General features: G+C 43.9%; 1 protein-coding gene and 1 pseudogene across 1 annotated transcript; both read right to left on the bottom strand.

The window, feature by feature from the left end:
• Positions 1-33,796: 33,796 nt before the first annotated feature.
• FXN (frataxin) lies at positions 33,797-50,463 on the bottom strand. Its single transcript, XM_087822694.1, has 5 exons — positions 50,296-50,463; positions 48,991-49,088; positions 44,543-44,663; positions 38,682-38,779; positions 33,797-35,547 (listed from the first exon to the last, which is right to left on the bottom strand). Exons 1-5 carry the CDS (start codon positions 50,461-50,463, stop codon positions 35,397-35,399), a joined length of 636 nt encoding a protein of 211 aa, XP_087678820.1. The 3' UTR covers positions 33,797-35,396.
• Positions 50,464-67,643: 17,180 nt separating this feature from the next.
• LOC148091817 (pancreatic progenitor cell differentiation and proliferation factor-like) lies at positions 67,644-68,138 on the bottom strand (annotated as a pseudogene).
• Between the last annotated feature and the right edge of the window lie 3,951 nt (positions 68,139-72,089).

Raw genomic sequence — 72,089 nt, 5'->3', positions numbered from 1 at the left:
CCCCCTTCTCACTGTACCCACCAAGCTGCTGCACACACAGGATGCCCAAGCCAGCCTCGAGCCTTACTCCTTCCCTCACCCTTACCCTGGTCCTACACTCCCAAAGGCCTCCAAACCCCTGTTTCTCAAAGTGTGATGCCCAGACCAGCAGCATCAGCATCACCTGGGTACAGGTCAGAGCTTCTCAGGCCCCACCCCAGACCTACTGAATCAAAAACTCTAATAACTCAGGGAGTGGTGCCGGTGATGTGGTTTAACAAGCTCTCCAGGTGATTAAGATACAGGCTAATGGCTGAGAACCACCGCACCGCACACTTCCACTTGCCTGTCCCACGGCTGTCTCAATTCTCAAACTTTCTTTGCCTAAATCCAGCTGATTTCCCTAGTTCTCTTAATACTGCCTACATTTACCAATAATACAACATCAAAGCAGTACAACCCAAGTGCAATATAGTGGGCCTCCAAATGCAACAGGTATTTTAAAATTTCATTATTGATTTGTAACTGTAGAGCATGAGGATAATTCCCCACATGGCTATAGAGAAAGAAAAACTGCCATGCAGCTTGAAAGAACAAAAATGTACTAACGCATGCAAAAACGTCCAGCAGTCTACCTCCTTTTCGGAGCACATAAAAATAAAGAATAATAAAATACATGAACAATTTATTAACATGATTTTAAAATTATATTATTGTATATTTTAATAAGCAGAATGCACAGATGTTAACCAACATAATATCGAACAATATTTTAAAGTGTTTAAAATGTCTGCCATTGGCACAAATGCATTTTTGGGAATGTTATTAATATTTGAGAGGTGCATGATTTTTTAGTGGGCATCAAATCAGCATGTAGAATAATATGTCCCTGCCTACTTACTCCCCTTCACCTCCAAGAAGCTATATGTTTGTTAATTCTTCACTCAATCCTTGGGAACATAAGGTACTAATATGCACTAGGTCAGGCCCTAACCCAAATAAAAAGATGAGCTAAAACTGAAATAAATCTCAAAAGAACAATGGACTCAATTTACACTTCCAGTATTCTTCTAAACCATTGAAACTAGGGAATCTATTCAAAACTGGTTTTCTCTTTATCTAGCCTTCCCTTAGAAAAGAATTTTTAAAAATCAAGAAAGAATGGCCTAATAAATAAGCACATGAAAAGATGTTCAACATCAGTAGCCATCAGAGAAGTGTGAGTCAAAACCACTTCAAGCCAACTAGGAAGCCTAAAACAAAAACAGACGGACAGTAAGTATTGCTGAGAATGTGGAGAAATCTGAAACCTCATACGTGATGGTGGGACTGTGAACTGGTGCAGCCCCTTTGGCAAACAGCCTGGCAGTTCCTGAAATTGTTAAATATAGAGTCATCATATGTTTTCCACTTATAGGTATGTACCCAAAAGAAATGAAAACATATGTCCACATAACTTGTACATGAATGTTCGCACAAGCGTCAATCATAATAGCCAAATGTAGAGATAACCCAAATGTCCATCAAGAAATGAATAAACAGCCTGGCCGGCGTGGCTCAGCGGTTGAGCATTGACCTGGGATCCAGGAGATCATGGTTGATTCCTGGTCAGGGCACATGCCCTGGTTGCAGGTTCAGTCCCCAGTAGGGGGCGTGCAGGAGGCAGCAGATCAATGACTCTCTCATCATTGATGTTTCTATCTCTCTCTCCCTCTCCCTTCCTCTCTTTAAAATCAATAAAAATATTTTTAAAAATTTTAAACAAAAGAAATGAATAAACAAAATGTGGTATACATACAATGGAATATTATTTGGCAACAGAAAGAATAAAGCATGGATACATGCAACAATGTAGATAAACCTGAAAACATTATGTTAAATAAAAGAAGCCAGACATACAGGATCCATGGTGTATAATTCCATTTATAGGCAATGTCCAGAATAGGCAAATCCACAGACAGAAAGTAGATTAGTGGTTGCTTAGGGCGGGGGATGTGGGAGATTGAGATTTGCAAGCCAAAGGGTAGAAGGGGTTCATGGATGAGTTCTGTTCTTTTTAGGGCAATAAAAATGTCTTAAAAGTGACTGTGGTAATGGTTGCCCAACTCTGGAAATATACTCAAAACCAATAAATTGTACACTTTAAATAGGTAAATTGTATGGTATGTGAATTACATCTCAATACAACTGTTGTTTTTTTAATGGCCTAACGCTAGAAGAGAATTACAAACTCGATTAACTAAAAAGTGTTAGGTGTCTCCTTTACACTGTAAATTTCTCCCAAATGATGATAAAGACAGCCTTTTATTATCATTTGACAATTTACAAGCACTTTTACAAATAAAGCCCTTTTGAGTCCTTACTATAAGGAGGGAGATAATTATCTGTCCCTAATTCTATTCCAGGATGTGGTAGCTCCAAGTTTATGAGGTTTACTCCCGCTCCGTTGGCTGGTCAGGGTAGATGTCAGCTGTTCCTGTGCCCTTTCTTCCACACTGAGTAGCACCTCAGGGTGCACGTAGATACTGCCCGGCCAACACGCAGCGATGGCACGGCCAACTGCTCTCAATAAGGACAATGCCTTAGTTTCCTGGGAGCTGGACACTAATGCTACATTCAAGCCAAGTATAATCTAACTGATCACTCATCAGAAGTCTTGTGGTACCAGGGAAAGAACCCTTTGTTCTTTTGGAATTTATTTCCATTTTAATTCACCTTATTTGCCTCAGGCCTAGTGCATGTAGCACCTGATGTTCCAAAAGATATTAATGAATACAGAGATTCTTGGGATGAAGGGGAGTTGGCGGGCAGAGATTTCTTATTCTACATGGAACAACCATGGTCTACTGTAGGAAGACCCAGGTTGGCTTCAGTTTTCTCATCTATGGAGTGAGGGGAAAAAGAAATGCCTCTCTCAATGTCATCGTAAAGATTTAATGAGAATCCGTCTGGAAACCCTTCATTCACAAAAGGCACTCAACAAATGTTGGTGGACACTATATCAGATAGTCCGGTACTGGATCTCTCCTGTGGAGACCGGGGGATTCTTCAGGACGCACAGAATTCTAACCCTCAGATCTGGAGAATGAAAATCAACATGAAAAGGTGTTTCTGCATTTGCCGAATCTGATTTTAAGGGAGAATTCATTATTAATTTTATTTCGTGTGTAATATAAAATTGTGTTCTCTTGTACCTTCAGATTAATTTTCCAATATCTTTGTGTGTGTGTGTGTGTGTGTGTGTGTGTGTGTGTACATGCGTGTTTATCCTAGGGACTCCCAAACCTAACCGTATATTGGAAACACAATTCCACAAGGTGTGATTAAACTTATAGATTCTGATGCAGAGATTCTCACTCAGGTATGGAGTAGTTGGGAGCATTTCCATTTTTAGTAAACTCCCCAAGTCATTCTCCAGGCATCGCTGAATCACTGATAAAACCATTCATTGAACTGCCTGAGGAATTTTTTTCTCAAGTGTGGACTACAAAACAGCATTTGTTCACCAAATAAAACACTGAACTATATCGCTATTTCAGAAGAAAACACAGCAGACCAGGGGAAACGTTGTCTGTTTTGCCTTACTAGAGTGAAAAGGAAATAACAATTCTGGGAATGCAACTGTCTACTGAAGTGGGAGAATTTTCTGCCAAATCTTGCCCATGTGAATGATCTTCATTCATCGTTTCAAAGGGACTTTTCAATCAAAGGAAACTGTAAGTTCCCTCCTACGAGCTGATAGGCTCCTTGTGATGAAAGTCGCACTATAAGAAAAGTCAAGGGTCTTGGAGAAAAAAATAATCTGGGAAGAATTTGAAGAATCTGCCACTATTTGGCTCTTTATTAAATCTCTCCAATATCCCTGATAGCTTACATATTCCGAACCACATTCTTGATCCTTGACAGTGACTCTCTTGGATCATAAATGAAACCATTTTTAATAGTTGACCAATTCACACGCATATTCTCACCAAAAAGCCTGTCCTCAAACCACAAGCTGGACAATTTTAAACAGATGGGAGCAGATGACTTTCATTATTACAAGGTTTTTCTAATTTATACAAACATTCTTTACAACTAGAAATAATGTCGTTGGACCATCAGCCTCACTTAACATTAAAGCAGAAACAAAATCGTCTAGGGTATTTTAGGCAATTATTTCAAATCTTTCTTAAGTCTTGCTGAGAGTCCTCCTTCCATATACCGAGCAACAACTTCTTAAGGTTTATTCTGACCACTTTAAAAAATGAATTTTGAGTTAGTATTTAAAAACAAAACAAAAACTAAACCAATATAAACAGGCCACCGAAAATAAAAGCCAGTGAAAAGCACAGAGATAGATTTTACGGAGCATCTACACTTAGTTACTATTGCAGTCTGAGCCCTGGGTAGCTCCAGTCTTTCCAGCCAAACCAAAAAGGAAACCCTCATGGGTCAGGGTTGTCGCTATTAAAAGAGAGCAAATGCACTCTAAGAATCTGGAACTAGCTGCCTTGCCCAGGCCGGTGACCGGGGAATCTCCAAATGTTTGTTTATATTCTGTGAACATGATTTTACTTTTACTCTATATACCTAATCAACCCTTTCCCGTACCCTACAAAAAATATTAACAGTCTCCAGAAGCGCAGGGGCTGGGGAGAAGGGGAAATGCAGCGTTGTTTAACTGGGACAGAGTTTCTCCCTGGATCGATGAAAATGCTCTGAGAGAAACAGAGAGTGATGATGGTTGCGCAACACTGTGTCCGCAGTGCCGCTTAACTGTACACTTCAAAGTGGTAAGTTTTCTGTTGTGTATCTTTTATCACCATAATAACAGTAAAAGAATAAAAGTATCGAGACACCAAAACCTCACAAGCTAGTATGCTGACCACACGTCCAGCTCCTGCCAGGAGCCTGCCACCCTGGGTGGAAGGCGGTGACCCACCCGCGGCAATGCCCTTGTCCGGGTCTGGCAGAGAGGTTCGCATGCAGGAGAGGAAGAAAATGAATCGTAAAGCCGCTTCCTCACGCCCGACGGGAAACTCAGAGGGGCGCTTCCGACGCATTAACTTGCCAACGATCCCTTGGGGACCCCGGCTCTTCAGCAGGTCGGGGTGGGATCTAAGACCCTGCATTTTAGCAGGTCCCCAGGCGATGCCGCTGCTGGGCCGCGGGCCTCCCTGGACGCAGCACGTCCCGGAGCACTTGGGAGCAAGCAGAACGTCACCCCGTCCTTCTAAACCCAGAGCCAGGTCCTCCCTCGGGGGAGACACCGAGGGTTGATCGGTCAAGCGAAACGCTTAAGAACTTAACCTGCCAGCCAATCGCCGTTTGTGGAAAACGCGCTGAGAAACTTGGGTAGGAGGCCTGACTGAAGGGGGCTCCCCGGAGCACCGCCGCCCACCTGCCTCGGCACGGGGGCCGCGAGGGGGGCGGGGTGGGGAGGGGACCCGCCGCGCAGGACGCCCGCGGGCCGGCTTCCAAACGGCCCCGAAAATCCCCTTCTCAGAGCTCGAGGAATGCCTGGAATTCAGTGGCCTTTTTCCAACCTAAAGATTTCCGACACAGCGCAGCCCGAGCTCCCTATAGGAGAGCCTTGCAGGGCGGCCCTGGGAAGCCGACAACGCCCAGCCTGTGGACAGGCTCGGCCCCTCCTCTACAAACGGGTCAGAAAGTGCAAAAACAAACCAAAAACAAAGCACAACAAAGCAGGGTCCCCAGAGTTGTGCGGCGCCGGGGCGCAGATCCGCGCCCCGCGGGCTCTCGGGCGCGCGCTCTCTGCCCGCAGCTGAGGCTCGGCGGGCAGCCCGGGCCGCCTGCCTGCGGTCGCCTCACCCTCGACCCAGGTACCCCCGAGGCACCAGCTCCTGCCCCCTCCCGGGAACACTGCAGACGCCGGCGGTGCCGACAGAAACTCGGAGGCCTTCTGAACCTGGTCAAGGAGGCGCTCAGCAGGAAGGGAGGCGACCCGCGAGGCCGGGCCGGGGAAGGAAAGTGGCTCCCAGGTACTTGTAGTTGCCCCAGTGCTCGAACCCACTCCCAAACGACTCCCCAAGACAAACCCCACAATGCGCCGTCGTCCCCCAGGGCTATGGAGAAGCAACAGTCAGCTAAGCATGCCCCAGGAAGGGGGGAAAAATCAGTACTCCATAAAGTGGACCTCAAGGAAATGGGGGGGCATTTACTCGCGCGGCCCCTCACCTCCGTCCACACGACGGAACGAGGGTGCAGGCGCCCAGCACATCCCACAAGTCCCTCCTTTGCCAAAGTTGGCGCAGGAGACAGGTCCCCCAGCGACGCCCGAGCCCGGGCCGCGGCGCCTGGGGCGACTCCAATCGCGCCGCGCGGCGGGCGCCCCAGGGCAGGGGGCGGAGGGCGGAGGGCGCAGTACTCGCCTGGAGGCGGGCGGCGTCTGCGGCCGGAGCGGTCGGGCGCAGGAGGCGGGTGGCTGTCGTCGGCGCTGGGGCGCGCTCGCACCCGGAGCCCGCTGCTGGGCCGCTGTCCCCTGCCCCCCGCGCGCGTCGCCGGTGGCGCCGAGCCCGAGCGCAGGAGGCTGCCCCGGGAATGGGCGGGAGCCAGTGGCCGCGGCGGCCGCTCCTGTGTACTATTCTGACTCACGCTATTTCCTGTTTGGAGGCCTGAGAGAAATAAAAAATATACCCAAGGTAGGGGGCAGAGGGAGCCGGGCTGCGGCGAGCCGGCGCGCGGCGCTCCGAGGGGTCGAGGGTGGGCGGCGGCTGCCAGCTGCTTCCTCGGCACCGAGAGTAAGGAGACCCAGCTTATTGCAGCGTTACTTTGGGGTGTCGGGAAGGAGGGGGGGCTGTGCTCGCACGCGCCACCCAGCGGTGGGGTAGGGGGTGCGCCTAGTCACCCCAGCCAGGCGCCCAGCGCCCGACCTCTTCCCTTCTCCGCAGAACCGCGCGCGGCTTTGCTCCCCCCGGGGCGAGCGGAATGCGCTGTCCTTTGGTTTCTTACTTCGTGCCCAGGTCGACTTTCTAATCTGCAGGGTTGTGCGCCTGGAAGGGGGTAGCTCCGGCCATCGTGCGTGGGTTTGGCTGCATTGGGGTCTTTGTTTTGTGGGCGGGGTGGGTGGGAAGCAGGTTGGTGAGGTCGGTGTAAAGTTAACTTTGGGGATCAGCTTCCGCTCCCCTCCCCCACCAGCCTCACCCCGCGCGGGGATCGCCGAGCCGAGCCCCGGTCCGGAAATACCGGTTCCTCCCTCGGGACAATAGGTGAGGGCGGGGGCTCACCGGGCGCCCGCTGAGTCACTCGGGTGCCTGCGGGGCGGGGAGGCTGAGCCTTCCCAGTGCCCGCGCCTGCACCTGGCGAGCGGGTGCGCCTTTCACTTAGTCCTGTTAAAAGCCCCGGGGAGGTGCCCGGGCCGCTGCCCCGAGAGGTTGCTGGTTCGAGTCCCGGGGTGGGGCGTGCGGGAGGCAGCCCAGCGAAGTTTCTCTCCCTCTCCCTTCCATTCTCTCTAAAAATCAATAAAAAATAAATTTACAAAATCCCGGGAAGGTCATGGGGAGCAGTGTCCCGTCTGCAGTTTCCGTTGGGAAGATGAAAACGTTCTACAGACGGATGGCGGTGGTGATTGCGCAACAGTGTGAGCGCGCCTCGTGCTGCTTGCATGGTATGCTTAAAAAATAGTTAAAATGATCAATTTTACGTCGTGTGTGTTTTCCCACAATAAGAAAATTTCCTGGGGAGGTCATTCACTCGAGGCTGCCAAACCCCCCCGAGCGAGCCTTCGCCAGTGCTGCTGAGAAACTCGGGCTCACTGGCGTTAAACGCCTGGGGGTGCCCATCAGCGAGTTATTCCAAGAAGTGGGTCGACTGAACCTAGAAGACAGCACAGTTTTTAAAAAGGTGCATAGTAGTTTGTCAGAAACAAAGTGCTAGCAAGATGAATGAAGGTGTATGCGGCATGCCACTGCCTAAGAAAGCAGGAGCACGAACATACGTGTTTGCTTATTAATTTTCTAATGGAAGGATAAATGAAACGGCTGCCTGTCCGAGAGGGACAGGATGGAAACCACAAGAATAAAAGCTGGAGTTCTCTGACTATTTCTTGTTTTATAGGTTTGACTTTGGAATGATGTAAATTTTACATAATTATGAAAAATTAAATAAAAAATTTTAAAAGCAAAGTGCAACAAATGAATGTAGTTACCAATTCGGTGGCTTACCCATGTAAAGGGAGGTTATGTCAGGTGACTTTAAAATACAATTATTCGACTCTACATCCCTTAGGTATATACCCTAAGGATGAAGAGAGTGTTAAAAATAAACAACAAAAAAACCCCAACATACTGCTTTTTAGTAATCATAATGTTAGTAGCAAGTAATTATGTTAATGTCCTTAAGAATTAAGATTTTTCAGTATAAAAGAGAGAAATATAAAAATCAAGTACGTTAAGCAATATCAAATTGGAATTATCTAGAACTCATTATATATTTTTCTTGAAAAAGAATTCCAAGGTTTGTTTACTCAAAATGCCCATCAAACAATGACCAACCTGGTAGGTGGTCACTGCAACAAGTTCTAGGTGGCCTCTGTCTAACTTCATGCAGGAAGAACCCAAAAGAGCCTTATCTCCTTCCTCCCACCCCAGTGCTTCTCTGTTAATGCCAGTGTGGGGAATCCATGGAAACTTGGGGGCCCATACATCACCACCCTGCAGTGTCTGTGAATTAATGCTTCATGTTCTAAACAACCAGTGGGGGATAGAAGCTGATAAATAAATATTCCTCCCTTTCCCCCCAAGATCCTGAGACTCAGTCTGTATCACTTCTCAGAAATCAAGTCACAAGAACCAACCAATCAAGTGCCTGAAGCGGCCGCTTCCTGGGTGAGGCTCCCTTGAACTGGTCTCTCTGCTTCCCCTAACCTCACTTCTTTCCCTAGGACCATGCTTCTCAACAAAGCCTCGAGGCTCTGCTTCTCTGGAGACCCAAGCTAAGACCTGTACACACTGTATCTCAGGATAACTAGTTGGTGAGAAAATTATTCTAGCCAGTAAAGAAGGGATGATGAAATTTTATTATCAGCATTTTTCAAAATCCTAATGAAATAATGAATCAGGGCAGTGGTCATCAATGGCCACTAACATCTCAGAAAAGACCACCAGACATTACTTGCTATCTGATGGAAATGTACAGCATCACAATTCTTGCCACCAGTAACAAACCTGAGTCTGCTCAAGCTTCTGGATCCAACTGCCAGTTTATAGAAACTATTGGGCTAGAAAGAAGACTGTGTTGAACAACACTGCTACCCGGGTGTGATCGACAAAATCCACAATGTGGGAAACTCAAAAGACAATCGATCCACTTCCTCAACAAGCAGCGTGACGGAGGAGGGGTGGGGTGGAGAAACCTATACATTCAAAGACTTAAGTAATGTCAGTGAAATACAATGTGTATTTCTTGTTTCAGTCCTGATTCAAACCAACCAACCCCTACAAAAATGATGAGATATTTGGGGAAACTTGATATTCTCCAAGTTAATAACAAAATTAGAAAAAAATTTTAAAGTGTTTTAATTTATACCACTGATTTAATATAGTAATGGAGTTGATGTTCCTACTTATATGTGTTTGGGTGGCATATTTATTTTATATACAGGGTGGGGCAAAAGTAGGTTTACAGTTGTGAGTATGAGAAACAAAGTTTATCCTTGTATTACTTATTAACTACTGTGTTATTTTCCATACTATCAAAGTAAACCTACTTTTGCCCCACCATGCATATACATACATATATATACCTGTGTTTGTATGCATACACACACAATAAAACATCTGTTCAATTTCTTTCTGTGTGTGAAATGGACATTTCAAAGAAGGCTTGGATTTGGGGTTTTGTTTGAATGTGTTCAGGTAGGAAGAAAGGGCCTCTGGCTGGCATAGCTGCTTTCTGACATTATCTTTGTTTTTCCCACCCACTCTTTTCATTCTGGGTACATACTGTATGTATTCCTTTGTCTGTGTTTTCCTGTAACCAGCAAAACAGTGTTTTCAGTAACTAATAAACATTTCCACCCTGAAGACTAAACATTTCAAAATCTGCTCAGAGAAATAAAGAGACGCCTCCATGGGCCGCAGGGCCAGTGCTGTTTAAAATGGGGCAGGAACTCTGAGTTCTGCCCTCCAGCTCGGCAGAGGTTCCTCCCTGCCACTGGCACAGGGCAGTCCCATAGAAACCGCCTTGCCTCCCAGGAGACAAGGCCCTATTCTGCCGCCCCTTGTGACAGGGAGCTCTGTGTTCGGTGCCCTGAGGTTCTGAAATTGATACTGTGCTTTGCCTGCACACTGGGCAGACAGGGTGGGGAAAGGGTCAAATCACAGCCCAAAGTGGGGCACTTGCCTTGGTAAGACAGGTGTTTTCTTTACTGGTAATAGGTGCACCCCAGAGCCCCGGAAACAGCCTTGTTCCTAGTCTTGTCTTTGCTACTTGCTGCCTGTGTGATCCTGAGTTTTGCCTTCAACTTCTCTGAGTCTCAACTTCAATCTCCTCACTCTTTGACCCAGCTGTTATCAGTGGAAGTGGGGTTTCCACTGGTAGAAGTGGGGGATCCCTTTCCCCACCGAATGCTGGGGGTCCGGTCCTTAAAATATCTTGAGAAAAAGAATTTTCTAAGACACGCACGGGAGGATGAGTGATCTGTATTTGGGTGGATTGCATCCCTCCATTTGCAAAGTCCCATTTCCCTTAATCCAGTCCTGGAAAATGTGCAGCTAGGGATTCAGCACAGCTAAAAGCAAGGCCAGAGTCCAAAGTTTCCGTCCCGTGGTGGAGTAGGGTCCAGTACAGCATTAGGCTAGTCACAGTCCATCAATCCATCGTGTGCGGGGTCCACATGAGCCATGTGAGCAGATGCAGGGGCGTGAGAGCAAGCCCCCTGCAACAAGGGTCCCAAGAGAGCAAGAGAAAGAACTCCTTTGTTTAGGAGATTAAGTATCTTAAATCTTCCTGCGCTTGCAGTGGTCACACCTGCTCTGGCCAACGATCTGTTCCCAGGTGGGGCTGACAGACAAATCCCTTTCCTATGTCATCCAGACCATACTGGGCATGCCTTTATGCTTCCTTTGTCCAGTCCATTCCCCCAGGATCTGCGGGGAACAGCCCTGGAGAGTGTTAAACTGCAGCTTCTGGGCACAAATGGCATGCCTGTATTAGCTGGCCTTCCCTTTGCTCCTTTCCTGTTGTTAATAACTGAGTTTATTACAATGATATCACAGCAACTCTATTTCTAGGTATGTATCTCCCTGCCCCCAGTACTCACACAAGTATTGAAAGAAATATGTTCAAGAATGCTTATTCCTGCCCTGGCCGGTTTGGCTCAGTGGTTAGAACATCAGCCTGTGGACAAAAGAGTCCTGGGTTTGATTCTGGCCAAGGGCATGTACCTCGGCTGCAGGCTTAATCCCCTGTCAGGGTGCTTGCAGGAAGCAACCAATCGATGTGTCTCTCACATCGATGTCTCTCTCTCTCTCTCTTTCCCTCTCCCTCTTCTTCTCCCTTCCACTCTCTATGAAAAGCAGTGGAAAAAATAAAAAAAATAAGTATTCATTAAAAAAAAAGAATGCTTATTCCTCTGTGTTGGAATTAAGTAAAAATTAATTAAATGACATAAAAAGAATGGCTGGATCAGCAATAGCACATCCATACAGTGTGCTAAATATATTTTGGTCCCATCACACAATCAATAAAACATTACCAGTGCTTTTGACAATGCCACATGCTTCCAGATCCTAACCTTCCCCCTGCACGCATTTCAAGGTAATCACTACCTTAAATTATGCAGTCGATTTTTAAAAAGTTTTACCAAAACATGTAATCCTCCTAGACAATTTATTGTTTGGATTTGTTTCTTTTGAGCTTTATAGAAATAGACTCACACTGTATGTAGTTTCCTGCAACCAGCTCTTTTTTTTTTTAAATATACCTTTATTGATTTCAGGGAGAGGGACAGAGAGAGAGAAACATCAATGATGAGAGAGCGTCATCATCGATCGGCTGCCTCCTGCACCCCCCAACTGGAGATGGAGCCCGCAACCCGGGCATGTGCCCTGACTGGGAATCGAACCCTGATCGCCTGGATCCTAGGTCAACGCTCAACCGCTGAGCCACGCCTAACTGGGCAACAACCAGCTCTTTTCATTGCAAATTACATCTCTCAGATGTAGTCAGGTTTTTGAGTATAGTTATATTTCATCCAATTCTACTGCTATGTGATATCCCCTTTCCATGTTTGACTCTAAATTTTCCTTTGGATAAAAAGATGCCCACCCTCTATACAGACATTTACTTTCTTGGTGAACTTTGGAGAAAAGATGCCAGATTATTGGAAGATCAGAATTTGTAGACAACAGGAGTGATTCTTCTTTCCACCCACCAAAGAAACAATTTATCATCCCATATAATTTGGGGGTTTTGACTTCTAAGTATGAAATTGTTCACTGTACCCACTATTTTGTATGTTTGAAATTTTTCTATATAAAAATAAGGGGAATTGAATTGAAATGATATCTGGATGTCTTGGCTTTGTGTGATTTGGGTGGTCACAGCTTTTTAAGGTATATCTGCTGACTGACTGAGAAATGTTCTCCATCAGTTAAAAACAGTAAGCTCGCCTACATGAACCAATATGCAAAATTCCCCAAGACATGTTGCAAAGGAAAAAGACAAGTTGCAGGACAGTGCATATTATAGGAACCTGTTTATGCACTAAATACACATGTATATATATGCAACCGAGTAAAAAAGGGCTGAAAGGTTGCACAGCATCTGGGCAGCAGTGCTTGGCTGAAAGGTGAATGGAAAAGGCTGTGGTTTCAGGGTATGGGGAATGGTGGTGAAGACAGACCTGTACTTTTGGGGTACTGTTTTGCATTTAATTGAAAGCAAAAGTAAAACAAATGCATGGAGTGGACTAGAAGATCTGCCAGGTACCTTCTGGCTGACACTTGCAGTGGTCCTAATGGGATGGAGGACATCTGTCTTGATGGGGACTTGGTGAGAGGTCTTGGTCACAGTGCCCTGGTGCTTCCTGAAGACTAAATGGGGACACTGCAGCTCTGAGAAACAGGCTGGCCATGGGTGTGTGGGTCATGTGGCAGCTGAGTGCTCTTTCAACACCCTTTACCCTGGCCTCATCCCTTGTCGCACCTGTCAGTGGAGATCCCCCAATAAGCATGCTAATTGATAGGGATTCTTCCGCTTGAATCCCAGGTCCCTCCTCCATGGCGCCAAGGCTGGCAGAAGCCCCACCTTCTCCCCAAGCAGAAATGGAGCAGGTAAACACCTCACCTGGAGCTACCAGTCACGGTACTGAAAAGAAGGGTAGGAGGAGTAGCCAGAGAGAATCCCTTCCCCATGCTCAGCAATCACTGGGAAAATTACTTTGATTCCCTTTAACAAGCTTTATAGTTCATCTACTTTGGCGTGATCCCTTAATTTGTGCAATTTATAACTCCCTGTGTAGAGCCAAGGGTTACCTCTAGATTCATTATTTCTGTGGCCAGAACTTTGGAAGTCTTGCTAAGAAACTATCAGTTCAAGTAAGTGGCACACTGCCTGCTTTATGGCAATGAAGAGCATTACCTATTTGGACTTTGACAAGGAACTCATAAAGAAATAGTACTTTGTGCTGGTCACTTGTTAACAGTCCAAAAGATCAGTGTAGTTTTAGTCAGGTCTCTGGTGAACATTAATTTAAACACACATGAAAAGCACAGTGTCCCTGGGTCTGGGATTGCCTAGGAATTTCCAGGGAGAAAAATGGAGATAGAAATATATATATGTAGATATGCTAGAATAAAACCATTGTACAACTTTGTAGAAAACGAGGGTGTGATTAAGTGTCTAATGTAAAAATCATCTTTCTCATGATTCTTACAAAACTCTAAACAATAAAATAATAGTTCTGTAATAATTGCAACTAATATTATATAAGCCAAGATATATGGGCCACTCATAGAAATTAGAAGCTGAGATACAGCTGAATTACCCCTGCACTTATTATGCATTGGTTAACTAATACTGCAGGTATTGGGGACGTGACTGAAATAATGGGCTCACATTTTCATGGGTACTTATTAGGCATAGTATGCCTGTGACACTAGACTGGGGTTATATAGCATGCTAATTGATCAAGGGATTCTTCCACTTAATAGCAACAATTTAAAAACACAATTAAAAACAGGCTAGGTGAGGGTGTGGTGAAATTGCTGCATTCATATTGCCACTGTAGACCGCTCCTGCCTTTCAAAGAGCATTTGCATAAAATGCATCAAGACATGTACAAAATGCTCAAATCATTTGACCCTGTCATTTTACCCTGGGGTCCCTATCTTCAGACAAAAGCAGAAATGCAGAGAAAATTATATGCACAAAACTTTTCATCAACACATTCGCAAGAGCCAAAAGTGGAAAACAATGGAAATATCCCACAATTAAGGGAAAGTTAGGTAAATGAAGTCATATTCACTAAAAGAAACATTACGTGGGCATATTTAGGTTAACTATGAAGTATATAGCAATATTTATTCAGTCAACATATTTTTGAGCCAGCTTTTCTATATTGTGCTAAGCACAGGTAATACAGTGATGAACAAAGAATGGAGGTTTTTGCCTTCATGGAGCTTGGGGGTAACGCTTACAGTGTAACATTCAGTGTAAATGACAGGATACAAAATTCACATGCTTTGATTACCACTCTGCAAAAATGAAATGCATAGGCAAAGGGCAGGAAAAAAAATAAACCAAAATGCAAACTAAAATTTTAATTTGGGTAGTAATAGCATAGATTGATCCCTAGCCTCATTTTTCATCATTTTACAGATTGCATTCAGTATTTTTTTTAATTGATTTTAAACAGAGAGGAAAGGGGAGGAGAGAGAGAGAAATATTGATTTTATTTGTGCATTCATTGGTTGTTTCTTTTATGTGTCCTGATTGAGGATCGAACACACAACCCTGGCGTATTGGGATGACGCTCTAACCAACTGAGCGATCCAAGGCTGCATTCAGTATTTTTTAAGTTGAAAATATTATTCAATATACAATTGCTGGTGGGAATGTAAAATTATATACATTCTGGAAAAATGGTTTCTATTTCTTTTTTAAGAATAATACTAAAATAAACATGCAACTACCATATAATCCAGGAATTCATTCTTGGGAATTTATTCCAAACAATTGAAAATTTATGTTCATAGAGAAACCTGTACATGAATGTTCATAACAGCTATATTCATAATAGCCAAAAAGTGGAAACAACCCAGATATCAAAAATAAATTTAATATTATGAGATATATGGAAACATCAAGAAATACTATTGTTGCCTTGGCCAGGTGGCTCAGTTGGTTGGAGCGTTGTCCTGTACACCAGAAGGCTGTGGGTTCGATTCCTGGTCAGGGCACATACCTACGTTGCGGGCTCAACCCCAGGTTGGGGCATGCACGGGAGGCAACCGAGGGATGTTTCTCTCACACATCCATGTTCTCCCCCACCCCCCCCCAAAAATCAATAAAAATATCCTCAGGTTAGGATTTAAAAAACAGAAAGAAATACTATTGCTAGCTGAAAAAGGCAGAATGATGAGTAGTCTGTATAGAATAGCTACAGCTCTGCAAGCAGATGCACAGGGACTGAAAACAATTTGTGCAAAAGGAAAAGCCTTATGAAAAGCAGTAGGATCTGAGCTCACACATTTTTCCCCCCAACAAATTCTTGTTAATGTGTCAGTTCAAGGTCTTGTAACAATGTGTACTTTTAAAAGAGACTTGGAGGAGTCTTCTCTGCCAAGTCCAAGAACTCTAGAGAGAGGCACGTGGTGCAGGAGAAAGGGCATGACACTGGAGTCCTGCAGACCTAGGCGCACGTCCCAGTGTGGTCGTTTTCTAGCTGTGTGACTGAGGTCAGCTCACTGGGCCTACTTGAACCTGTTTTGCCTTTTAAAAATAAGGATAATATTACCTGCCTCATAGATTCTTGTTAGTGTTAGAAATTATATATCTATTTACATAGAGAAAAAATCTAGAAGGATATTGTATCGGGATTACATCAGCTACAAAGAACAGAATCTCAACCACAGTGGCAAAACAAGATAGGCCTTCATTTTATTTCACATCACAAAATATTTGGAAGCAGACAGTCCAGTTTGGGTATATTAGCTCTAAGATTAAAGCAGGGGACATGGCTTTTCCAGTTTTTCTCCCCTGCCAGCTCTGCCTGTGGTTTTGATTCCCATAGATCCAACATGGTCCCTCCACCTTCAGGCATCTAGTGGATAGTGTAGGCAAAAGCCTGCGCCAGCTGAGTCTGCATATAAGTTTTCCAGTAAGCTTTTCTGCTTACATTACATTAGTCACAACTGGGTCCTAAGATTATTCCTAGGTACACATTCAACATATACCCACACATATTCTATTCTGGCCTGTAACTTTTTGCAAATAGAGTTTTCGTCTGGCCCAGTGGCACATGATATGCGCTCAATAAATATGTGTTGAATTGAAAAAACTGAATTGTCTTCTCATCAAGGTATGATTTCCTACATGAATAAGTCAGAAGTAAAATATTAACTTCTTGACTTGATATGACTAAATGCTCCTGTCAAGAAAGTTCTATATGTTCCTTCACTAGTAAACACCCACAGTGAGGTAAAAACAAAAAGCTACTTCTTACCTGGCTCCCAAATCATCCTACAAACACCATTGTCTGGGTCGCTTTGCCTTGCACTTGCTAATCTGAAACCCAGGAGACAGAAACCAGACGTAGTCCAATGTGTGGCCTGTTTGCAGAGCATGGTCCATGCACTCCCTCAGAGATGGAGCAGCTGCAGGTGCCACCTTAAAACTTCCTGAGGAACTGTGTCTCGAGGGTGGGTCTGACAACTGTTAGGCAGCCACGAATGCAAGTAATTTTATCGAGGACTGAAGAGTCACTAAAATGAGGAGCTGAGTTAATTAGCCTTACCTATGGTTCCCAGGGCAACAAGGCAACAACCCCCTTAGGATCCTGGGTAATAAGATCCTTTCAGACTCACTTGGGAGATATCGGTTGTCTGTGGCCTGCACCTGCCTTGCTGGATATGATTCATAGAGTTTTTGTCTTTTGGAGAGCCAGAGAAAAACATCCAGCAAATGCATATTAGTTCTTAGGTGTTTTCAGGTCCCACTGATAGACATTGAATGTCCTCCAACAAAGTCCCTCCTGTTGCAGACACACCCACTGTGAGTGGAAGGATGTGAGGTTGAGCAACGCATTCCTGCTCAGATCCAGATTCTTGATTCATAGCATTGGAGTTGCTCATGAGATTGGTCCAAGCAATTACCTGCTTTCTTTGGAATTATGCAGAGGAAGGTTAATAGGTCCACAGCTCCTTAGCCACAATACTGAAACTTCAGAATTTTGTCTCTGAAACCAAAAGCTTGGTGCTTCAACTAATTGGCAGCAAAATCTGGCCTGAACTGACGATGTAAGTCTATTTATGGTCCTTCCTTATTCTATGTGGTACAAATAATCATACATTGCCCTAGCTGGTTTTCTCAGTGGTTAGAGCATCAGCCTGGGGACTGAAAGATCCCGGGTTCGTTTCCAGCCAAGGGCACAGTTGCAGGCTCAATCCCCAGCCCTAGTTGGTGCATGAGTGGGAGGCAACCTATCGATGTGTCTCTTTCACATCAATGTTTCTATCTCTCTCTCTCCCCCTTGCCACTCTCTCTGAAAAGTGATGGAAAAAATATCCTCGAGTAAGAATTAAAAAAAAAAAAAAAAAAAGTCATCATCATCATGCATTTCATGGGGGATATATCCATGGATTAAACTATGGGATACCACCTTAGACTCTGCTGGAAGTATTGCATCATGCTATACAGTACGTATACCATATTTCTGAAAAACTCAGAATTCCAAAAGATACAGCCCAAGAGTTTCAGATAAAAGATTGTGGACCTGTAAAATTAAACCTCAGGGAGACGAGCCGTGATTGATGGGTTGGTTACTCAGCATGTCAAACTGTACTCGTAGCACCGTGATAAACTGTAGAGTCTCCGCTTTCCCTGCCCAAACATACAATATATCTCACCCTAACTACTGCATGCTGGATCAGCCTTGTAGAAATTTGTGCAGACTCACTACACACCCCCCAAATTCTTACACTAGGAATTTGCACGGGCTCAGCCTATGCAGACAGGGCTGCCCCTCCTTACAGGAGAAACAGCCCCACTTCCTCTTACTGCTTTTCATATCATGAGAAAACAGGCACCCACCTACGGCAAACATACTCAAGTTTCTCTGCAAGTTTCCCCAGAACGCAAATTGGAAGAGCAGCTAAAAGGAGGACCCTTTTTCCCCTTTGTGTGTTGCCTGACTTCCTTCCACGGCTGTGGCTCAGGACTTGGTTTGGCGACTCCTGTACGTGCTGCCACAGAAAGTTCGTTTCTCAAATATCCAAGATAAGTCAGAAGCCATGGTGCAGACTGCAGGACACGTGACGCTTTCCCGGATGACAGAATTATCAGAGTGGATGAATGGATTATGCTCCGAGGGCATTTCTGTTGACTACGTAGAGGAGCTCGTATTGACATTTTCCTGTTGTTCTCTGTACCCGGAAAAATGGAATGGACTCAACAACGGGTGACTAACTGCTCCTGTCACAGCAAAACGCACACCAGCAGGCCAAAGGGCATTCATTCCAAAGAAAACTCACGACGCCTTCCTCAGATCTGATGGAAGAAAGTCCTGTAACTCACAAAGGAAACACAGTAGACTTCACTGCCTCGTAAATTTGCGTTCACAACCACCACGGCCTCTTCAGCTCAGGATCCCAGGGCAGATGCGAAATCCTCCCCAGGATTAAGATCTTGTGCTTAGCGATGAATTGTTTATCTTTTCTTGGACCTGGGTTGGCCTCTCTACTCACTGAATTACTTCTGGGAGACAGGAATTCTCCTTTGTACTCTGGGGTGGGGTTTCAGCTGCAGCAAACCGTATTGTATCAATGTTCACCTGGCTCCCGGGATAGTCTTACTGTTTCCAGGGCCTGGAACATGCTCCCCTGCCCTCAAAGCCACTTCTCGCTCTTTGTTCAGATTCTGCTAGGAGGCTACTGCGTTCGAGAAGCCTCCAACTGCTCTGTCAAAACGGGCTCCACCCAAACAAGTTCTGGAGATGGATGGCGGTCATGGTCACACACCGTGAACGTACTTAATGCCACTGAATCGTACACTTAAAACTGGTCAACGTGGTAAATTTTGTGTTGTGTATATTTCACCGCAATAATAATTTTTTAAAAAAGAGCTCCACCCAGCATGCACCATCCCTCTCCCTTCTTTTCGCTCTTAGCACTTACCAGCACCCCGCACTGCAGAGCCGTATGTCTACTGTCTATATTCCCCCAGAAGGGACATGCCAGGAGAGCAGGCGTTTCATTTGTTTTCTTCAGTCTTATATTGGCGGCCCCCAGAGCAGTGCATATTGTAAATACTCCTAAAGATTTTCTGAAGGAATGAATGAAAGCAACCTAGGTCTCCAACTAGTACTCCCACCCGTAATTCCTCTCCATCTAACCTAATTCATCCTTAGCATTGACCCTAAAGTTATCTGGGTTATCTTTTTAAAACACAGACCTGATATTATTCCCATACCCCAAAGTTCCCTGTGTTTAGAAAACAAACAAACACTGCTTTTAAAAGGAGAAGAAATAGTAAGTGCTAACCACAGAATGTTACGTACATAGATTAACTATGAGAAATAACGTCCTAATTTCTCTGCATGCCAAAGTCTCATATAAGACTTAATATGAATATCAGATCATGAACCAATACCACGAGCAACAACAACAAATAATTTGTCACAGTAGCTGTGGATTTTTTAAAATATATATAATCCTCACGTGAGGATATGTTTTTATTCATTTTAGAGAGAGAGGAAGGGAGAGAGAGAAACATTGATGTGAGAGAGAAACATCGATTGGTTGCCTCCCTGACCTGGGATCAAACCCACAGTCTCGGTCCCTGCCCTGACCGGAAATCGAACCCACGACCCTTTTTGCTGTACGGGACAATGCTCCAACCAGCTGAGCCACCCGGCCAGGGCAGTAGCTGTGGCTTTTTACTAACCGTGGCAGAAGGTCCAAATTTAATAAATGGCATGACATCTTAATTTCTTTGAATGTGGCAGTTCCAGTGCAATAATTAACAAAGCCATGTAATTTATAAGCATATCTCCTCCTTCCCCCAAGTCACTGCATGGAGCCGGGATACAGGCACGTAATCCAGCTCCTGTCCGCAGGTTCGTGGCCTCCACAGCCTGGCCCCTGTCTTTCCCACCCCTTTCCAGCCGGTGCTCGGCACCCCAGCAACAGTAGGCCTCTCTGCTTTCTTCACGCCACCCCCACTCCCCCCCCCTCCCGTCTGCTCAAGCCTCTCGCTGCCCAGGAGGTGCCCACTCTCCCCGCAGCTGACCCTTCCCTGCTGCGCCTTCACCCCCTCCCCTCGCCGGCCGCCAGCCGCAGCCGCTCACCCTCAAGGCCTTCTCCAGTCTTCTCCTGAATCAAAGCCATTGCTAATTTCCTTGAGCTCCTGCGGTATTTTATTTTAAGCCTCTCTTGGAGCATTGTTTTGGTTTTGGATCCGTCGTGTAGCCCTCTGCCTCTCTTCCCAACTGTGGCAGTGTACACAACAGGTGCTCAAAGCCAGTGTGTCAGAACTGACTTCTTGTTCCCTGTGCCTCCAGGACATTACACTCAACACGTTTAGACACTATTGAGGCTAATTCCCCAGCTCTCGGTGTGGGTGCTGGTGGCAGTCATGCCAGAACACGATGGTGCCAACTCTGACTTCATGGCAGGCGCCCAGTGACGGAGGGAAGAGAGGCCCTGTGTGTGTTCTCCTGCCGGAGCCCTCAGGCCTGGGGGAATTTCTGAGGGAGTCCACGAGGCAGATGTTTACTGTGTGTCATCACTGGGAAAAGAGGGCTCCTGCTGCGCGGATCCTGAAACTGGGGTAGGCGGAGCTTTCTGTCGGTGTTTGGCTTTGAGTCAGTGCGGAGGGAGAAATCAGTTTCAACCCACAGGAAACCCCATCATCTGGTCTCCGTCACCACAGACATCTGTCCCTCATGGTGGGGTCCTACCGGTGGCCGGTGGCAGACTAGATGGAGATAAAGGAGAGAGTGTGCAAGCTGCAACTTCTCATGCACAGAACCTGGCTGATTTCTAGATTATGAGGGAACAACCAAGAGCTCAGGTGGAGCCCTTTTTGACAGAACAGTTAAAGGCTTCTCTAACATAGTAGCCTCTGAAAGAAATATATATATTTTAATTTGTCTAAGTTACTTGAGAATTATTACAAATAGCAAAATTAAAAACAAAACACCCAAAATAATAACAAAAACACCAACAACTGTCCAAACAAATATACTTCTATTGCTCTAAGTACAGCTTTCCTAAAATCAATGGGAATATCCTATCATCTTTCCCTTCTCAATACTCCCCCTGAGCAGGTAGAAATGCAGGTATGGTGACAGATATGATGGCAAATCAATGACCAGGAGAGCTGGGTTTTGTCCTGGCTTTACCTGTGACTGGATGTGTGACCTCAGTTCACCTCTCTCGCTTCAATTTTTAAATCTATAAAATGAGACTTGGACTAGAACAGGAAAAAGAACCAGTTAATAAGGGAAATAGGTGCTCCCCAAAAAGGGTTCTGAACCCAGATATCTGGGAAATTCTGAGCTACACAGGCTGCTCCACTGAAGGGTTTCTCAGATGTGCACATGGTAACTTTTCAAGAGGGAGAGAGGGAATGCTGTGTGTCCCAGGTCCCCTTGGCCACAGAATTCTTTTATTCCCATAGAACCCATGGGGCTCACTTGGGAAGAGGCTGAAGTGGAGAATCTCTAAGTTCACTTTCAGAGCTGCTCTTCCCCTTCCCAGCCTGGCCGCAGCACTGTGACTTCTTGGGCTGTGTTCTATGTCATTCTGCATATGTCCCATTGGAGTGGCTCCTAGTGACCCTCTTGCTGGCACAAACCAAATAACCTGGTTCTTTTCATTTCTCTGAAAATCTAGATCCATCATTAATTGTCAAAACGTAAAAGTTATATGACTATTTGAAAAAACAATCAATACTGGGAAGTACAAGTGAAGAAAATGAAACTTTGCCCCCGTTCTTACTGCTCAGAAATAGCTCTAACAAAGCATTAATGATCAGAGGACTCTACAATTGGCAATATTTTGTTTGTTTGTTTATTGCTTCAATAACAGATGTATATGGCAAAAGTTTTAAAATAAATTGAAATTTTAGAACTCCTATATTTCTAAACCTTTGAGTTGAGACCTAGTCTAATTAGGGTCCTTGTGATATTTAGATGGAGTTATTATAGGTTGAATTGTGTGTCCTTCCCCAAATGTGGTGAAGTACTAACCCCTAGCATCTCAGAATATGAACATATTTGGAAATGTTACCATGTTACCGAAAAGGGAACCTGGCACTGCACTGGTCTGCCTAGGGCCAGCCAGTAGTGTGTGGGTTCTTGACTTCATGCAGGAAAGATTTCACAGCACAAGTCCCGGTGAATTTTAGAGGACATTTATTAAAGCTGGGGACAGTGAAATAAGAAAGGGCTGAGGAAATGAACCTAGGCTGGGCTGCTTTGGCTCACTAAGAAGTCAGAGAAAAGGGGGCCTTGGGGACAGGTTCAGGGGGTTTGCCTGGGATGAATTGCCACTGCCCATTGCTGCCCTGGTTACAAGTCTCTTGGGGTCCCTTTGAGTTTAGGAGATGCATGCCTGTGGGGAAAGAATGGGGTTGGGAGCTTGCTCCTGAATGGGAGAATGCACGATGGGACCTTTGTTTTTTTTTTGTTGTTTTTTTTAAACATATCTTTATTGATTTCAGAGAGAGGAAAGAAGGGGGAGAGAGAGAGATAGAAACATCAATGATGAGAGTCATTGATTGGCTGCCTAGCCCACAACCCAGGCATGTGCCCTGACCGGGAATCAAACCCCGATCTCCTGGATCCCAGGTCCACGCTCAACCGCTGAGCCACGCCCAGCCAGGCGGGAGCTTTGTTTTTGAGATTGTTTTAAAGGCTGGGTGTTTAGGGGAGGATCTCAATAGAATATTCATGAGCTTTATGCTGATGTACCAAAATGAGGATTATTCTCTTAACTTCATCTGTCCTTGGGTGTGGTTGGCAAATGGCACTAACTGGATTTCTGCTGTGTCCCTGAGTAGGGTGATTTAAGCTATTTACCCTCTGGTTTGAGAGAAGTGCAAGCCATTTACTCCTCTTAAGTGTCCCTGGTTTAGTGAAGATAGGATTTACTAGGTGGCTGCAAACTGCTTGGCATCTAGATTTTCTAGATGGCTGCAAACTTCTGTTAATTATCTGTCTCAGTTTCCCTATTCTGCTTGTCCTGATTTACTGGCCTGTCTCAGAAATATGGTCATTGCAGAGGTAATTAATTAAATTCAGATGAGGTCCTACTGGAGTAGGAGGGTGGGCACATAATCCAATATGACTGGTGTCCTTATATGATAGGTAGACAGACACGAGCAGAGCAAGGACGATGGGCCAGATACAGAAGGTCATCAGAGTGAAAAGCCCCAGGTGCCTAGCAAGGGACAAATGTAGGATGGGACCTGGCCCCCAGAGTGACCTTTCCTCCCCTAGCATATCGCTGGTCACGTGGTTTGGACCCCCTCACCTTTCCTCCCTAGAGATAACATCTAGGTCTTAGTTGTATTTCAGCTCCAGGCCCAGAATAGCAACAAAACCAGCCACAGCTGAACTCAGGACCAGCTGCATTGAATAATGCTCCCCCCTGCCCTGGTGCGGACCAATCAATCAGTGGAGACCACAACCCTGAAAGGACACACCTGGGAAGCTGCTGAATATTCTATTGAAATCTTCCCCTGGGATAGCCCCTAAAATTTGCACCCTTAAATCCTTAGGACAGATGACCCAGACTGCTCTCTCCCAGGAGCCCGCCTACACCTTTCCCTTCCCCCTCTCTCTCCCCCTACCCCCAGGAGTTACCATTACCTTCCTCACTCCCAAGCTCCAAGGGCCCTCCCTTTACCTCTGTGGATGAAAAGGGGCCACATGCTAACCTGACTAGCTCAGGGAAGGACTGCATGGCTGCCTTGCAAACTCAAGAGACCTAAAGTAACCACAAAGGATGGTCTGAAATTAAAACCTTTTTAACTGAAAGCAGTTTATGGCTAGTAGTCCTGTCCTAGACTAGAATCTTCCCTGACAAAGCTCAATCTTTACTTTAACTGAGCCTATTATTTTTTAGCATCTATGATAACATACCTTTGGAATGTCAAAGTAATTTCCTCAAAGCACAGGTGGAGACCACAAATCCCTTCATTGTTATTGAGTTAATTATTGACTGTTAACTATCCTGCACCCACCTAAGTAAAAGAAGTATGTCTGTCATTTTACTTTTTATCCAATCCCAGAGGTTTCCCTGCTTTGCTTTCTCCTGCCTCCCTAATCTATCACCAATGGATTTCATGTAACCCACTTATGTCTCCTCTTTTTATTGTAATGTATAAAATAAGGTGCAAAACTGCCATTTTTCCGGAGCATTATCATCTTAATCTGTTGAGATTTTGCTTCCTAGAATTTGCCAACAGTTTAGCTCAAATAAACTCACAAAAATTCTCTACAGGTTTGAATGTTTCTTATGTTGATACCTCTATAACGTGTTTCCTAAGCCCATTTCATCTACAAATTACTTCTTCCACCTCTGTGATTTCCCAAGTAAATGTCTTGGCTTTGAATTCTTTCCTAGCCAGAACTCAAGTACTGAGGTTGCTGAACCCAGGTCCGGTCTGACCCCATGGATCTAACACCTGGTGTCATTCTTGCCGCCCACAACACTTAGAAGAAGTTGGCCATATGCTCTGGCTGGTGTTGCTCAGTGGTTGGAGTGTTGGCCTGCACACCAAAAGGTCTCAGGTTCGATTCCCAGTCAAGGGCACATACCTGGGTTGCAGGTTCAATCCCAAGCCCCGAAATGCAGGAGGCAACCAATTGATGTGTCTCTCTCACATTGATGTTTTTCTCTCTCTCCCCCTCCCTCCCTTCACTCTCTCTAAAAACCAATGGAAAAAATATCCTCTGGTGAGGATTAGCAAAAAACAAAGAAATAAACAAAGAAGATGACTACCTGAAGACAAAGAGAACGAGAGGGAAGAAAGCCATGTGACAATGGAGGTAGAGACTGGAGTTATGTATCGGTAAGCCAAGGACTGACACCAAAGCCAAGAGAAAGGCATGGACAGATTCCCCCCTAGAACCATCTAAAGAGCACCTTGCCTCAGCAGTATAGGCACTCGGGCCTGTATATGGAAAGATACTCGGTGGCCAGGAAGCTAAGTTAAGGCCAGGTGGCCAGAAGGAACACGGGATAAACTGATTTAAAAAACGTCAGCAGCTCTCCACTCCACGTTCAAAAAAATGCAGAATTTTATCTCCTCTTTAACGACTTGCTTTTCTTACCCTAACATGGAAAATTCCACAAGCCTGTCTTTTTCAAAAAGCCCCCCTGTTCAAGCAAGCCAGCTTTGTTCCCAGCTTATAAAAGCAGCCAAGCAGAGCCAGCCCCCGATCCAGTTCAGAGGACCTTCCTTTCCTCTGTGCTGCTTCTCTGGTGCTTGAGCATAAGCTTAATAAAATTTGTCTGAAAATTTCTCTGGGGTTTACTCTCAATTTCTATCTTGGGAACCCGAGAACTCCAATGCTGGTAACAAGAGGATGAGTGAAATCTCTGCTATATCGATGGGGCACCGGCCTAGATACCTCCCACTCCCAACCAGGTGTCAGGCCATGAAAATGCTACAACAGGAACTCCCTTCCTAACTCTACTTCCTAGCTCACTCTCTATTTTTCCAGTTCCCCTTACCCACCACTGGCTTAGGACCAGAGGATCTATTTAAAATGGGCAGCTACTAGGTAGAATGATCTCCGGGGTATATTGTACAGGAAAACAAACACAACAAACTTGAGATGCAGAACAGTTTATACCCTGTACTACCTTTTATAATGTGAAAAGCCCTCTTACATATGCTTGAATAAATACAAGATGGTCTCTGCAGGCCTATAGCACACACACTTTTCACAGTGCATTTTGTTCGTTTACTTTTCTATTTCTCGTTTACTTTTCTACTTCTTCCAGGAGACCATGACTTCCTTGAGGGGAAGGAATGCGTTTGTTCACCTTTGTAGCCTAGCATGTGGCTTGGATCAAGTAGGAAATCATAAAAGTCAGTTGAACAAATGAAAAATAAAGGCAAAAACACTGCCCTTAACAGTTTCCTTGTCTCAGTTAAATTTACTAAGCCAATTTTTTAAACATAAACACAGATCCATCAAGGGTGTATGTCACTTCCTACCTCTTTAAAGGGTTGGGTTTTTTCAAATCAGGAAGAGCTAGAGGCAAAAAAAAAAAAAAAAAATCATGAAATCACACACACATCCCAAACATCTTATTAGAGGGACCAAAACAAAACCAATTTACAAGCCCTGGTTCATCATCTCACTAGCTGCATGTGCTGATCCTATAATTTATGGTTACTAAACACTGTTATTTTCCTTCTCTGAGCATTAGGCAACTCAGAACAGGGTTCCAGAAAAATTTCAACACTACTGACATTCATGATTACTAATATTATTAATACTGTTTATTTTATTTTAATGGCCTGTCTTCTAAACTCGTGTATCCGATCTTAGAGAAGAATGTAATTGTAGGACTGCAGCCAAAGACAGCCCTGAAAGCTTTCTACGGGGAGTCTCCTGCCTTCCCAGTACCGACCTGCTTCCCAAAGCCCCCGGGAATCTCCCCTCCTTTTCAAGCTGCTCTAGCAAATTCCTGTTCTCAGGTCACTGACACACCCCTAGAGCCACCAGGGAAGTGCCTGCCTGTCCAGCCTCCCACCTCTGGGGGCTTTCTTGGTCCCAGGGCCAGTCTGGGGGGAAGTGAAAAAGGGATGAGTGGCGAGGCGGGGGATATTAGTAAAGCCTCGTTCCAACTTCCTCCATCTCCTCCTGCCCGCATGGCTTCCTGTCACCAGGGAGGCTACTGGCTCCAGGAAATATTGCCCTTGTCACACACCCACCCTCCTGCCCCCTCCATCTCTGAGCTGGTAGAAAGGAAAGGACAATTTTCCTCCTTTTTGGAATCCACCCTCTTCTTTGGTTTTCCAAATAACCTCTCTTAGTGTCTCTAAGGCCCTGATTTTCCTTCTGCTGCAGGGCTCAGATTTTAGTGAACATAAGAACCCCCTGGGGACTTGGTCAAAGATGCAAATTTCTGTTCTGACCCTGGAGTTTTACCTTTTTCAGATGGCTTGCACTTTTTTTTTTTTTTAACCTTGGGCATGGGGTGGTCCAGGCAAAACTCTCTTCAACATTGGTGACGAAGTCCTGAGAGAGGGAAAGGCAGCCAGACCAGAAGCTGGAGTTTGCCTCCTGAGCCACACAGTGGTCACACATCACAAGGATGGGGACGGGGTCAGCTGTGCAGGAGGGAGGCTGAGCCCGATGACATTCCGAGGAGTGTCTAGAAAGGTGTTCACTATGTTTGCATGGCGTCCTGCCATCCTCCAACTTTCCCCTTGTTTCTTTCTAAAACCATGAAAGACCCCTCCGGCTGCTCTGGCTTTTCAAACCTCGAGCCTACTGAGGCAGGAAGCCCTTCTCAGAGGCCACGTCAGGACACTAAACAGGCTAGAGCCCCCTACCAACCCAGATGCCCCACCCCGGGCGGGAGGCTGGGTTCATTTTCCTGCTCCCTCCTCCCTCCCCCCAGGCTGGGCACACACCTGGTTGGGATAAAGGAGTCACGTCCCTGGAAAGGTCCATTATTTTGTGGATAACATGCCCTGAGAACAGATGCATGAGAAGGCTCTGCGCTCCTCCCCTCTGTCCCCTGTGCCACACAGAAGGGTGCCTTTGGGTTTCAAAGCACTGGCTACTAGATCTGGAGGCAGCAGGACAATGCAGGTGATGCACTTACTTGAATGAAAGGACCACAGGGCCCTTAAAAGGGGAAGAAAAATATGGGAAGTCCAAATGGGGAGAGGGTCCTTGATGACAGCTAGAGGCGCTGTGAAGGTCCCTAGAGGGTCTGGAATTGAAGCCGCAGGCCAATTCTAGAAATTCAGGAAATTGGGGTGAGATTTTGGGGTCGCTAGTAGTATAGCATACTGGGGTGCTTTCTGCAGGGGTTTGGAACAAGCCACCCCAAGATGGGCCTCTGTGATATGCAGATTGTTTTGCATATCACTTTGGCCACAGGCTCAAGAGAAATTTCCGCCCCTCCCTTAACTACTGCCTAGAAGAACAAATGGGGCAAGAAGCTATTATCACAGATGACTTCTTTGACCTACCTATACCGGAGGGCGAGCCTCTATTTACTACACATCTCTCATCACCCTGCAAGGACCCTTTGAAGCCCCCAGGTGGGTTTCTTCATCCCTAGCTCAGGATGTCTTACATACCTCAACCCCCTTCCCATCTCGGAGCCTCTGCTGCATGCGGGGCCTCTGACTCTCTCGCGTGCGTGGGGCTCCCACACACACAGGGGTGGGCAAAGTGGGTTTAGAGTTGTGAGTCCACGAAACGCAGAGTTTATTCTTGTGTTATTATTTACTAATTATTGCATTATTTATTTGTATTGCAACTGCAAGCCTACTTTTGCCCACCCCGTATATATTAAATTGGGCCGTTTTCTCCTGCTGATCTCTCTCATGTCTATTTGATTATTAGACCAGCCAGAAGAACCTTGAGGGCAGAGGAGTGTTCCTCCCCACAGTCCCAAACTTAAAAAATATGTCTCTCAGGACCCCTGGTACTTACAGAGGCAGAGCACAGAGGATTGTATGGTACTATCGTAGGGCACGAAAGACTGCCCCTTTCCTATTCCTGGTTTGATGACTGGGTCCACGAGATACACTGACAACAGGCAGGTGAACAGGGCAGAAGCTATGCAGACTTATTCATTTTTAATATTATGTGGGCATCACAGGAAAAAAGTGAATGCCCCCCAAAGCGGTGAGATTAGAGAGCTTATGTGACATCTTCGCTGGGGAAGAAGATGGGGCATATAAGGCCACTTAGGGGAGAGCAAATAATTTTTTTTTAATGTTTTCATTGATTTCAGAGAGGGAGAGGGAGAGATAGAAACATCAATTGGCTGCCTCCTGCATGCCTCCTACTGGGGATGAAGCCGGAAACCAGGGCATGTGCCCTGACGGGAATCTAACAGGGGACCGACCTCCTGGTGCATGGGACAGTGCTCACCCCGCTGAGCCACACTGGCCAGGCAAGGAGGTCAGGTGGGAGATACAATACTTTGTGAAGGAAGTTTTTGGGTGTCAGCAGTTTAAATAAACCTTAAGTAAGTGGATCAGTAAATCTGTTCTGGTTTATTGGCTTAAACTCTGATTCTGGTTTATTATCTTTATAAGAATCGAAACAATCTGTTTATTTTATCACTGAAAGTCTGTATCCTCTTACCAATCTCTCCCTGTTTGCCCCACCCCCCAGCTGCTGGCAACCACGCCTCTACTGTATTGAATTAAAGAAAAACACACTTCTATTTATTTATTTTTAGATTTTACATGTAAGTGATACCATGCAATATTTCTCTGGCTTATTTCACTTATATGCCCTCCAGGTTTACCTATGTTGTTGCAAATGACAGGATTTTTCTTTTTATTAAGGCTGAATAATATTTATATTTATATAGAGAGTGTCCCCCCAAAATGTATATGCACTTTGAATAATTATTAATTCCAATGGGTTAAATCTGAAAAGAAAGAAACATCAATTGAGCCATCAGAAAAGAGTGTGTATACATTTTTTGGGGACACTCTGTATATGCCATATTTCTTTATTCAGTCATCCATCAATGAACATTTAGGTAGTTTCCATACTTTGGCTATTGTGAATAATGCTGAAATAAACATGGGGGTGCAGATATCTCTCTGAGATGATGGCTTCATTTTCTTTAGGTATATTCCCAGAGGTGAAATTGCTGGATCATATGGTAGTTCCATTTTTAATTTTTGAGGAAACTCCATACTGTTTTCCATAGTGGCTGCACCACTTTACATTCCCACCAACAGTGCATGAGGGTTCCCTTCTCTCCACATTCTTGCCAATGCTTTTTCTTTCGTCTTTTAGATGATAGCCATTCTAACAGGTGTGGGGTGATGCCTTCTGGTGGCTTTGATTTGCATTTCTTGGATGACAAGTAATGTTGAGAACTCTTTCATGTCACCTTTTGGCCATTTCTATGTCTTCTTTGGAAAAAACGTTTATTTAGGCCCTTTGGCTGTTTTTAATTGGGTTATTTGCTATTGAATTGTATGAGTTCCTTATATATTTTGTGTATTAACCTCTTATCAGATATGTGGTTTGCAGGTATTTTCTATTTCGTAGCTTGGCTTTTAATTTTGTTGCTGATTTCTTTTGCTGCACAGAAACTTTTTAGTTTGATGTAGTTCCACTTGTTTATTTTTGCTTCTGTTGCCTTTGTTTTGATGGCAAAATCATTGCCAAGATAGATGTCTAGAAGCTTAGCTTCTGTTTTTTTTTTTTCTAGGAGTCTTATGATTTCAGGACTTAGGTTCAAATCTGTAATTAATTTTGAGTTGACTTTTGTATATGGTGTGATAGGGGTCCAGTATCATGTTTTTGCATGTGGGTGTCCAGATTTCTCTGCCCCATTTATTTAAAGGCTATTTTTCCTATTGTATATTCTTGGTTCTTTGTCATAAATTAATTGATCATATATGTATGGTTTTATTTCTGGGCTCTCGAATCTGTTCTATTAATCTATGTCTATTTTATGCCAATGTCAAGATGTTTTGATAAAGCTTTGTGGTGTAGTTTGAAATCAGGAAGTGTGAGGTCTTCAACTTTGCTGTTCTTTCTCGAGATTGCCTTGGCTACTCGGGGTCTTTTGTGGTTCATACAAATTTTAGGATTGTTTCTTCTCTTTCTGTAAAAAACACCATTAAAATTTTGACAGGGATTGCATTGAATCTGTAGATTACTTTGGGGTAGTATGAACATTTTAACATTAATTCTTCCAATTCATGAACAAGGAATAGTTTTCCATTTATTTGTATTTTCAATTTATTTCATCAATGACTTATAGTTCTCAGTGTACAGGTCTTTTACCTCCTTGGTTAAAGTTATTCTTTTTGATACTAATGTAAATGGGTTTCTTTCTTTTTAAAAAAAAATATATCTTTATTGATTTCACAGAGAGGAAGGGAGAGGGAGAGAGAGAGAAACATCAATGATGAGAGAGTCATCATTGATCGGCTGCCTCCTGCATGCCCCAACTGGGAATCAAGCCCGCAACCTGGGCATGTGCCCTGACCGGGAATCAAACTGTGATCTCCTGGATCCTAGGTCGATGCTCAACCACTGAGGCACGCCTAGCCGGGCAATAGGTTTGTTTCTTAACTGATCTTTTTGATAGTTCAGAGTATAGAAATACAACAGATTTTTGAATATTGATTTTTATATCCTGCAGCTTTAATGAATTCATTTATTAGTTCTAACAGTTTTTGGTACAGTCTTTAGGGTTTTCTACATATCATATCAAGTTATCTGTACATAGTGGCAGTTTTAATTCTTTTCTGATTTGGATACATTTTTTCTTTTTCTTGCCTAGTTCCTTTGGCTAGGACCTCTAATACTATGTTAAATAAAAGTAGTGAAAGTGGGCATCATTGTCTTGTTCCTGATGTTAGAGGAAAGGTTCTCCCGTTTCACTGTTGGATATGCTGTTCACAGTGTGTTCGTCATACATGGCCTTTATTATGTTGGGGTACATTCCCTCTATACTCACTTTGTCAAGAGGTGAAGCATTCTGTATCTTAAATAATGCATCCAGAGAAGAAGATGGACTGTGTGAGCTCAGATTCTATTTCTGTAGCAGACATCAGGATATAAATTATCTCAGTTTTGCATATTCCAAAGGGGCCATTAATTGGGATCCTTAGGATGTCATGGCTAATGAAGTCAAACCAAGGATTAAGGCATTTCTTGCTCTAACATAGCTATACCAACTAAGACTGTCATAAAGTTATAGTTTTGAACAGCAGGATACATTTACATAAAATTTCATGCTTGTGCCTCTCCTTCCCGTCTGGTATGTAGGTGTTTTCATTTGCAAAAGATAAATTCATGCCAAGAATTCAACTGGACACAACCTAGAACTACTTTAATCTTAGTGTGTACCTTGAGGGTGGGAAACCAGCTTTTCTTGGCAACCTTGCATAGACCATCCACACAAATTTCACATTTATAAACACGATCTTTCTTTAAAGGTAGCAATGAGGTTATTAGAATTTGGGAGCAGGTATAGCTTGAGAAACATTGCAAACTTACTATTTCATACAAACTATGAAACTTAAAGTTGGTCAATTTGTTTTTAGAAGCTATGCAAATGGAGCAAAAGTCAGCACTGTAGGGAGCACGAGATGTCCTATGGAATCCATCATCAAGGTCATAAAATGAGCATTTTGACTAAGTTTGAGGTGAGTAGAGAATGTCATAAATAATACTTTAGGGGAAAACTCCAAATTTGAATACAAAATTATGCTGCACATGTGATAACAATATTTGTCATGTACTGAGGGCTTTGCATGTGGGCCCAGGCACCACAAGTTAGATGTCTCCATTTTACAGATAAGAAAACTGAGGCTGGTGTCAACAAGCAAGTTAAGTGGCAGTTTGAATTTTTAAAATTCTGATGAAAAGACTCAGGTTCTCTTTTACACACCCCAGTTCTTCTCTGTATCTTCAGAGGGAGGTTTGTAAGTCATTCTAGGGAATTTTTCCTCTAGTGGTTAAGGGTCTATTCACTCCAGAAGCTAAACATAAAGAAAGCTTTCTAAAATTATATTACACATATTCTTGCCTCCTTTGTTATACTGAATGTTTACACTTTCCTGAAACTCATCCTTCCTGTGGGTGATACCATCCTCCCATGTGTGATCCTGATGACGCTCCAGGGTCTGAGGGGGCAGGTGGGGAGCCACTGGGACCATATTGTGGTGCTTTTCCAGTTTGCTCGTCAGAGTATGAGTTTTATTTGCCCCCTGGTGGCTGTTCTTGTGCTTGTAGTCCTTTTAGGGCCTCAATGGGACTCTCCCAGGGGCATGGAAAACTAAATACAGTGGTACCTTGGTTTTTGAACTTCTCCGTTGACGAGCATTTCGGTTTACGAACTGAATGCCATAAACCTGGACGTAAATGCTTCAGTTTTCGATCATGCCTTGGAAGTTGAACATGCCACACGGCTTCTGCTGAGTGCAAGATCCTGAGGCCTAGCTGTTGGCTGTGGATCCCCCAGTTTTTGAATGTTTCAGAACTCCAACAGTCTTCAGGAAAGGATTACATTAGAAAACTGAGGTACCACTATAATTAAACCAGTTAGAATTGTATGTAAAATAAAAGTAAATAAACCTGAAAGGCTTGCCCATAAGGAAAGCACCAAGAGCACAGGTTCCCTAACTTCCCTTTTCATGTTATGGCACCTGATTAAATACCCCTTAAATTTTATGTTGTGTCCCTAATTTACTTCCATTTTCATGTTACAGCAGCCTGGTTAAATACCTAAATTTTATGTTGTGTCCAGATAGAAGGTAGGTGAATGCACCATTTAACTGAGTTCCAAATGAGGACCAATGAAACTTGCATTAAAATCAGACTAAAACACACACATACAACATACACACACAAGATTTTATATTCTCACTGATTCTGAACTACCACACTTAAAATTTCCACCAGACTAAACAATAATTTTATTTTTGAAAAAAGAAATATTTTAAATACCCATGGAACATTTGCTTACATTGTTTTATTGTTAAGTTAATGAATCTTTCTTCGTAAGAAAATCATGGATATAACTTTGGATGAATTTTAATGTTCCTGAAGGTATTAAAATGAGGTCATATGGTGTTGCAGGCCAGCTTTGTCCATTCAGGCAGCTATAAAAGAATACTGTAGACTGGATGGTTTACATACAGCAGAAACTTATTTCTCACAGTTCTGGAGGGTGGGAAGTCTGAGATCAAGGCCCCAGCAGCCTCATTGTCTGGTGAGGGCCCACTTCTTGGTTCATAGACAGCTGTGTCCTCACATGGTAGGAGGGGTGAGGGAGCTCTCTGGGGTTTCTGTGATAAGGGGACTAATTCCCCCTGCTGGGGGCTGACCCTTTAAGACCTAATCACCTCCCAAAGGCCCCACCTTCTAATACCATCCCTTTGGGGTTAGGATTCAACATATGAGTTTTGGGGAACATAAACATTCAGTCTATAGCATAGGTTTAGCACAGTAAGGGTACAATAAAAGATGGTTATTATTTGAACATGAATTCAATGGACATTCAAGTAATTCTAATAACCATATATTTTACTCTATAGCTTAAAAAAATTGTTCCTGTCATCCCTCGTCTACCAGAGGTAATTAAAGCTGGCCTGTTAAGTTGCCCGACAGGAATGCTGAGTGTCTGAATTGGGAATCCACTATACTCTATCCAGTTCAACTGTCTCATTTAACACATGGGAAAAGAGAGGTCCAGTGAGTGTGTTAAACTTGCCCAGAGATGGACAACACTTTGGACTGAGCCAAGTGCAAACCAGGGTTATTTGCATTGACACAAACGTCTCTTCTATTCGTGTGGCCCTTCAAAATTTGCAAGAAGCCTCCTCAGCTCCCTTTCCTCATTTATTACACAACATCCACGAGCACATATTTAAATGTGTGTGTACATACACATATATGTACGTATGGGAGAAACAGCACCGTATCTCCGAGTCACCCCTTGCAGGCTAATACACCCTGGCAGACACAAAGCACAGAGAGAATGGTCTTCCTTTGAGAATTCCCCAGTTGCCTTTGAGATTTCAATAGCAACAGGCTTAGAGGTGTTTATGTTTTCAAGAGGCGTGGGAACATTTCTAGGCTACTCTCCAGTGAGTCTCACTTTGAGACAGAATGGTGAGATAGGCCAGCCACTCTTCATGCAGTTTTCACTAAGTCCTTCAAAGGATGAATGGAGAAACCCATTCGTTTCTCCTCTCAGGATTTTCCTCATTATTTTTCCTTGTTGCAAGGTTATATATGAAGGTATGGGCATGTAGGTATTAAAAAGATACGGGGTATCACGTGAGGGAGGAAATCAGACAATAAATCCAAAAACTAAGGAAATTAAACATTCAAAGTCAGAGGTAGGGTGGGAGGTGACATATTCTTTTCCCAGAGCTGTTACCCAGAATACAACTGTCCTCAAAAGCAGGAATGGAACAAACTAGACATTCAGCAGCAGAAGGAAGCTGGGGTCGTGGCTTTCGAGCATCTAATGTTTTTAGAACTGGGCTGGGCATCAGGTGTCTTTTCCAGAATAGGCCAGAGAAGATAAGTCCAGTTTGGTTTTTAAGGCTTTGGTCATCTCTGTGGCCAGCAGCTCATGGAGGGACATGCCGTCGTGGGAGTACACCCAGTTTTTCCCGGTCCAGTCGTAGCGCTTGGGTCCACTGCAAGACAACGCACACACACAGTTCATCCCGGGGACAGCCCTTTAGAAGAAACACTGATTCCACAGAGGCTGCCACCAAAAAATCGACTGGAGTGGAACTCTAGAAAGTAATACTTAATGAGGCATACATCTGACTTCTTGTCTTATGGTCTTTCTATTTAAGAATAGTTACACAATTAATCTTCTGGGATAAGTCAGAGAATAATTCTCAAGACCTGAAAACATCTGAACTCTATTGATAAGTCTCCATGTGTTACACTCTGATCTGTTACTTTTCCTGACTCATATATGATACCTGCTGTATCAGAGCAGTGTTTTTAAACTACGTCATTCATATACCGTTGACATGTTTTGTCCCTTGTATACATTATTATCATTTTTGTACATTCATAATGTTGTGTAACCACTACCTCTAATTCCAAAATAAATATTTCATCACCACAAAAGGAAACCCTGTACCCATGGAGCAGTAACTCCCAATTCCCTCCCCTTCCTAGGCCCTGGCAACCACCTATTTTATTATTTTTTTAAATGTTTTTTCTTAATTCAACCTTAAATCCACGAAACAGTTGACAGGCCAGTTTGGCCACCTCAAGCTCAGCTAGGGAACAAGAGTGGTCTGTGCACTTCACGCTGGGAATGCTGTAGACACAGGTGGAGTGTGTTTTGCCACGTCTTGTTATTCCAGATGTACACAACATGTGCCCACTAATTCCACCGCCTCTCAGCCTGGTGGGGGGCGGACATGCAGTAGATAAGGAGGGTACAGGATGACGCCTTAAAGGAAGGAGCAGAGGATGCTGGGCGCCCAAGAGAAGGGGCACCTGTGTGCTCACAGGGAGATTTTCCGAAGTCCAAGATTGGGAGGAGCCTGCCAGGGTGGAGGAAAGCTTAGAAGGGAAGTATCTTTTGGGATCTAAAAAATCAAGGATTTCTGTATTATCAACCAAATGCTGGGGTCTGAACATTCTCCTAATACTGGAGACAAACGGGACAAACCAAAAGGACTGAGGCCTTTGCTTCATCTGCACAAACAGCAGAACACAAACCATCTGGGTCACGTAGAAAGGACCAAGGACCCAGATCAAATCCAGAAGACATTCCCTTGTCCCAGGGCTCCGACCTGCCACCAGCGTGCCAGGCAGAGCGAGAGAAACCTCCAGGCCCCTCCACTGCTCCCGGGGCTCTGAGTACAGGCACTGCCGTCCAGGGTCCATCAGACCCCTCCTTCATGCCATCCTACGGCCTCCTCAGTGGGGGCAAGGGGCTGGGAAAGGCCGCTGTTTCCACAGGACCTGAAAAGCTGTCAACTTGACAAAACCCCAAAATCTCATGAATGCAGCCCCATGAAAGATGATTCTGAACCAATGTGAAAAATGTAGTGTTTTATATATATATATAGATATATATATATATATCTATATATATATATATATATTTTTTTTTTTTGAGGACATAGTATCTGTGATAAAAAAATGGCTGCTTGGCAGATTTGCTCTCCAGATTCCCATTATAAATTGCAGATTACAAATATATACACAACTTGAAATTTCCAGGAATTTATTATTACCCAGAAGTACATGCTTCTAAACATGCCTGGGATAGGATATCGCTGGTACGTGTGTCCAAATACGATATGGACTTTTTCAGTCTCTAGACACAACAAAGAATTCTTTTAGTGGGGCCATCACAGTTGCTTCCGGTGCCCTGCCCGGTATTTCCACAGCCACAGATCCCCAGAGCGGGAGGCTGGGCTCGAGCTCCTCCACCTAGTTCCTCGTCCCGGTTCCTCCGAAGGTGAGAGGCAGGGATGCGCGGCCCTCACGCGCGGCTGTGGGAATGGGCTAACTGGCCGCACCGGGCAAACCCTGAACTTCAAGTAAACCGAGCCTAAAAAGCAAGCAACTTGTGATTAAGGGCCTTGCTAGGAATGACAGTGATTTCTGGAGTTGTTTTTGTTGAATTATAACATAGATGAAGTTGGGCTGAAGGAGGCATAATGCTTTATTAAACTGACAAATCGAATATTACCTGCCTAAAAATGAGATCAAGGTTGGGGCAGGTGAAGAGTTAAATTTTCTTTTTCAATCCTCACTTGAGGGTATGTTTTCATTGACTTTTAGAGAGAAGGGAAGGGAGAGAGAGAGAAACACTGACTGGTTGCTTCCTGTGTGCACCCTGACCAGGGGTGGAACCCGAAACCTAGGGATGTGCCCTGACTGGGATCGAATCTGCAACCTTTTGGTGCACAGGACGACACTCCAACTAACTGAACTACCTGGCCAGGGTGACTTAAATTTTTTAAAAAATACAAACACCATTAGGCTTTCAAAGAATCTATGTCTAGTTATATTTGGTCCTTTCCCAATTCAGTCAATATGTTCTCTTTGGAAGTGCTAATGAATGCCTCACAAAGGCCGGTCTAAGAGCTTTCTGTGGGCGTCTCTCTTTTACTTTCTTATAATCACTTCAACAGCAGCCAGAAGGATGAGAGACCCTCTCTCCCCGCATGTTTTCAGGCCTTGAGAAGCAGCACAGGCCATCTCAACACAATCTTTTATTCCACTAGACTGAAAGCACATAATGGAAAAGGCAGCAGGGATTAAATGCCTGGAATAGCAGCTTAAAACGCCCTCCCACCTCCACAGAGCACAAGCCCAATTCTGCAAACGGAGTGCAACTAACCTTTAACTGAGATGCTCAAAACAAACTAGAGGTCAAATTTTAACTTGCTTTGGAGACAAAGTGCAGCTTGTCCAGATGCTGCAATATCAAAAGTGGCTAAATTTTTAAAAGGCAGGGCAACGATTTAATAGAGGAAAACTGTCTAGGCCGGTTCTGAAAAGTTATAAATTTTTCACTTCAGATCTTATTTATGATCCAGTATCTGCTTATAGGAGCCAAATGATCAGCAGATAGAAGTTACATAACTGGAATCAACTTTCCTACTGAGAACGAGACATGCTGTCAAACAGCAGGAAGGGTTCGCTTACATAGATACTACCACACGAGGGGGACACTTCTTAAATCACTTACATAGATACTAACACACGAGGGGGGACACTTCTTAAATGGTCCATAATGTCATGTTTCAAACAAGCTTAACAATGACAGACTGACTTCTAAACATACCTGGATGGTGAAGACAGCCAGATTTGCTTGTTTGGGGTCTGCTTGTTGATCACGTAGGTTCCTAGATCTCCGCCCAGTTTAATTGTTAAAACACCACTCTAGGGGATCAGGTGGGAAAAAGCAAGAGGAAAATAAGATGAAGTTATCACTTCATCATAATTGCTTCCTATTTTGTTACATCTCAACACTTTGAACTCATACAAGCACACAATATACACCATAAAAAAGTGTCTTTAGTGTTTAGAAATAGGGTATCATGCAGAAAGAACTTTCCTCTCAGAATCAGACTATGATTAATCACAAACTCAAATCTCCTAGTGCCTTCCTTCACACCCTGTGAGTTCAGCAAGGTGAAAAACAATCATTCTTCCCCTCTCGAGATGAGGAAACGGAGGCACGCAGTGCTGAGGCTTGTCTGAGTATTGCAGCTGGCAAACAGGAAGATTCGCATCCTGATCGCTGCCTTGTTTGCTCAACCACTGGCCAGAACATACTAGAGGGCATTAAAAACCTCAGACACCAGCTCTCCTGGGGTACCACATTGGCCCAAACATGGGACAGGACAAGTTCATTGCCAAAAGAAGGAAAAAAGGCAAGAAAGAGGTACATAATCAAACCATCTGCTTTGCTCGTCTTAGTGGAGCAGTAGCCTCAGCTCTGCTGGGAGGAGGCAGACACTCCAGACGAGGGTTTTTATTTCCAGACCCTTCCCACGCATCTCATCAGCTTCTCAGACAATCCTCTCCAGCTTTATTTTCCTCTCCAGCAGCTGTGAATCCTTCAAAAGACCAGTTGGTCCAACTTTGCTCAATAAATGCTCATTTAAATTTGAAAACACTCTTTCAACAAAGGAGCCCTTTAGTCCCAAGGCCTGAGGTTTCCTTAGAATGCGCAGGATATTAAAGAAACAGCTACGCCAAACAGCTACACCGCTAAGTTTCCTTTACTGGAGCTGGTGAACTGGGGAGCCTCTCGCTGTTCCCCAGCCCTGCATAACCTGCAGAGATACACGGCACCCTTTCTCTGTGCCTTCCAGAGCCCCTGTCCAACCAAGGGGCCCTGAATGGTTCTTACATTTTATGTTTGGATCACAAACACGAAGAGCCACTGAAAAGATGGAGAAAGTACCAGTAATAATGTAACTGATAGGCACAGGATGGGGAGGACGCTGTTGGATTATTTTTTTAGTAACCTTTTTTTCTGATTAAAAAAGAGAAATTATAGAGACAATGGGAATACCGGTGATACGAATAATGTGAACCCGGCCCCTTGTGAGCAGATTTGTCTGTTCCCCTTCAGTGTCTAGCACATCCGTTCTTCATGCAAAATACTGGATGGATAGGAAATACATTTGTGGATGAATGAACGGAGCGGATGATAACCGGGTTCTGTGATAACCAGGCACTGTGATAATCAGGCACTGTGATAATCAGGTACTGTGATAACCTGTGCCCAAGTTAAGGGCAAGGCTATGCAAGGCAGAAAGTCTCAACACTCACTGCCCCCATCTCCTTCCTGTTCATTGTGTGTAATTAGATATTTTTTCCCTATGGAGCTTGAAGCTATTTCCAAAGGAAAGTGGCAAGAGCAGGAAGGAAATGAACTGCCTTACTGGTTCACCACGAGTTTTTACTGCTTTTGGAGCTGGCTGCAATAGACCAGATGAAGAGGGCCGTTTTGTTCATTATTGCTATTCCTTCGGTAGCAATCAGAGCCTATTTTGGGAGTGTGGGCAGATTTAAATGCGGGGGGTGGGTGGGGTGAGGGTTAGAGACAGCCAAAACATTTAGCAGCTGCCGAAGCACAGGCATTAATCAATCAGGACAGACCCCGGCCACAGCTGGTGAGGCTCATTAATTCCCGCCAGTCAGTATCAGCCCTACAGAGGTGGAAGCAAGAACAGCACTTCCTGTTGTCACCAACAACTTACAGAAACAGACACACACGGGGCAGAGTGAAGTGAGGGGAGGCTTCCCACACTCCTCAACTAGGCACCGACTTCCCCTTGAGGAATAAGAATAATGAATATGAAGGTGTCCATAACCTGAGACCCAGGGGTGGTCGTCAGGGATCTGCAAACAGCCCCCACCCTGAAGCTAAAACTGCGCAGATGGGTGTGTGGAGCTTTTCTCAGGAGAGGATCTAGAGCAGTCAGACTCTTACGGGGTGTCCTGATCCCAAAAGGTTAAGAAACCTGTGCTCGCCCTAGCCGGTCTGGCTCAGTGGCTAGAGTGTCCGCCTGTGGATTGAAGGGTCCTGGGTTCGATTTTGGCCAAGAGCATGTACCTCAGTTGCAAGTTCAATCCCCGGCCCCAGTCAGGGTGCGTGTGGGAGGCAACCAGTCAATGTGTGTCTCTCACATCGATGCTTCTCTCCCTTCTCTCTCTCTCTCCCTTCCACTCTCTCTGAAAAGCAATGGAAAAAATATCCTCAGGTGAGGATTAAAAAAAAAAAAAAAAAATATATATATATATATATATATATATATATATATATATATATATATATATATATATATATATAAACCTGTGTTCTATACCAGTCATATGCCAGCAACTTAGTGCATGATGAACATGGCAACAAGCAAGTTCTCATTTTGAAAAAATAACAACAAATGCATCCTTGGGTGTATCTGGATTACTGTTTTCATTTGCCAACTTGGCCAGTAGCAAGAGGCAAAATACCTATAAATGCTGAGTACCATCAATGAAAGTGTGTTTTAGAGAAGTATGTGGGCCCCATTTCATCAACACAGTGAATCAACATTTATTACTTGGCAATGTTCCTCCACTGGGGTACCAAGAACGGACAGTGTTCCTACTGCCAAGGAACTCAGTCTTGTCATGGGAGTGATGTGTAAAGACAATTAGAACACAGGGTGATCCCGTGCTCCACAAAGTGATCCTCAGAGTGCTGGGCAAGGAAGAACCTGTGGTGTCTGCCTGGAGTATCTAGGAGGGCTTCACAGAGGAGGTAACATCCAACTGGACCCTGGAGGGGTTCAGAATAGGCCTCCCCAAAATGTGCCACTTTGGCATGTGAATTATCTTGGGCTGAAGGCAATGAAGACCCTGCGTCCCTAAGAAAAACTTTTATGTCTCCCTTGAAGAACTTAAATTTGGGGCCTTGCCTATAATAAAAGTTATTGCCAGAAATAACTTTTTATGACATAGTTATATGACAGGGAAAACTTTTAATTACTAAACATTTGCTCTTTTTATTGTGTAGTAATAACCTTCCTCCCTTCTGAAGCCCCAAGGTGCCTTATCTCATCTTTAATTCAGAATACCATATATTCCTCATTTTAACTTTCTGTCCCTGACCTCTCATGTATTTGGGGTCTATAACTCTCTCATAAATGTGGGGTCCCCATGTGTATGTAATTAAATCTGGTTATTTTCTCTTGTTAATCTGTTTTATGTAGATTTATTAGATCAGCTGAAAGAACCTAGGAGGGCAGAGTAAAATTTCTCCCTCCTCCAGAACCCTAAGGGCAGGGAGACTGTATTCCAAGAAAGCTCAAGTAATAGTGTGAGAGGTGTTCCATTGTCTATTCTAAACCTGACAAACTCAGGGGAGGCCTGCATGGCGGCCTTCCGAACTCAGAGACCTCAAGTAACCACAAAGGATGGTCTGAAATGAAAACTTACTAACTAAAAGCAGTTTATGTCAGGTAATCAGGTCCTAGGCTAGAATCTTCCCTGACAAAAGTCAATCTTTACCTTAACTGAGCCTGTCTATTGTCTTTTTGCATCTACAATAGCATATCATTAGAATGTCAAAGTAATTTCCTTTTTTCAGACCTCTCAAAGCACAGGTGCCACACCAGAGTGGAGACCACAAATCTCTTCAATGTTTTTGAGTTAACTGTTAACTATCCTGTATACACCTATGTCAAAGAAGTAAGTGTCTATCATTTTACTTTCTATTCAATCCCAGAAGTTTCCCTGCTTTGCTTTCTCCTGCTTCCCTAATCTATCCCCAATGGATTTCATGTAGCCCACTGACATCCTCTCTTTTGATTGTAATGCATAAAGCAGAGTGCAGAACTGCCATTTTTCCACAGCATTTTCTCAATTCATTGAGATTTTGCTTCCCAGCAATTGTGACCAGTTTGACTCAAATAAACTTTCAAAAATTCTCTACAGGTTTGAATGTTTCTTACGTTGACATATCTTATATGTGAAATATGTAAGCGAGAGCCTGAAAGACTCTAATCAGGAAATCACACCCCAGGGTAGTTAGCATTTCAAAGTATTTATTCAGAAGTCCAAGCTACAGAGGCAGCTACTATATGCCTTTAACAAATAATTTGCTAGAAATAATTTTTTGCTGGTGAGTAGAATGACGCTCAGGGTATATGCATTGGCTAGAAAAAAGCAGGTGGCTCCTCCCTTGCAGGAATGGGTTACAGGATCTGGAAAGCCCAGCAACTGAGTCACTCTTCAAAGAGACACTGGAGGGAGGATTCAGTAGGTCCTGTGACCCACCACTGAGCAGAAGCTTTTGTTGCTGGACTCAATGAGGTCAACAGAATCTAGCTGCTAGAATACTGGCACATTCGCTTGGAATGAAACATTTATGCAAAGTACTTGGGTCAAGGTGGGGCTTCGCCAATCCTGTAAGAACAGGCGGTGTAACTGTTTTTGTGACATGCTAATAAATGTCTGCATGTGTGGCAGAGTTTAGCCTGAGAATGATTTTCCTTTAGCTAGAGCCCTTGGTAGCTAGAGGAAAGGGGACCTATAACTTCCCTAGCTCTAATCATCCCACAGATGGTACAGTTGGCCAGGTCAGTTTGCAGTGGTTCCCAGGCAGCTCTGCCCTCTGAGGCTGTCTGCATAAGCACCCTGCCAGGACCCTGCTGCTGATAGTGATCATTAAAACCACCCGGAAGGCATTCATTCCTTTCTTGCCCATTGCCTCTAATTTTACCAAGTCCCTTGCTGTCCTTACATCCAGATTTTGCCACCTGCTCCATCTGAGGGAGTCCCTTCCCTACCCAGTGATCCAACAGCCATATCCAACAGTATTTCTATCACTTCAGACTGACAGCTGGTTGTCCTAAATAATTCCATGGTTTAATCCAAAATGCACACTTCATGACATTTCCACGTATTAATTAATTGCTCTCAAGAGGATTAATCTCTGCAGGGGATTTTCTCCCAATGGCAAAAAAGAACTGCTTCCTAAGGCCTAAGCAATACAGTAATTCTAAATCCAAGAGTGGACTGTTGCTAAAGTCTGCCACCTGGTGGCTATTTGATTCGGACCAGCATGCCCTGGCTTCCAGGATCTGGGGCTCAAGTTTCATCCAGCCCAAGCTGTGTATTAGAATCAACTGGGGAGGGGATTTAAAAAAACTTAAAACCCCAATGCATTGTCTGGGCCATACTCCCAGATCCATTAAATAAAAACTCCTAGGGGTGGGACCCAGGGACGCACATTAGAATCTCAGGTGAGCTTTTAAAAAATATGCTCCTATGAGGGGCCCATGTCAGTATAATATGAATATTTTTCGGGCAATATCTTACCCTGCTTAAAACTAGTGGTGTAGTTGAGTGTTCCACATGCCTGCCTGGTGAGACAAACACATGCTGGGTCCCTTTTTATCTTCATGGATATTGAGTGAATCTTGAGAATCTGTGTTTTTAAGCAAAAATGAGGCTCAAAGAGGCTGAGTGACTTGCACAAGGTCACATGCCTGGTGGAGCAGGGTTGGAATGTGAGCCCTAGTGTTTTGGTCTCACCCTTAACCAAATGCTGTTGGATGCTTACCTCTGCTGGAAGGATATTCTTTACTTCAGTGAGCTAAAATTCTTAGGGGGGAAACAAAAAAATGAAAATAAGTGAAGAGGTACCCCAAAGGAGACGTCATAGTCTTCCAATGTGTAAGGTTTGTCTGCAAGGTCTTCAAAAAACTCTGCCAAGGAGTCCAGGGTCTCCTCAGCCAGTCTTTCATAGGTGGTCTCATCCAGAGAGCTGCAGGGAAACAAAAACCACCAAAAACATACGATTACCAAACTGCTTCATTTTATTAACATCAAATCACATTTATTTTAATTTATATTTATGAAATTGATGGAAAATAGTGAACATGTACAGAGTAAAAATTTAAACAGCATGAAGGGCTAAAAGTAGCTTTCTTCCCTAACAGGCAGCCCCCAACCCCAGTCAATTATGAGGACAGTCTCTTCCGTATCCTTCCAAACATTTTATATTCTTTTCAATATGCAAATGAAGCACATTACGGTTTTCATTAATACATCTTGGAAACTGTTCCATATTAGCATATTTTCATAATATTTTATTTATTCAACCTATCCCCTTCAGCTGGATGTTGAGCTTTCCAATGCTTTTATTATTAAAATTTATGTCCAGCCCAGCTGGGCGTGGCTCAGCGGTTGAGCATCAACCTAGGACCCAGGAGATCGGGGTTCAATTCCCGGTCAGGGCACATGCCCGGGTTGCAGGCTGCAGCCGACCAATGACTGTCTCATCATTGATGTTTCTATCTCTCTCTCTCCCTCTCCTGTCCTCTCTCTGAAATCAATAAAAGATATATTTAAAAAAAAAAAAAAAAAATTATGTCCAGCAAACCATAAAGTAGGATAAAATTTGCATTACATACGTCTGAAAAAGGACTCATTTCTAGAATATATAAAGAAGTCTTACAAATCAATAAGGAAAAGAAAACACAATAGAAAAATGGGTAAAATACTTGAACAGATTTCCTTAAATAAAAAGATATCCAAATGGCCAGTGAACATATGAAAAAGTGTAAAACTTTGTTAATCTTCAGGAAAATACAAATTAAAAAGTCACTAGGAGGTACCTCCAGAGTGGTTAAAATGAAAGAGACAGATAGTGTCAAGAGTTGGCCAGAAAGTGAAACAACCACAGCTTTCAGATACTGCTGCTGGGCCAGTAAATGGGTCAATCAGTTTGGAAAACTGTTGGGCAGTATCCACTAAAGTTGAATACATTCATATGCCATCCATTCCACTCTTGGGTACATACCCAAAAGAAATGCATACCTAGCAGAAACAGACTCACAGATATAAGAACAAAGTGATGGTTGCCAGAGAGGCCAGGGTGGGGTATGGGCAGAATAAGTGAAGGGAATTAAGAGGTACAAACTTTCAGTTATAAAATAAATAAGTTATGGAAATGTAATGTACAGCCCAGGGCATATAATTAATAATGTCATTATAATTTTGTAGGGTGACAGATGGTTACTAGATTTATTGAGATGATCATTTCGTAAAGTTTATAAATGTCAGATCACTATGTTGTACACCTGAGATTAATATAATATTGTATGTCAACTATACTTTAATAATATACTGCAGTATATTCATACAATGGAATACTATATAGCAAAACCAGAAATGCCTATAAATATAACAGTATGGAAAATTCTCACAAACAATGGTGACTGAAAGAAGCCACACACACACACATTTAATGATACAGTTTATATAAAGTAAAAAACCAGGCAAAATTAATCCAGTCTCTTGGAAATCACAATGATAGTTACTCTGGGGCATGGAGGGGTTAATAACTAGAAGTGAGCAGGAGGCTTGCTTTGGGGGCTAGTAATATTCTATTTCTTGAGCTATTTTTGAGTTACATGCTATGTTCAATTTTTGAAAATTTATCAACACTTGTGACTTGGAGACATTCCTGTTTTTCAATTTTAAGAAACTGCTATAAATCCATAGAGGCAGAAAGTAGATTAGTGATTGCCAGGGGTTTGAGGAAGGAAGGAATGGGGAATGATTATTCATGGGCACGTTGTTTCTTGGTGGAACGATAGAAGTATTCTGGAGTTATTGGGGAAAGATGCACAACCTTGTGAATATTCTCAAAACCACAAATGGTACATTGTTTTAAATGGTAAATTTTATGGTATGTGAATTATAACAATAAAAATACTGCTCGAATAAACATTCTTGTATGAGCTTTTGTGCCCCTATGAGGATATATGTGCAGGTTACAGGATGTATCCCAGACAACCCCATCATCCGAGAGTTTCCAGGAGGCCTAAGGTAAGACACCAATGGCTGCTAGCTAATTCATGCAAGACATAAAGATCTGCCATATGACCACCCACCATTCAGCCCATCACCCGCCTCAAGGGTAAGATGTGGGGAAGATTACAGGACTGATTACAAGATGGTGAGGAGCTGTTCTTTAAAGACAGTGGTGGCCTCGTTGGGTGTGTTGGAGAGAACCTGCAGAAGAGGCTGACATGTGTCCTGAGGAATGTGGGAACATAAAGATACACCTGACTCAGGTATAAAATCCAAAGTCAAGAGCTTGGCAGGTGCTACCTGACAGCAGCCAGTTGGACCATAGCAGAAGTGGGCTGTCCTCCTACTCATGGCAGGACAAAGGACAAAGATGTGCTTCCCAGAGGCCAGAAGTAGACCCTGAAGAAGGGAACTGGACTTGGGGCATCCTACGAGGGCCCCACCGAACCTCAGAGGACCACCTGCAGGGGTCAGGGGACAGCAGAAAGAGTCTGTGCGGGGAGGAGCCGGAAATGGTGCCACCAAAGCAAAAACCTAATATAGGCAGCACGCAGCACTGGCTCAGAGGCTGTGTGAAGGGGCCAACTGACACAGCAGGCTGGGTACTCGCGAGGCCCTGTCAACCTGCTGCCTGTGATAACCTGGAAGGCCCATAGCGTGCTTACCAAGCCTGTGGGGACGGTTAGAGTGTTTCTGTGTATGATGGCTCCTTGCTGTTAGTTGGTGCGACATGAAAAAGGTGAGCCGGGAGAGAACTGGCACATCTGCAGGCCGATGGAATGAAACGAAGCATTTGGGGATTAAAGGCTGCATATAGACCGGAAAAGCCAAAAGAGAATATAAGGCTCTGAATAACAAAGGCCTCTCATTAAGCCACAAAAGAGGATCCAATCCTGATGCAAAAACAGATTGAGAGAGCTGAGCATGGGGTGAAGATGCAGAAAATAAGGCAGCCCAGGCTTCCATCTATGGAAGAAATCTGTATGTGGCTACTGGCCACAGGACTGACTGGGAGTAAAGAGCTCAGAAGCCACCTAGGTTTTTGAGAAAATCCTGTTATCAGAGAAAAGTGAGCCTAGCCTACAAGAGCCTACTGAGGCCTTAAAGGCATGAGAGTCTTTGAAAGCTCAAACTGCTATCAGCAGGAAGTAGGCAGCAAACGCTGCCAGGCCCCAAGGAGGACACCCTCCCCACTGCCTGCCTCCCCTTGGGCCACGGTGGGTAACAGACAAAGAGGCTCCCAGGGGGCAGAACTGGGGTTTCATGGAGGAAATCTCCCCCTCTGCCAGCTGTCCCAGTGCTGCCCAGGGGGACTCCATCACTACCACAGGCCAGGACACATCTCTTTTCTGAGTGGGAGTTGTGATAGTAGTTCTCTTGCCCCACTCCGTGTGTGTGTGTGAGTCAGAGGAGTCATTTCTAGGCCTGAGAGACAGTGAATGAGTGACCATGTGGGCTGTGGCTGCAGCCTTGGGGATGGAGGCAGCGTGTGTGGTGGGTAGAAGGAGGGTCCATGCAGGTATCAGTAGCAGAGGATAGACTGGAGCAGTGCCTAGCAGCTTTCCACCAGAGCCCATCACCTCCTTCTTCCAGGGCACCCACTAGACCACATTTCTCAGCCTTCTCTGCAGGTAGCTGGAGCCATGTGACCAACTCCTTCCCACTAAAATGTGAGTGAGGGGCAAGTGCTACTTCCAGGCCTTCCATGCTCTTGTCCCTTTCTGTGGAACAGAACCTGGACAGGGTGACCTAACCTTGACCACGCAGAGCACAGTGAAGTACTGACAGGTGACAGGAAGGCGGAAGGAGCCTGGCTCCCTGAATCATTTCACAGAGGCGTGGCCTGGACTGTCCAGAGAGAGGGACACTAACCCCTCCTGGTCTGAGCCATTACAGTTTGGGCCTATTTGCTACAGAAGGTTGCCCTACCCTAACTATTAAGACATCAAAGAGATTAATAATAAAACTCTGCAAACAACCTAAATGTCCAACAACGGGATGGGTTCAATGAATTATGGTACATTCATAAGATTTAATATGATTTCATTAAAAATAATGTGGTAGGTAGTGATGTAGAGAGGTGTTTGAGTGATGCTGCTAAGGGAGAACACAGGTTCAATATGGGATGATGGTCTTTTTTATTTTAAAGGTAAGAGAAAAGGAAACAAAAGATAATAGAAGTGTGTGTACATGTATAGATGTCCGGGGGGGGGGGGGGGGTGGTAGTGAAAGTGAGAGAGAGAGAGATCTGATATGGAAGGTGTTTATCTTACCCTGGGTTGCCCAAAGTTCCTGTTGTCCTCAAGTTCATCAAACAGACATTCTGCTTTTTGACATTCAGCATCTGGTTGAGGCCGTGAAGGCTCAAACCCTACAAGCCAAAAGTTAAGGAGAACATTACCTTTTCTCAGTATATTACGGTCCATTAATGAAAGTTTAGATATCACCACTTCTACATTCAAGAGTAACCATGTTAGAGTTTTCCAGGAGTATTTCTTAGGAATTTTTTTCACCTTCTTTTAATGAATTACACTGAGTTCTCCCAGCCTCTCTGTGCCCGCGCTGTCCAGGATGGTAGCCACCAGCCACATTTAAATGTAGTTGTATTGCAGTAAAGTAAAATCTAAAAAGTCAGTCCCTTAGTCGCATCGGCCACATTTCGGGAGCCCTGTGGTCTCGTGTGGTTTGTGGGACAGACAGAGAACAAGCCCATCATCACAGGAGTTCCACCGGCAGCAACGCTCCGTCCGGCTGCCCGCACAGGTGACCCGCAGGCTGCCCGCACAGGTGACCCGCAAGCATCAGTGACGCTCGGGGCATTTGACTAAAACGAGCAACACCCGACAGCGAGAGGCAGAAGTCGGCTGCGGCCCAGAAGAGAGGTTCTGGCTGCAGACAGCTGTCTTCACAGATCTGATTAATTAATAAGATCTGCAGGGGACAACGTGACCCGTTGATTTCTTTCAATACATCAACTGCGTGGATTCCGTCCGGCCCTACTGACCAGCTGGAGAGATGGAGAAAATAACGGGGTGGGGCGGCAGCGAGCAGCGAGCTAAGAGGGGCCCCGCGGAGGCAGCACCCAGCGCGCGGGGCGCGGACCTGTGCCCGGAGAAAGGCGGAGACGGCGCGGGAGGGGCGCGGGAGGTGGGGGCCCTCCGCTGGACTGCCTCCTGGGAAGGCACCAAGGGGCTTTAAGGGGTTGGTTGCCACCAAGTGAAGGGGTTGGCGGCTGTGAGTCGGGCCCGTGAGCCAACCTGCTCTTGGGGGGAAAGAAGGCGGAGGGCGCGGGGCTGCGAGGTGAGCAGAGGCCCTGGGGTGCAGGGCGCAGGCGGCATGTTTAAAGGGTTGCTCTGAAGGAGAAGTCGGAGCAGCCGTGACGACCACGGTTGCAGCCGCGGCAGCCTGGAGACTGTCCCCGTCCGCGGGGCTTTGTTCTCAGCCCGCGCGGTCGGACCCGCTCAGCCCCCGCCCAGCGCCCCCGGTGGGAGCGGGGTGCGCGCGTGCGCAGAGCGTCGGCGGCGTGCGCGGTCTCTCTGCGCCGGCGCGCGGCCCGGCGGCGGCCCGCGGGTACTCACCGCAAGGCTGGGCCCGCAGGCCGCGGCCGTCCCGGCGCGCAGGTGTCGCCGGCCGCTGAGTGGGACGTTCTTCGCCCGCCGCGGGGCCGCAACTTGGGTCTGAGGCGAGCCCGGGAGCGCCGAGCGGGACAGGAGGCCTGCGGCCGAGCGGCGTCCGACCGCCCACATGATCCCCGCCATCTGCCGCCGCTCCGCCCTCCCGCCGTCCCGCCCGGGACGCCGCGGCGACACCTAGTGGCCGCGGGCTGCAGGAGCGGCGGCTCGGCGCTGCGCTCGAGGGCTTTTCTGTAGGCGGTGTGAAAGGTCAGAGGTTAGGCCTCAGGGAGAGCTTCCCAGCTTGGCACTTTTCGTGTATTTAACAAAAATGGAGAGGCCCTCTTGGACAACATAATGAGTGACGAACCGAGGTTCCTGGCCGCAGGGACCTTAGCCTAGTGTCCCACGGCTGCAGACATTCTAGGCAGGAGGGATTGGGAGCTGCAGTCTTGCTGGGAGCTGGGCAGGGTGGCAGCCAGTATAGGTTACAGCAGTGAGGAGTGTGCGCACAGGACATGGGCTGCTGGGTTCAAGTCCTGCACTGCACACTTGCTAGCTGTGTGACCCGTGTGCACGTTAATTAACCTCTGTGCTTCATCTGTAAAAGGGGATTTATAAAAGTTTCTACTGCATAGGGTTGTAAGGATAAAAGGAATTAATCCATGCAACGTTTTGTTGGACAGGCCCTGGGCCACAATAAGTGTGCAGTATTAAGTTGTTAATACATTTTAAAAGAAATTTTTACTTAAGTTGTATATTGCAAAGGAATACAAACTCCAGGTCATAAAAAGGATATAGTTTTGGGGGGGTGGGATTCTCCTTTTTTGGGGGATTCTTACTCTGGGGACCAGTCATTGTATTTTGAGGAAATGCCAGCTACCCATGCAGAGAGACAACACAAGAGCTGAAGCCTCCAGCCAGTGGCCAGCATCTACCACTAGATGTGAGTGAACTGGTCTTCAGGTGAGTCCAGTCCTAGCCTTAGAGTTTTACAGCTGAGGCCACAGACACCATGGAACACAGACTGGCCCTGCCGTGGCGTGTCTAGATCCCAGACCCCCCGAATCTGTGAGCATAAAAGATGTTGGCTTGAGTTTAAGCCAGTACTGTATGTGTTTGGGGAACCGGTTACACAGTCATAACAGTAGCAACACGAAGCTGTCTCTTCCCATCCTCTAATAACTCTGAAGTCAGGTATGACCTCCTCCAGTCTTTTCTGAAACCAACCTCTCTACCCCACAAATGTGTCTTAGGCACCCTCTGTGTTTCCACAGCCTGCAAGGTAATTTAAGTTTTTTTATTTAGCTAGTATTTCTGACACATAATGGATACTCTGTTGATGAGTAAATGAGAGAAAGAAAAAGTGAACGATGTTCTTTGTTAGTCTCCTACCTCTTCACTAGTAGTGACTTTTTTGTCTTGTGGCTCACTACCTACAAATAGTGTGGACTGCTACTGGCCAGTGATGGTTTACAGAGCAACGTTTGCCTTGAGATATTTTTTTGCATTTTACTTGGAGTCTCAAAGCTTTCAACGAATGGATTTTAAAAATCTTACCCCAAAATATGAAATTTCTTCAGCCTATGGCATCTCAGCAAGTAATATCTTCAGACACCTGCAACCCGGGCAGGTTCCCAACCAGGAACTGACCAGCAGTCAAACCGGCAACCTTTTGGTGCAGGGGTAATGCTCAATCGACTGAGCCACTGCAGCTGGGCCTGGAGAATCCCTTTTTATTTTTGTTGTTTATAATTTCCTACCTCCATCTCCCCCTCACCTCCCATTTCCTCTTTCTGGAAACACATTTAATCAGAGAGTGGACCTTGTCTTTCCTATTTTAAAAATCTTTTTTATTTTTTTGTTCTTTCTGTGAGATTTCACTGACTTATATACCAATCCTTTTATTGAGTTCTTTAAAAATTTACCAGTCATTTTTTTAATTCCCCAAAGTTTTTTTCCTGTGATTTTTCTCCATTTCTTTTTCATAGCATTTTATTTTTGTTTTGTACTGTTTCTAAAGATTCTACAGTTTTTTAAAAAAATTATCTTCGGTTCCCAGAATTGTCTTTTCCCAAGAATATATGTATTATTTATATGTGTAATTATCTCATATCTCATATATAATTATCTCTTTCCCCAAGAATACATATAATGATCTCATATATAATATACTTAGCTCATATAGGTTATATGTAAATTATATAAAATGACCTCTTTCCCAAGAAAAGAATCTATTAAGTTTATATATTATAAAAATATATATTATTTTTCTTGGAGGAAGAGACGTGACCTCTGCTTACCCCTTCTCACTCGTACTGTACCCTTTCCTCATAGTTCCATGTATTCTTGCCACAATTTCTAGTTGTTCAACTAGCCAGATCCTTCTGTCCCTTAGGGCTTTCACTTGTTCTTTTTTCTAGAACACATTTCCTCCAGCTCATCACGGCGGGGTCTTCTCATCCTTCAGGCTTCAGTCTGCATGTTCCCTTCTTAAAGAGCCCTTCTCTGACTGCCGTACCTAAGGGAGACCTCTCCCTCTACTCCTGTTTCCTCTCCATTGATTTCCTTCACAGCATGTATTCTCACGGACAACTCTATTGTTTGTGTTTTACTTGCTAACCCCATGTCTCCCACACTAGAACATAAGCTCTGTGTCTGTCCTGTTCACCGTTGTATCCCCAGTGCTAGACATGGTGCTGGATAAATAGCAGATGCTCAGTAACTATTTGCCAAATGAGTGAATGGATGAATAACCCTGCTCTGTGACCTGCTAGATAAGCTTAATCTGTAGAATGGGGATAATAGTGGTACCTACCACATAGTGTTGTAACAATTAAGTAAAATAATGTATACTTTTTCTGGTAATAATACCTGGCATATAGTAAGACCTCTATAATTTTCTTCGCTTTCTCTGTCCCTGAGGTTTGGGCTCAACTCTGACCCGGTGTGGGCAAACTTGGGGTAATCACTGCAACTCTCGGGCTGTCGGAATTTATTCAGCCAAATGTTTATTGAGAGCCTGCGCATGGTTCTAATGCGGAAGGTGTGGTGATGAACAAAATAAACACAAAACTGTGCTCTCATGGAGCTTACATTCTAAGATCTCTTGTAGTCTAGATACTTTCTCTTAAATTCTCTGTCATGCAGGAACTGGAATTATCTGGCTGAGCTTTGATTAGATGAGGAAATGAGAATGGCCTACCCTGATAACTTGGTCTGGTTGTCAGCTTAATTTAATCTAGCTCCAGCAGGCTTCTAAAATTATACGGCAGATGCCCTCCAACTGTGCCTGTTTACTAGTGAGTTTACTTGATACGGCACAATGTCTGACGGTGTCACTGCAGTTCTTCCACCTGAGAGCATGTCAGAATTTGAGGAGTGAGATGACAGCTAGAGGAGCCTTCTCCCAAAGGGTCTTGGGAAGAGTTGGGGGGAAAGAGCAGCACAGGTGGTGGCAGCATCCAAGGAGCCCTGCCTGCTTTGGGCTAGCGTTTCTTCTGACTTCCCACCGTAAAGTGTTCCTCTTGCTGGAAAATAAAGCCAGAGTTGTTGTAGAAATGCATTCTTTTTGGGCCAAAGGAAAGTGTGCACTTGTGTGTGTGTGTGGTGGGGATGCGGGAGCAATTGCTAATATAATTCTCTCTGACCTGCACCTAATTTCAGATGAAGAAATGGAGGTTCAGAGAGTTTAAATGACGTGCCCGCGATCAAAATAGGACTAGAACCCAGGCCTCCTGATTTCTAGTCCAATGCTCTTACCCTACAGTCTTAAAAAAATAATTTCCCTTGTTTCAGTAGATCAGTGCCAGGGAAGAGCTCTGATTGGCTCTGTGATTATATGCCCACCCCTTGGAGAAATCACTGTTGCTAAGGGAAAACACGATTGGTCGGACCAGGGGAGCAGAGCATATTACCAGATGAAGGGAGATGGGAAAACTTGCTAGGATACCAAAAATGAGTGCTATCCCAGTTCACCATAGATGATAAAAACTTAAGTCTCCAAATTTTCACTCATTCTTGCCTGGCCCTGGGTTTCATCTGAGTGCTGTGACTCAGAGCCTAATATTTAACTTCCTGCCAGGAGGTGACTTCAGCTCTGGGGAAAAGCAAGCCCATTATATTTGCTTGAATTGATTGATACGAAAAATTGCTGGGGATTTTCTTCTCTGACATTTGCTAAGGACAAATTTTTCCGTAATGAGGGATGAGAAATTACAGTGTGTCCCAGGAGATTGATTACGGAACCAGAATATGAATCCCAGCTCTGGAATGCAATTTGATATATGATCTTGACCTTAATATAGATTAAGTTCATAAGATAGTAAAATTAATCAGTCAGTAATTCCAAAATATTTTTGACAACAAACATGAAATGTGCATTATTTAAATAATGTGCTAATTATTGACACTTGGTGGCCAGAAAAAAAGAGGTTTGGATTTGTTTGCTGAGAAAAATTCCCTGCAGGGTCCCTTGGGGCCATGTGCAATAGTGTTTCATCCTTGATCTGACAGATTAAGAAAGCTTCAGGCAAAGGACTCTCACTGTACAAGACTCTTAATGCAGACTGGTTGAGGGGAAAAGAGAAAAGAAGCATGTGATATGTCTGACATTGCACTTTAGAGAGTTATTTTTCTTGTAGAAACAGGTAGACTTTGTGGACTCAGACAGATGTATTTGCAAAGCATAATTTTAAAAAATGTTAAATACACAATACAAATATATGCTGAGCATGTGTCAAAAATGAATTAATTACAGAGATGCTATAGGCTGAATTGTGCTCCCCCCAAATTCATATGACAAAATCCTAACCTCCAGTAGTACTTCAGAAAGTGACTGTATTTGGAGACAGGACTTTTAAAGAGGTAATTGATGTTAAATGGGGTCATAAAGCTGGGACCCTTCTTACTAGGATAACTGGTATCCTTATAAGAAGAGGAAGAGACATCAGCGGTGCATGTGCACAGAGAAAAGACCACTTGAGGAGGCAGCAAGAGGGCAGCCAACTTCAAGGCAAGGAGACAGGTCTCAGAGGAAACCAGCCCTGCAGACACCTTGATCCTGGACTTCCAGCCTCCAGAACTGTAAGAAAACAAATTTCTGTGGTTTAAGCCATCCAATCTGTGGTATTTTATGTTATGACAGCCACAGGGAAATATAGGAGGGAATCAGAAAGAAGGCAGAGCTGGTTTCAGAGAGGATGGAAGAGACCGATCTATCTAGTCGGTGATAATGAGAATTCTGGAATAAGATTGCTAAGTTAGATATGCAACTGGTTAGTGCCCTTCAGGCCTGTATAACTATAACCTTCTTAGACAAGAATCATTTGCATTTTACCAGTTTTCTACAAATTGACATTCTTGAGGCCTAATTTGTAATAAGTCAAACGTAGTCCCATTGCCCTAGAACCGAGTTTCTTAACAGTGGCACTATTGACATTGTGGACTGGATAATTTTTTTAAAATTGAGGTATTATTTTTTTAACCCTCTGCCAAGGATATATTTTATATTGATTCTTAGAGAGCAAGAGAGAGAGAGAAACATTGATCTTTTACCTCCCATACTCCCTGAGACTGGCATGGAACACTCAATCGAGATATGTGCCCTGACTTGGAATTGAACATAACCTTCTGGTGTAAGAAACGATGCTCCAACCAACTGAGCCACCCAGCTGGGGCATGGACTGGACAATTTAATTCTTTGTTGTGAGGCTGTCACATGCATAAGATGTTCAGCAGCATCCCTGGCCTCTATCCACTAGATGGCAATAGTATCTGCTCCCCCATCCAGTTTTGGCAATTAGAAAGGTTTCCAGACATTGTCTAATGTACTTTGAGGGGAGGGGGGATTGTCCCTAGTTAAGAACCACTTTTTTAGTATAACTTTGAATTAAATATCCAAAGCCATATTTTTGCCTTACTCCTAAGTTTTATTTAAATGTCAGTGGTGTTCAGATCCCTGCTCTGCCCCTTGCTGTGTGTCCTCGGTCTAGTTTTTCACCTGAGTTTCAGTTTCTTCATCTGCAAATCCGAGCAAATACACTTTACCTCAGAGGTTTGCCTGAGGATTAAGTGAAACTATATGTGCAAATCACAGATATTAGCAAACTCCAGTGCTACCTTTTACTAAGAGGCATGTTCATGCACCTGTGCCCGGGGAGGGTGGATAGCACCGTGGGGTGACTTTGACAGGAGGACCATAGACACCCAGGTCTGTGCTTCAGGGGACTGCAGGCTGGTTCAGATCACTGAGAAGCCAGGTCCCTGCAGCTGATCTGACCTCCCCTCACTACTATGGGCAGGGCAGAGGAGTGGGTGGTCTTTACAAGAGTTAGGTGAAGAGAAGAGGCAGGGTTACCTTTCCTTTACCTTTGGCCATCACAGTGTGCCAGCTTTCTCTTCTCCCCATCACCAGAGGCAGTTGTCAACCCCTACATTGCTTCCTGTCAGGACCCAGGGCCCACCTTGCTTTCTCTCCTCTGCCTTAGGCAATCACAAGTGTCAGGGTGTAGGGTTGGGACTTCCATATCAAAGTGTAACTGGCATCTTCATTGCTATCCTTCTGCTGATTTTCAGAGGTGAGCTTGTTCATCCACAGAACTGAATTTATATGTGTGTTGTTAAAATACTTTATGCCTCGGTAGGGGTTGAGGGAAAAGGAACTTCCATGGTGTCAGGACCTCTTTCCTGAAGGAGACAATGGGATTACCTAGGAAAGCACTTAAAGACCAGTCTAGATCCCTTCCTGGGACTCCATTGTCCAATAGGGGGCGCCTGTGTGTGTGTGTGTGTGTACCCTGGGATTCTGAAAGGGGTTACAGTGGGGTTTTTTTTTAAAGCTAAATTTGTGGCACTTTGCTTTTTATTGGGGATAGGTTTTGTTCGGAGCTGGTTCAGCCCTCTTTCTGTGGGGACAATTGCTCCCCATTCCTGCCTATGAGAACGCCAGGTGAGGCAGCCTGGGCCTGAGGCTCTGGACTGGACCTCCTGCAGAGAGAAAGGAGCCTGCCCTCAGACAGAGGAGAATCATGTCAGAGCACTCCCCTGTGCCTTCGCTGTGGGCCTCTCAGCTCCCCCTTTCATCTCAGCAGGGCAGGGCTAGCCTGAGTGAAAGCCCTGTGAACCAACATGAACTATTCATTATGGGAAGCTACATGAACTGTTAGTGAACTATTCTGTGTGGATTGTGACTTGTCAGTAATGCTAAATGCCTGGAAGGGTGCATGGGGCAAGGGCAGGGGAACCTGTCCTAGACCCACCTGCACCATTTGCTAACCGTGGGCAAGAAGACCCTTAACCTTCTTGGATTTCAGTTTCCTCATGAACAGAGTGGGGGATAGAAATGTTGTCCTGATCTCCGCATGGGTTTTGAGAATCAAGTACAAGAATTTTTTTAAAAGTGGGGTTGGTACTTACGAGCTATGCTATTCTGAGTGGGAACTCTGTTGCATTTCTTATAGAAAAGGTGCAGCTGGGTGGGTCATTAGTCACCATTTAACAAACACTTAGTGAAGCCCTACTCTGTGCCAGGCAGTGATCTAGGTGCTGATGATACAACAGAGAACAAAACAGGCAGAAAAAAAAATCCCTTCCTTCTCACATTCTATTGGGAGACTGAGGATCAACAAAATAAGTTAAATAATGTTAGTTGGTGATAGGTGATACGGAGAAAAACAAAGCATGGAAGAGGGAGAGGAAGTTTAGTAGCCAGCCCCAAATGGCCACACCCCTGGTACTCATACCTGTGTGTAGTCCTCTCCCACATTGCACCAGGGTTGGTCTGTGTGACCAGTGGAATGTGGCAAAAGTGATAGTAGGCCACATCTGAGATTAGGTTTCAGGAAACTGGCTTCCTTCTTGGGCTTTCTCTCGGGTGGTTCACTCTGGGGGAAGCTGATTGCCAGGCTGTGAGGACCTTCTGGCGGCCTATGGAGAGGCCCACGTGGCAAGGAGCTGAAGTATCCAATCAAAAGCCAGCGAGGAAACGAGGCTTGCGAACAGGCTACAACCCCACAAGACCCTGAGCCAGAACCACAGAGAAAGCCTTTTCTTCAGTGCTCTGAGGTTGACACGGTAGACTGACTGTGCTCTCTGCCATGACTACAATCACTAGGAACTGTGTTAAGTGCTTCATGTGTACTATCTCATTTAATTCTTACAGTCATACTGAGGGTTATCATTATCCCCATTTAACAGACCAAGGCTCAGAGGCCAATTCACTTTCCCAAATCCTCCAACTAGTAAGTGCCTGAGCTGGGACTCACACTTGGGTCTTTAAGCTGTCATGCTATTCTACCTTTCCTGTGCTCTTCCCAAACCAGGCTTTTGACAAAACACTGACACCCTTTTCCTTTCTCATTTTATCTCTTGTCCTCCAAGTCATTCCTAAACAGTTACATTCATTGATTTCCTTGGCCCCAGGCCACAGTTCTCCCATTTTTCACCCCTTGAGTATCAAATGGTGGTCCCAATATTCACAGGGATGTTCTGTCTGCCACGCACTCCAGTTTCGTAGTTCCTGGAATTTTCTTTCTGCTGCCCTTCTCATGCAACTTCCACAAGCCTGTCCATGTTGGGCTGCTGATTGGCCTATTTGCTATGAGAACCATTTTCTGTTCCTGGCCTGTTTTTCTCTGTTGCAGGAGAGCTGATCTCTGTAAATCATATTTCCCAACCTCCATTGACAATTAGCTTCATAATAAAATTCAACCAATGAAAGGCGTGTGTGGGAAATTGGAGGGTAGGTGGAAGAGAGAAGCCAGGAAGTTCCTACCCTTCTTCCCACCTGTCTCGTCCTTGTAGGCAGCATCTCTAGCAGTGACTGGGTTTTCTCTGTGGTTCCACCTCTCTTTGTGCAGGCCACCGTGGTTCAGCCTGTGTTCCTGGGCTCAGGCAACACATTTTCTCCTTGTGTCCATCTGCTTGTCATTGTGGCAAGTCAACTTTCTGCATTTTCTAATCTTAAGGTTGTCTCATTTCCCCCGGTAGCTCTTTCAGCTCTTTTATCACTTTTGCAATTAATTCCTTGTATTAAATTTTCTCTGTGAATTACCTGGCCGAGGTTTTGTTTTTTAGGCTGGGACCCCAACTGATACCTATGTTTCTACTCTGGACTTGACTGTCAGCTTAAATTGTTCTTCCTCAAATATCTTCAGCTACAGGATCCTGCTTTCTGATTACAGTCTCCAATTCTTCCATCTCACTTAGGTTCTTTTTTCCAGTTTTATGTTTGCCTCATTTGTCTCTCCATCCATCCATCCATCCATCCATCCATCCATCCATCCATCCATCCATCCGTAGTGAGCTATAGATCCAGGCACTGTGGTTGCTGATGACATAGTGGTGAACAAGACTGATAAAGAACATGTTCTCTTGGAGCTCCATAGTCTTGTGGAGGAGAGAGATTTTTCTTTTTTTTTTTAATCCTTACTCGAGGATATTCTTTCCATTGCTTTTTAGAGAGAGTGGAAGGGAGAGAGAGAGAGAAACATCAATGTGAGAGAGACACATTGATCAGTTGCCTCCTGTACACACCGTGACCGGGGCCAGGGATCCAGCCTGCAACCGAGGTATGTGCCCTTGGCCAGAATCGAACCTGGGACCCTTCAGTCTGAGGGCCAATGCTCTAACCACTGAGCAAAACCCGCTAGGGTGAGATTTTTTTTTTTTTTAACTGCAAGAACATGAGATTTACTCTCTTGACCCACTTTAAGTAATAGTAGTACAGTAGTGCTTATTTATTTTTCATAACGGAATCTATACTGTATCCCCACTGAACAGCAACTCCCCATTTCTCCCTCCTCCCCAGTCCCTGGCAACCACCATTCTACTTTCTATGAGTTTGACTATTGTAGATGCCTCATATAAGTGGAGTCATGCTGTATTTGACCTTCTGTGACTGATTTGTTAAACTTGGCATAATGCCCTTTAGGTACACCATGTTGTTGCATATGGCAGGATTTCCTTCTTTTTAAAGATGTAAATGTTCCATTGTGTGCACGACACATTTTCTTCACCTGTCAGTGGATGTTTAGGCTGTTTCCATATCTTGGCTATTGTGAATAGTGCTGCAGTAAACATGGACGTACAGATAACTTTTCAAGATCCTGATTTCAGTTTTCTTCCTATATGCCCAGAAGTGGGATTGCTGGATCATATGGACGTTCTACTTTTAAGTTTTTGAGGGTGCTCCATACTGTTTTTCACAGAGGCTGCATCATTTTACATCCTCTCCAATAGTGTACAAGGTGCCCTTTTCCCTGCATCCTCATCAACATTTGTTATTTTTTATGTTTTTATTGATTTGAGAGAGAGAGAGAGGAAGGGAGAGGGATAGAGAGAGAGAAACATCAATGAGAGAGAAACGTCCATTGGCTGCCTCCCACACGCCCCCTACTGGGGATCAAGGGAAGAGTATAGCAGGCAGAGGGGACAGTATGCACAGACCAGGAGGCTAGGTGAAGAAAGTACTGGTGCTGGGCAGGCTTAAAAAGGGGGTTCTCAAATACAATCAAGCTTGGCTGAATTGGTCATCAATTCCCAGGGGTGCAAGGCTGCAATCCACCCCTAAGGTTGCAGTCTCCACCCCTTTTTTTTAAAAAAAAATGTTTCTATTGACTTTTAGAGAAGAAGGGAAAGGGAGAGAGAAACAGTGTGAGAGAGAAACCTCGACCGGCTGCCTCCCGCATGCACTTTTTTTTTTGACTCTCCAGGTTAAGCATTCCTATACCTCACAGGTCAGATTTGTCTCCAGCTCCCTTTGTCCCTTATAATGAATACAAAGTTGTCAGCCTTCCTGCATTTCCTTAATTCTGGAACTCCCTCTCTGGTGCCCTTACGTGCCCCTTTTATGCTCACTCTTTTTATATAGCTTTCTCTTGTATTAGAGAGCCATCTAAATATTAAGATAATGAGAAGTGGCAGCTCTCACTTCTCAGCAGTTTTGCTCTATAGGCTGTGAGGTATTTTGGTGCTCCTGCTGGGAAAACAGATTTAAACCAAGGGTGCACATCCAAATGCTGCAGGGGCCAGGCAGGTACTGGAAATGAGTGGCAGGCCCTGTGGAACACATGCCCTCTTGGCCTGCCTCTTGCTTTCCTGCTTCTGCTGGAGACACAGTGATAAGCACTAGTATTTCACTGGTCTTCACACTGATGTGCAAAAGCCAGAGTGCAAGTAAGATGATAAGCAGCAACTGTCATTGGCCCTGTGCTGTGGGAAGGGCGGGGGAGGATTGTAGAGGGCAGAGAAAATGCTATCAGGTGTGACTGCAACTCAGCACAGTCGAATAGTGAGAATGCAGGCCTACTGTTTACAGATGCTCCAACAGAAGCCTGAAATCTGCATAATCTGGCGTATAGGATATCAACTAATTTTGAATTATTGGAAAATAATTTTCAAATTTTAAATATACTGTATATTTACATGCTACTGTAATGCAGGCCACACAAAATATATTTATGTGCTCATTCAGTGGTTCTAAACCTTGGTTGCACAGTTGGATCATCTGGGGAGCTTTTAAAAGTCCAAGTGACACCCCTGGCCAATTAAGTCAGAATCTTGGGATGCAGGAGGAATCATCAGTATTTTTTTTAATGTCCCAGGTGATTCCAGTGTGCAGTTGAGATTTAGAACAACTGGGTGGGCCTGGTAAACATCAGTTCATGACCTCTGATTTAATAGGGCATATTTTGGTAGAGGATGTGGTGAGTGCTCTGCTCCACCTGAGGCCTTTGCTCATGTTAATTGGCAGGTGTGCTGTATTACCAGATACCAAGTGTCTTGGATGGGACCTCTGAAGGAAAACCTCAAGTTCTCTCCTGTTTCTCTAGGGGGATCCCAGTTCTTTGTCATGGGATATGGGTGGTTATGGTGATGGCAGAAGGGGTCGCTGAGAAACTCCTGTGCTGTTTTACCTTAAATGGTGGCAAAAGCTCCATATGCCATCTACACTATCTGGATCTAACATCTTTTCCTGCATACGATTTCTTATTCAGTCACCTGGCTACACTGCCTATATGTTGAGACCATGCCCAGTCCGTAAGTGCATAAGAAATTACCTTCAAGGTCTCCAAAGGACTGATTATGGCAGGCCTCACCAGATACAACTGTGGTGAGCAAATGACAGTGTCTGATATTCCTTCCTCCACCTCAGAGGGTGGTGTTCCCCATAGTCCCATCCTGACTCTGTTGTTTCTCTTCATTCATGTACTTTGGCTGAAATTCTCATACCTCTTAAATCTGAGCCATCAATTCTTACTCTCTCCTGAGTTCCAAGCCCACATTTCCAATAGCCTTTTAGACATTTCCACCTGAATGCCTTATAGGAAACCTGGACTCAGTGCGATCCATCTATTGTTTTCAATAAGTTTATTACTCTCTCTCTCCATTGCTTTGTTTTAAAAGTGGAATTTACTGGAAGGACAAATTAAGGAAGAATTGAGAAAACCAGGGTTCAGAAGCAGAGGAGCCCGGGAAGCTTGTTGGTTAACATCCTCAGAAACACATGCCTTTGGATGACTCATTTATAAATCCCCCCAGTCCCCACGTGTTTCTGCACGCTCTGACTTTGACTCAGGTGCTGGTGAGGGTCCTGTGATTGGAAACCCCACCAGAATCAGATAAAATGGGATGGGAGCAGTCCCTCAGAGTACTGTTACCAGGAGAAGCAGGAGCACTTCCAAAATGGGGGGAAAAGGATTTCGTAAAAATTGTCCCTTTTTTATTGACTTAAATATTGTACAAGTAGCACATAAGTGAATGCACTTGGGAAAAAAATCAGATAATGAAGAATGTTGAATGCCACCTGATTCTTCATCCTGTCATTCCCAGAGGCAAGTACTACCAAGTTATGAAGTATTCTTATAGGTCTTTTTTGTGCTTTTAGGTATATATGTAACTATGGATGTAAAAATATGTACATGTATATACATTAATATAACTCATTTTCTTTTCACATGAATATGACTTACTGCCTTCACTTAATTTACAGGTTTTTATTATTCCAAAACTTACAGCTCTAAATGATATGTTTATTGATTTTTTTAGAGAGAGAGGAAGTGGAGGGGGAGAGAAACATCAATTAGTTGCCTCTCATATGTATACCCCGAGTGGTGATGGAACCCACAACCTAGGTATGTGCCGTGACCAGGAATCGAACCTGAAACCTTCTGGTGTACATGACACCGCTCCAACCAACTGAGCCACCTGGCCAGGACCCTCATTGCTACTTTAATAAGAAAAGTAATTCATGGTTAACATTAAGCAGTTCAGAAGTTTATAAAATGAAAAGTAAAAATTTTCCTTCCTAGGATCCACATTTCCCTAAACTCCTAGTGCTATTCCCCAGAAGAGACCACTGTTAACAGCTTCTTACGCACTGAAAGAACTGCTCTTAGGTAAACAAGTGGGGCCTATTTCTAGGGCTGCTTCCTTTTCATATCCTGGCAATGTTGCAATGCCGATTATTTTTTGTGTTAACCGGTGCCTGCAAGTATTATAGCAGAATCAGTGGTATCAATGGATGGATGATCACCAACGTTTTTGTTAAGAAATGTGATTCTTTATAAGTTACTGGTAGCAAACTCTTTCTCTATCTTCTAAACTTCCTGACTCCCATTATGTAATTATTTTCTCTTTCATATAACAGGCCATAACAAATTTTAAAATCAACATTTTGTAGCTATCCTTGCTGTTCACAAATCTGACATAGAAACCTGATTTTCAAAGATGTTCTTCTGCACTATTTTTTTAATGACAATAAACTTTAGTAAGAGCCTTCTAGGTATTAGAAATGAATACCTAGAAATGAATACCTAGGGATTGCATTCTAAGGATTCATAGATTCTCTCAGATTTTATTCATTAGCACATTGATAAAAATACTTTGACCAATGAAGCAGCAACTGAAGTTATCAGTAAGGAAATATAAAGGAAGTGTCCAAGGATTTTCATCCTATTTATAAAATCATTCTATTGGCTTTAGAGCTTGTAACATTCAAGGACATCTTATGGCATCAAGTTTTTAATTTGACAACAGGATATAGAACAAATCTAAATTTTTCTACAAAATTCTGATTTTAAAGTTAGGTCTATAATAGCCTTAAAATTTAAGAAGCAGTTAATAAGACACGTTCCACAATAGAGTTACAGTTCGTAAAAGATATAGTCCACAAAGAGAATGTTGTTTTTTATAGTGATATTAATTTTCTTAAAAATATAGCTTTACTACCACTTTTTATTATTTTCATACTCATCTCAAGATTGGCTTTGTTATCTGAAGGCTGCCTAAAGTGAGATGTATGGGTGTTCTGCACTATTTTGCTAAAAGGAAGGAAATAAACTAGAAGTTGGCTGTCAAAATCCAGTTCTGAGAAGTCTTTCTCTCTCGACCAGAATATGCAGTGTTACACAGGGAGGCAGATACTTGCAAGTTTCTTGTTATGTTTGAATTCTGGGGAGCTTTCTTTGTTCCCATAGACTATTCTGTAGATAGGACGTTAGAACTGAATGAAATATAGGCATACCTCATTTTATTGATCTTTCTTTTATTGTGCTTCACAGATAATATGTTTTCTACAAATTGAAGGCAAGACCTCAAAGATAACAAATCACTTCATTGCGATGTCTGAAACCGAACCCACGATACCTCCAAGATAGGCTGTTAAGCCTTCTTATACTAACAGCTATTGTGAAACAGCTACATAAAGAGTGAAAAGGAGAATCAGATGGTGTGATGCTGGGGGGCAGTTTTCAAGAGAAGGGTGATCTTGATTACCTCCTGAAGGGCACTCAGGAAGCAGGGCTCAATCTCACCTCCTCATTTGTCTCCAGAGCCAAGCTCCAGAGGAGGTTGTGGACACATTGTGTCCTGCTGCTTAATCTTTTCCAATCAGATAAAAGGGTTTATCTGAATGTAAAGAGATACCCAGTTGCTTGGGAATGCTAAGGACTCTCCTGCTCCCCAGACCATGAAGAAAAGCATAATTGAAAATGGAGAGAAGTAAAGAGTATGATTAATCTGTGTTGATTCTGGGACAGCTAAGTATCTGATGTTCTGACCTACAAAGAAAGCATGAGATGTTTCTAGTATGCTATGCTTATTTGAGACCCCTGTGCTTCCTCTGAACTTCAGTGATTAATGCTGTATGAATTGTCATGTACCGGTGCATGGTTGCTTCTAAACAAATAGTCCTACTTCCAAGGCACCGGACTATTGCTAAGAGGTTAATTTAGCAGTAATTGCTTTTTGTGTATCAATTCTATTAAATAATCTTGAAGAAGTCAGAAATGGGCAGACTTTTAGCTGATTTACTTTGATGAAAGCAGAGGGTCTCCAAGGTTATTCTGTGGGGAAGACTTAGATTTTCCATCTGCCAGGGGACTGCCTTGACCCCCAAACACAAAGAAGCATTCAGCCCCTGCTGTGTTCTTCTTGAGGGAATGTGGATTTCCCTTTTATGGAAGTTGGGCTCCTCTTGTCATCAACACTAGGTCTTTTCTCCTTCCTCTTCCCCTCTAATCTGACCCTCTGAATACATAAGTCACCACATATTGGCTCAAGATTAAACTGTAAACTCAGAACCAGGCCTTGCACATGGTAGACACTTGCTTGACCAACATTTGCTGAATTGACTGTAAAGAATTCACAACCACGGTAGAAACCTTCCAATCAGGAATTCCTCTTTGTTTTGTTTGGTTCCAGCCTGCGGGGCTGGGTGAAAGGCTGTTACGTTGACTTGCAATAGCTCAATGTGATGTCCCCAGGGTGGGTAATCGGAACTGGAGGCATGCAGAACTGTCAAACTTAAAGGGCAAGATGAAGAGAAAATGGGAGGACAAATGGATATGTCTTAGTTATGTGTTTGCTATGTGGGACACAATCTATTGTATAGAACAACTGGGGAGGGCAGTTCAGAATTCACACTGTGAGCAGGAGTGCATGCTGGCTCTCTTCTGGTGGGTGTTGTGGGGCTGACATGCGGCCTGAGGGAGCAACGGAGGCCCATTGCTTGGACACTCTGACTTTTCATAAACTCCTATGGTATGTTTTTATCACTGATAGTAGAAATAGACAGAAAATCAAGATAGACCATATTTTGGGCCATCAAACCAGTCCCAATACATTTAAAACTATTTAAGGCATACAAAGCGTATTCTCTGATCATAATGGAATTAAATTAGAAAGCAATAACAGGAAATTTCTTGAGAATTTTCCAACTATTTGGAAACTAAATAGTATACTTTTAAATAGTTCATAAATCAAAGAAGACTTGAAAAGGGAACTTAGAAAATATTTTGAACTGAATGAAAATGAAAGCACATGTCAAGTTTGTGCCACTAAAACAATATACAGCGGCAAATTTATAGCACTAAATGCCTGTATTAATTTCAAATCAGTGACCTCAATTTCCACCTTAAGAACTGAAAAGAAAAGCGCATTAAACTCAAAGTAAGCAGAGAAAGAAAAAAAAATTGTTACTTTTATTAGTATTTATTTTATGTTGAATTTACTCCCTGGCCATCAGTTTTTGTTTCTTAAGTTTCCCCTGGGATATCTTTTTCTTCTGTGCAATCTGCTTGTTTTCAGTAGGATCATCTCAGTGTGACAGAGAGAGCTCCTGCCCTTCACCTGACACCCTGCCTCTGGCAAGCACCAGTCTGTTCTCTGAATCTTGAGTTCAATTTCTTTAGACACCACATGTAAGTAAGACCATATAGTACTTGTCTTTGTCTGGCTTACTTCCCTTAGCATAATGCCTTCAAGGTTCATCTATGTTGTTGCAAATGACAGGATTTCCTTCTTTTTTTTATGGTTGAATAATATTCCTGTGTGTGTGTATATATGTATCACATTTAAAAAATCCATTCATCCATCAGTAGACACTTAGGTTGCTTCCATTCCTTGGCTATTGTAAATAATGCTGCAGTGAGCATGGGGGTGCAGATACCGTTTTGAAATAGTGATTTTTGTATCCTTTGGATAAATACCCAGAAGTGGAATTGCTGGATCACATGGTAGTTCTATTTTTAATTTTTTAAGGAAACTCCATACTATTTTGGTTGTTGTTTTCACTGGCTGCTTGTCATTTATTTTCCACTTGGTGCAAGGCACACTGTTATGCGGTGTCAGGAAGGCTCCCGTGGGGCTTGGTCAGTAAAGAGCGGGGTGCTCTCAACTTGCATTTTGGTGTTTTGCTGTCTCGATATAAAAGAACCCACTTCTTCTGTTTGCTGCAGCCTGTCTAGTCTCTGTGGTGGGCTGTGGAGGGAGAAGGGCCTGGCTTCTCTGGGTGTCTGGTGGCTGGTGATAGCCGCTCAGGATGGGGTTGGGCATTGGGTTTGCCGGGCTGGCCGCTGGCTGCTTCCTTGCAGCTTCCAGAGCCAGGTCACAGGTGATCGTGCTGCTGGAGGCCTGGGGAGATACCGAGTGCTCTGCGGACTCCCAACTGTGGCCATGAATAGGAGAGTGGACTTCCCCAAAAAGAAGCTTGCCCACCATTGCCCTGGGTCACCTTGGGGAGATCAGGGTGCTGGGGGTAGCTTCCCCAGCGTACTCGGCACTTCCACTGGAAGTGGAACCCAGGTGCTGCTGGTAGCAGTCGTGGGTGGCTACTCGCGAGCCACTGGAGGAGATGGCCGCCGTGCTCTTGCTTGCGGACTATTGGAAACCTCCGTGGGATCCATCCCGCAGGGGCCTCGTGCCCCATCAGGGTGGCTGGGACCGGAGCCTGGGGCACGGAGTGCATTTGCATAGGAGACCACAGAGTGCGCTCCACACCCGAGAGGTGCAGGGTCCAGACTGCTTTTCATAGCGGCTGTACCAGTTTACAATCCCACTAAATGCGCAAGGGTTTCCTTTACTCACATCCTCACCAACAGTTGTTATGTCTTGTCTTTTTGAAAATAGCCATTCAAACAATATTGGGTGATATCTCATTGTGGTTTTGATTTTTGTTTCTCTGATTAGTGATGCCAAGCACCTTTTCATGTACCTGTTGGTCATTTGGATATTGTCTTTGGAAAAATGTCTATTCAGTTCCTCTGCCCATATATTATTACTTTTTATTTAAATATATCTTTATTGATTTCAGAGAGGAAGGGAGAGGGAGAGAGAGAGAAACAATGATGAGAGAGTCACTGATTGGCTGCCTCCTGCACGCCCACACTGGGGAGACCACAGTGCGCTCCACACCCGAGAGGTGCAGGGTCCAGACTGCAACCCAGGCATGTGCCCTGACTCGGAATCGAACTGCGACCTCCTGGATCATAGGTCGATGCTCAACTGCTGAGCCACACTGGCTGGGCTATTTATTTTATTTTTCAATTACAGTTTACATTCAGTATTATTTTGTGTTGGTTTCAGGTGTACAGTTTAGTGGTTAGATAATTATGTACTTTACAAGGTGTTCCCCCTTATATTTCCAGTACTGACCTGGCACCATACATAATTATTACATTATCATTGACTATATTCCCTATGCCATACTTTACATCCCTATGACTATTTTATAACTACCAATTTGTACTTCCTAATCCTTTCACCTCTTTCACCCAGTCCCCCACTGGCAACCACTAGTTGGCTCTTGGTGTCTATGAGTTTGTTTCAATTTTGTTTATTTTGTTCTTTAGATTCCACATATAAGTGAAATCATATGGTATTTTTCTTTCTCTGACTGACTTATTTCACTTAGCATAGTATCATCTAGGTCCATCCATACTCTCACAAATGGTAAAATTTCATCTTTCTATAGCTGAGTAATATTACATTGTATATATGTACCATCACTTTAAAAATTTTTTAAATTTATTTTTATTGATTTTTAGAGAGAAAGGTGGGGGGGGGCGAGAGAGAGAGAGAGAGGGAGAAAGGGGGAGAGAGAGAGGGAGAGAGAAACAGAAACATCAGTGTGAGAGAATCATTGATTGGTTGCCTCTTGTACTCCCCCCGACTGGGGACTGAACCCACAACCTGGGTATGTGCCTAACTGGGACCCAACCCTGCCACTGTTTTGGTGCATGGGATGACGCTCCGACCAACTGAGCCACACCAGCCAGGGCTGTACCACCACTTTTTTATCCACTTGTCTATTGAGGGGCACTTGGGTTGCTTCCATATCTTGGCTATTGTGAATAACTCTGCAATGAACATAGGAGTACATATATTCTTTTGAATTAGTGTTTTGGACTTCTTTGGATAAATTCCCAGATGTGGAGTTGATGGATCATAAGGCAGTTCTATTTTTAATTTTTTGAGGAAACTTAATTAATACTGTTTTCCATAGTGGCTGCAGCAGTCTGCATTCCCACCAGCAGTGTACAAGTGTTCCCTTTTCTCCACATCCTCACCAACACTTGCTGTTTGTGGATTTGTTTGTTTATTTATTTATTCATTCATTTTATATTGACTTTTTAAAAAATCATTTTTTTTCCAATTTCAGTTGGCATACAATATATTCGTTTCGGGTATACACTTCAGTGATTAGACATTATATAACTTTCTAAGTGATCATCTGGATAAATCTCACTTGTGGATTTATTGATGATAGCCGTTCTGATAGGTGTGAGGTGATACATCTCATTGCAATTTTAATTTGCATTTCTCTGACAATTAGTAGACTTACTGCAATTTATTGTTTTCTGGCTGTTTAGCATTTCCTTTGTTCTTTTCTTCTCTTGTTCTCTTTCTTTGTGATTTGATGATTTTCTGTAGAGGTATACTTAGATTCCTTTCTCTTTTGTGTATCTGTGTTTTTCTTTGTGGTTGTCATGAGACTTACATCAATATCTTAGAGTTATAGTGGTCTATTTTAAGCTGAATGTTTTAAAATTAACCAGTTAAAAATTTTTAAAAAACTTACACACAGTAAAATTAAATTTTATTCTTTTAGGGAACAGTTCTAAGTTTTAACACCCGTGTAGTTTTTTTTACCACCACAATCAAGGTACAGAATACTTCTATCACACCCCAGATTCCCCTCATGCTGCCCTGCCCCTTTGTAGTCAAACCTTTCCCCAACCCTAACCCTTGCCAATCACTGGCCTGTTCTCTAACCCCATCATTTTGCTTTTTCCAGAGTGTCATATAAATGGATTCATACAGTAAGTGACCTGTAGAGTCTGGCCTCTTTTTTTTTTTTAAAAAAATATGTTTTTATTGATTATAGAGAGGGGGAGGGCGGAGACAGAGAGAGAGGGAACAAACTCGAAGCCTGGGCATGTGCTCTAACTGGGAATCGAACCAATGACCTTTGGTGCACAGGACAACACTCAACCAACTGAGCCATACCAAGCCAGCACAAGTGTGGCCTCTTAAACTCATCACAGTGTCTTTTAGATTCATCCATATTATTGAGTGTATTGTAGTTCTTTCCTTTTTATTGCTGCACATCATTTTATTGTATGAATGGACCACAGTTTGTTTATCCATTCACCCACTGGGACAATTGAGTTTTCAGGGTTTTTTTCAGTAAAAAACATGAGAGTAATAATTTTATTAATTTTATTAACTTACACCTTTCTCTGAAATCAACTTTGTGTCCTTGAACTATTTTTTATTTTAATTTTAAAAATTTACCTTTATTGTTGAAAGTATTACAGATGTCCCCCCTTTTTTCCCCTATTGATCCCCCTACCCCACATCCCCCCCCCGCCCCAGGCCTTCACTACACTATTGTCTGTGTCCACGGATTATGTAGATATGCATATAAATTCTTTGATTAATCTCTCCCCACCCACTCCCCCACTCCCACCTTCCTTCTGAGATTCGTCAGTCTGTTCATGCTTGTATGCCTCTGGATCTATTTTGTTCACTAGATTTCACATATGAGTGAGATCATGTAAAACCGAATCGGGAAGAATCAGAAAACCTGAATAGGCCAACAACATGGGTTGTTTTCACATTTTGTTGATAGTCAACAAAGCTGCTATAAACATCCTTCTATAAGTTTTTATGCAAACTTAAGTTTTCAGTTTTCTAGAATAAATATCAGGAATGGAGTTGGTTGGTCATATGGTAAGGGCATGTTTAACTTTATAAGAAAGTGACAAAGTATTCCAGAGTGGCTAAGCCATTTTGCTTTACCAGGAAAGTATGAGAATTAGAGTTGCTTTACATTCTCACCAGCACTTTGTACTGTCAATTTAAAAAACATTTAGCACCCTGGCCAGTGTGGCTCAGTTGGTTGGGTGTCATCCTGCGCACCAAAAGGTTGGTGGTTCAGTTCCTGGTCAGGGCACATGCCTGGGTTACGGGCTTGATCCCTGGTGGGCAGGAGGCAGCTGATTGATGTTTCTCTCCCTCTCTCTAAAAATATTTTTTAAAAAATTATCTATTTTAATATATGTTTAGTGATATACCATTATAGTTTTACTTTGCATTTCCCTAATGACTAATGCTGTTGGGCATCTATTTTTGTGCTTCTTTTCCATCTCTATATTATCTTTGAAGTGTGTTTAAATATTTTGCCCATTTTCTTTTTCAGTTTTAATGAGTTTTGGGGGAAGAATTTTACATTTATAGAAAATTTGCAAAGATAGAACAGAGTCCCTGTATACCCTTTACCTAGTTTCTCTGTGGCAAATTTGTTAAAACTAAGACATTAGCCTTTGGTAACACTGTAAACTAAATTCTAGACTTTATTTAGTTTTTCTGCTAATATTTTTTCCTGCCCCATAATAAAATCCAGAATCTAGAGTTAAAACTTTCTTCCCTCACTGTATAAATCCTCTTAGGTATCTCCATTGTCTTGGAGAAGCTGTACC

Source organism: Miniopterus natalensis, chromosome 12 (assembly GCF_054644295.1).
Source record: "Miniopterus natalensis isolate mMinNat1 chromosome 12, mMinNat1.hap1, whole genome shotgun sequence".
NCBI classification, from domain to species: domain Eukaryota; kingdom Metazoa; phylum Chordata; class Mammalia; order Chiroptera; family Miniopteridae; genus Miniopterus; species Miniopterus natalensis.
Note: the sequence above shows the minus strand (reverse complement) of the source record. Positions and strands in the feature narration are given on the sequence as shown.

Coding starts and splice junctions, on each gene's coding strand:
- FXN (XM_087822694.1), bottom strand. CDS start 50,463: ATGTGGGCGGTCGGACGCCGCTCGGCCGCAGGCCTCCTGTCCCGCTCG. Junction 38,780..44,542: donor ACTATGACGTCTCCTTTGGG/GTACCTCTTCAC, acceptor CTGATCCCCTAG/AGTGGTGTTTTAACAATTAA. Junction 35,548..38,681: donor TGGCTGTCTTCACCATCCAG/GTATGTTTAGAA, acceptor GTTGTCTTGCAG/TGGACCCAAGCGCTACGACT.